The sequence below is a fragment of the Camellia sinensis genome, chromosome 6 (assembly GCF_055761805.1).
Source record: "Camellia sinensis isolate YWXY chromosome 6, ASM5576180v1, whole genome shotgun sequence".
Taxonomy (NCBI): Eukaryota; Viridiplantae; Streptophyta; class Magnoliopsida; order Ericales; family Theaceae; genus Camellia; species Camellia sinensis.
The window spans coordinates 64,430,395-64,502,483 of NC_138966.1; the positions used below are offsets into that span (position 1 = coordinate 64,430,395).

At 36.7% G+C, this 72,089-nt stretch overlaps 1 pseudogene; it reads left to right on the plus strand.

Annotated features, from left to right (window-relative positions):
• Positions 1 to 10,000: 10,000 nt before the first annotated feature.
• LOC114265044 (putative protein phosphatase 2C 23 pseudogene) lies at positions 10,001 to 34,368 on the plus strand (annotated as a pseudogene).
• Positions 34,369 to 72,089: the final 37,721 nt, after the last annotated feature.

The window sequence follows — 72,089 nt, forward strand, 5'->3', positions numbered from 1 at the left end:
TACAGGGCTGAATTTGACAAATTATGAACATGGCATTGTGCTAATTTTTATAATAGCCTTGTTAATATATATATATATATATATAATATTAGTCTTCTATGAGTTGATGAAAAGTTGTAATCATGTTAAGGAATAAGATAAAAATGTTATACTTCACGTAATTATGTATTTGTTGTTAGAATCGTACGATTCACTATTCAATTCATGATTTATGCGTAAATCTATATGAATTTATTGATGAATTTGTTTTGATATTAAAATCGATTGTGAATCACACGATTCACTATTTGATTCATGTTTTACAATTTATTGTGTGAGCCTTGAAATTATTGGGTTTGCCAAATTTTTATCCCTATTTTCCTTTTCTTTTTCTTTTTTTTTTTGGGAGAAAATGTCATAATTTAACTTCTATGAGTGTAGTACAAAAATAATTAACATTTTATGCATGATTTGTTATTATTTTGGTTTGATAGGATTCAATTAGATCAAGTCAAGCAGTGGCTTAAATATTAGCCATTATATATTAGAATCGGAGAATTCCGATATTGTTATTATCAGTGATGTATTGACAAAGACTGATTGATACATATCTCGATATTGTTATTTAAAATCATGAGTTCAAATAAAGAAAAATGTTAAAATACATTATGTTTTTGAACTAACTTGCATCTATGAAACAAACATGGTTTAATATGATTTAGGTCAGGTCAGTTAAATCCAGTGATTCCATTAGATGATGTAATCATGCCTTTATATAACATAATATGTATGAAAATTAATTAATTTTTTAAATATATATGTGATTTTTTAACATAATATTATTATTTATATTATAATTCATGTTGAATTTTATGACTATTTGACTTACAATTTGTAAAATTAAAATTTTGATTCATGATTCAATTATTGATCTGATAAGCTGTGATTTATATGAAACTGTAGTGGTGTCTATATTCTGTCTAGGTGAAGTAATGAAATAACTGATGTGGTATTGGACATGACATATTTATAAGTAATGTTATCTGTTGTGTGTTATCAAAAATGAAATAACTAAAAGAAATTACTTCATGGTACCTCTAGTAGCTGGATACATGTATCCCATTGTGCCACTTTGATGTTGATCTCCTACTCGAATTGCTGACCCAAAGTAGCGAATTGTGGAAAGGTTTCAAATCAAAACTAATGTACCTGGCCCAAGAAAATATTGTCGAGTTTAAGATCTCCATGTATAATGGCAAAAATAACACGCGTATGAATGTGGTCCAAGCTAGATGCAATGCCTCTTATAATCTTCTGCACTTGAGCCCATTCTAAAATTGTACAACAACCAATTATTATTGTAAGGTGAGAATATGTATATATATATATATAATAAGTGTTTTGACATGGGGCCTGTTTGGTAGAGCTTATAAACTGTTTATTTCAGCTTTTAGCTTAATTTAAGCTAAAATATTTTGTTTGGTGCAGCTTAAGTTAACCAGCCTATAGCTTAAATCAAGTTATTTCTCAACTTATCTCAAAAGTTGGTCAGGGGATGCTTAAAATTTCGACTTAAGCGCGCAGCTAGTGTGAGGGGGGGGGGTAAAATTACTTAAATGTCCTTGTCAATACACAAATATTACCAGAAACCCAACTATATAAATCCTATTTGAAAAAACAATGTTCATTGCTCACTTGAGAGAGAGAGACAGGGGCAATTTCCAGTAGAGATTTTTTGGCGAGGGTGATTTCCGGCGGAGGCAAACCACAGTTCTCTCTCTTCGCTATCTCTTATCTCTCTTTTTGCGATCTCTCTTCTCTTTCTCTCTTACAATCTGAAACTCTCACCGCCATCGCGATTTGAAACCCTAACTGGAGCATCGCGATGTGGTCGGAGAACCAGAGCTCTCTCTCTATATCTTCGTAATCTAAAACCCTAACCGGAGCATCGTGATCTAGTCGGATAACCAGAGCTCTCAACGAACCAGAGCTCTTTCTCTCTCTCTCTCTCTCTCTCTCTCTCTTCACGATCTGAAACCCTAACCACCGCCATCCCCCCCTCTCTCTCTCTCTCGCTCTCTCTACCTGCGTTGTTTGTCACCGCCGCTGTCGCTGTCGCGATCGCGGTTTACATTGAAACCCTAGCCACTGGCAGTTCATTCCCGGCGGCGTTGAAACCCTGGAAACAAATCAATATTAATTAAAAAATCAATATTAATTAGTATTAATTATTAATAAATTAGTATTGTATATTTTTATATTAATTAAAAAAGAAAAAATTGTATATTTCTGAAGAAAAAGAAAAAAATCAATATCAATTAAAAAAACAATATTAATTACTATTAATTATTAATAAATTAATACTATATACTTTTGTAATGCATTAATTATTAATTGATACTAATTAATAACAATTGTTGATTATTAATATTAATTGATACTAATAAAAATTAATTACTAATATTAATTTATACTAATTAATAATTTTAGTATTAATTGAGACTAATTAAGCCATTAATTGATTTACTATTAATAATTTTAGTATTAATTGATGCTAATTAAGCCATTAATTGACACTTATTAATTTATAATGAAAAAAATGAAATAATTTTATACTAATTGAAACTATTAATAATTTTAGTATTAATTGATGCGTATTAAGCCATTATTTGGCACTAATCAATTTATAATGAAAAAAATGAAATAATTTTATACTAAGTGAAACTATTAATAATTTTAGTATTAATTGATGCTTATTAAGCCATTAATTGTCACTAATTAATTTATAATGAGAAAAAAGAAATAATTTTATACTAATTGACACTATTAATAATTATAGTGTTAATTGATGCTAATTAAGCCATTAATTGCCACTAATTAATTTATAATGAAAAAAACGAAATAATTTTATACTAATTGATACTATTAATAATTTTAGTATTAATTGATGCTAATTAAGCTATTAATTGCCACTAATTAATTTATAATGAAAAAAATGAAATAATTTTATACTAATTGAAACTATTAATAGTTTTAGTATTAATTGATGCTAATTAAGCCATTAATTGACACTAATTAATTTATAATTAAAAAAAAGAAATAAGTTTACAATAATTGAAACTATTAATAATCTTAGTATTAATTGGTGCTTATCAAGCCATTAATTGCCACTAATTAATTTATAATGGAAAAATGAAATAATTTTATACTAATTGATACTATTAATGAAATGATAATTTTTGTAATACTAATTATACTAACTTTTATTAATGAAATAATTTTTTTTAAATTAAAACTGAAAAAAATGACAAAATAATCATTTTTATATCATATAAGGGCAAAAAGGACAATTACACAGTAAAAAGTTATTTTACAACTTATTGGCCCTGTTTGGTAGAACTGTGAAAAATTAATTATAGAAATGTAAAATAATTTTTTACTGTGTAATTGTCCTTTTTTCTTTTCTATGATATGAAAATGATTATTTTGTCATTTTTTTTTCAGTTTTAATTTAAAAAAAATTATTTCATTAATAGTATCAATTAGTATAAAATTATTTCATTTTTTCTTTATAAATTAATTAGTGGCAATTAATGTCTTAATAAGCATCAATTAATACTAAAATTATTAATAGTTTCAATTAGTGTAAAATTATTTCTTTTTCTCATTATAAATTAATTAGTGTCAATTAATGGCTTAATTAGCATCAATTAATACTAAAATTATTTATAGTATCAATTAGTATAAAATTATTTCATTTTTTTCATTATAAATTAATTAGTGGCAATTAATGGCTTAATTAGCATCAATTAATACTAAAAATTATTAATAGTATCAATTAGTATAAAATTATTTCATTTTTTTCATTATAAATTAATTAGTGACAATTAATTATTTCATTTTTTCTTTATAAATTAATTAGTGGCAATTAATGGCTTAATAAGCATCAATTAATACTAAAATTATTAATAGTTTCAATTAGTGTAAAATTATTATTTTTTTCATTATAAATTAATTAGTGTCAATTAATGGCTTAATTAGCATCAATTAATACTAAAATTATTAATAATATCAATTAGTATAAAATTATTTCATTTTTTTCACTATAAATTAATTAGTTGCAATTAATGGCTTAATTAGCATCAATTAATATTAAAAATTATTAATAATATCAATTAGTATAAAATTATTTCATTTTTTTCATTATAAATTAATTAGTGACAATTAATTATTTCATTTTTTCTTTATAAATTAATTAGTGGCAATTAATGGCTTAATAAGCATCTATTAATACTAAAATTATTAATAGTTTCAATTAGCGTAAAATTATTATTTTTTTCATTATAAATTAATTAGTGTCAATTAATGGCTTAATTAGCATCAATTAATACTAAATTTATTAATAGTATCAATTAGTATAAAATTATTTCATTTTTTTCACTATAAATTAATTAGTTGCAATTAATGGCTTAATTAGCATCAATTAATACTTAAAATTATTAATAATATCAATTAGTATAAAATTATTTCATTTTTTTCATTATAAATTAATTAGTGACAATTAATGGCTTAATTAGCATCCATTAATACTAAAATTATTAATAGTATCAATTAGTAAAAAATTATTTCATTTTTTCATTATAAATTAATTAGTGGCAATTAATGGCCTAATAAGCATCAATTAATACTAAAATTATTAATAGTTTCAATTAGTATAAAATTATTTCATTTTTTTCATTATAAATTAATTAGTGGCAATTAATGGATTAATAAGCATCAGTTAATACTAAGACAACAATGATTCATCCCACTAATCTGGGAGCACTAATTGACCACTAATGATGTGGAAATTCAAAAAAAAAAAAAAACACAAGAGCAAAACATCCCATCATGTAAGACCCACACCACTTTGGAGCTATTAGTGCTCATCTTTTTAGTGGTCTCACTCATTTTTTATACTAAAATTATTAATAGTTTCAATTAGTATAAAATTATTTCATTTTTTTCATTATAAATTAATTGGTGCCAATTAATGGCTTAATTTGCATCAATTAATACTAAAATTATTAATAGTAAATGAATTAATGACTTAATTAGTCTCAATTAATACTGAAATTATTAATTAGTATAAATTAATATTAGTATCAATTAATATTAATAATCAACAATTGTTATTAATTAATATCAATTAATAATTAATTCATTACAAAAGTATACAGTATTAATTTATCAGTAATTAATACCAATTATTATTGATTTTTTAATTGATATTGATTTTTTTTTCTTTTTCTTCAGAAATATACAATTTTTTTCTTTTTTGATTAATATAAAAATATACAATATTAATTTATTAATAATTAATACCAATTAATATTGATTTGTTTCTAGGGTTTCAACGCTGCCGGCGAAGAACTGCTAGTGGCTAGGGTTTCAATGTAAACCACGATTGCGATTAAGACGGCGACGGTAACAAATAACGTAGATCGAGAGAGAGAGAGAGAGAGAGAGAGAGAGAGAGAGAGAGAGAGCTCTGGTTCGTTGAGAGCTTTGGTTCTCCGACCAGATCGCGATGCTCCAGTTAGGGTTTCAGATTGTGAAGATATATATATATATATATATATACATATATATATATAGAGAGAGAGAGCCATGGTTCTCTGACCAGATCGTAATGCTCCGGTTAGGGTTTTAGATCGCGATGGCGGTAAGAGTTTCATATCATGAGTGAGAGAGAAAGAGAAGAGAGATCGCAAAAAGAGAGAGAACTGTGGTTGGTAAAAAAATATAAAAATATATTGGAACAGAAAATGCAACTAAGATCCTATACCCTGCCAACTGTTCATATAAAGAAATAGCATTGGTAAAAAAAAATGAACATGAAAAGAGTGAGCGGTTACCTAAGAGCTGGGACACTTTGACAATATATAAGCAGGACATAAGCAAAATCACCAACAGTTTGAAAAAATGATCTCAATTAATGAGAGCCTCTCATAATAGTCAAGACAATCCCAGAAGAATGATGATTCAATTTAGAAACACTGGCAAGATAGATGCAAAAGCGAGGCTAATCACATTGGGAACGAGAAAGAGAAAGACAAAGAAAAAGAGGAAGATGATCACAAGGAGGAATGACTAGGCTTGAATAATATTAGAATGAAGAAACATCCAAGAGAGAGAGAGAAGAGGCCTGATTGAGGAATGGACAAAAGGAAGAGCATGAGTGAAACATCACCTTTGTTATGCACTTACCAAATGGACCAAGGGATAGAAGTAAAATAATAACAGAATCCTGGTGAATCTTCTTCCTGCTACGGACCAGACAATAAGCCATTCCCTAAAATTAACCTGGTTGGAATATTCCATGAGAAGCAAATTAGACTGGTTTAACTAAGTTGCAAAACAAGGAATAGATATTCAAAGGATTCTGGAGCAAGCCCATAGAAGGGACATTTAGAAATTGGAGAACAAAATCTCTTAACTAGCGAGGGCCCTCAAAGGTAACCAACGCGGAATCAGAAGGCTATTGAGATAGAAAATAGTATGCAGATTCAACTTAAAAAGTCACAAGAGTGACCCTAGCAAGGCTCCAAACTAGGAAATAGGCAGGGAAAGAATTGCTTGATAAATAGATGGGGGAAACATAGAAGAAATAGTAAGATCTTTCACCCACAGAATATGAGACTTCAATTGTTGGAAACTAAAGAGGAGATACATGAGGGGAAAAAAAGGGCATCCAATTATCCACAGTATGGTTTCTAGTAAGCAAACTAAAACCCACCTAGCTCAATGTCTTCAAGCAGTTGACAATCTATCCATCACAATATATTCATTGTCTCAACAAAATCATGGTAAAGTGTATTAATATTCAATATATTACAAACTTATTAAAATCATATTCAAAAAAATTTAGTATGTGCATACCCCCTTTTAACATAACACTTTAAATTGAATATGAACAATTAAACCACAAAAATCACCACTCTTGAATTATTGGTTCCTTTTTCAGTTCACCATCCCCACCTTCTCTTCTCCCATATACATCATTCAATCCATAAAGATGCCCTTAGTGAGAACATACTAGATGTGCCAATATGTGAGAGAGAGAAAAATATTGTAGGTAAAAATTGTGAATAATGATAATGAAATACCATCCAAATTGTCACGAAGGGAGCCAAGGAGGCAAAATGGATATACGAGCAACAATTTGTCATTATCAGCGTCCTCCGCATACCCAATCAATCTGATCACATTGGAGTGATTGCACATGGACATGAATTGCACCTCAGCCTATCAATCAACATAAACAATATTAGAACAACACAACCAAATTGAAATAATGAAGAAAACAATATTAAAAACACATACCATCCACATCTTCCTGGTTTTACTTTGTCTGTCCTTGAATACTTTGACAGCGATCTCTTGTTTGGTTAGCTGATTGATATTTTGTTTAGAAATTTTTCCTTTGTACACTTTTTCAAATCCATCCTGACCTAGCTCATGGCTGAAATCCTCAGTAAAAAAACGCAACTCGTCGAGGTCAAAAACCAGTTGTGTGTCTTGAAGATGAGAACCCAAATTAGATGTAAAACAAAAAAAGAATATGAATCATAATAAATAACAAACATTGAAGAGAACTTTAGATTAAAATAAATAATAATAATAAATGAACCGTAATGGTAAAAAAATTCTTGTGCAAACAATGGACAACATATGTAATATAATCATAAATTTCGTGACAAACACTAGAATATATCGTAACTTTCCTAACCAAAATGATTCTACAAATGGCTTATAACATGATATTTATATCATACGGTTCATAACATAACTAAAATAATTTTTAACTTCCAGTTGCGAAGTACACACCATAAAAATTGTTGATTCAAAACTTGTATCATAAAAACTCATAACTTTCTGATAGAAGAGGTGCATACTAGCATTGTTCATGTATGAATAAATGTAGACATGTACAAATACTTCAAATAGGGTGACATATATGTATCGGATATTGATACTCCTTGGATACTCGCTGATACATATCGGATACTTATTAATTAAATTTTCATTAATTTTGGAGTATCAAAAACTTCATTTTGAAGTATTGGATACTCCAAGTCATGTATCACTTAGTTTACAAAATTAGAATTGTAGCATTTCTTGTATACTATTATAATATAATATAATTGCAAGGATAAATATAAGAATATTTTTTTAATACTTTGTTTAGTTCTTTGATAAAAAGAACATAGTGAGTTAATAATAGAATTTGTCAAATTGATGTATCCTAATTGTTTCATGCATGTCCCCTATAACTACGTAGAAAGTAAGGATTAACAAGAGAATGTAACAATAATAATATTAAATATCAATAATTAAATAAGCAAGTAAACTTTAATACAACATTTTTTACTAGTGCCAAATGGAAAAGCACGAGGACAAGTTGTAGATTGTTCTATTAATGAAAATTTGTAAACATATTAGACTTGATATTGAAATGAAATATTTGCAAAACCAATGAAAAATTTAAAAGGTAAACAAGGTAGTAGGTTAAATTAATACCTAATTCATAAATGTTAGTGTTTTGCATTATAAAATTACATTGTGGTTTATCAACATTCTTTAGCTTATGTGTAACTCACTACTAATAATTTTTTAAAAAAATATATATTTTTACAAACATATTCGAGTCGTATGTGTATTTTTTTTTAGGGTTTGTCATATCGCCGTATCTGTTTCCTGTATCCATATATGTGCTTCCTAACTATGTTATTCAGACTCTTCAAATAAATCAAATACCCATGTCAGACACTCGGACAAGGGTATGGGATATATGTTGGATACTTTTCAACGGATACTTCTTATATAATTGTATATGACACTACTATTATATAGACATATTGTTGTATAATTGTTATAAATGTCTTTTTGATACTGTAAGTTACATATTGCACCATTTTATTTTACATACTTGATTAAAAATATAAGTTTGGCATTATGAGAAGTGTAAAGAGAGAGGAATTCTTGGGTGTGGTGTAAAAAGAAAATGGGTGTAAGGAGTTTATTTGGTGGTATAAGTAGAATCACTCAACATTCTACCTTTGACCAAAAAAAAAGACATTTTTTTTTGAATTATTTATCTAATTTTTTTAAGTAAAAAAAATACTGGATTAAATTGGTTTATTAAATGCTAAAAAAAGAAATTTTTATAATTTATTAAATTCTTTAAATTTATTAGTATACTTTTTTTTACTTCTAATAATTTTTATAGTTTGTAAAATAATTCAAATTAAAAAAGATACACCAAAAAAAGTAGGGTAAAAAGCCTGCCTAAAATTTTTAATAACAAAAAACAATGACCATTTGCCAACTGAATCAACTTAAGTAAAATAAATTTAAAAAAAAATAAAAAACATAACTATTGAAAATTCATTTATCAAATCAATCCTTAAATTATATGTTTGAACCTTTAAAAAGAAGATTAAAAATTAAAAGTTCATATAGAATTTAAGGATTACAAATATTTCAAGATTAGTCAAAGACAAAATTTCAATCACTCTTTATGGTAGTAGTTCTTGTACTTTACCTATTGTCTCACTTTAGTTTTCGTAATTTTAATCGACTCAATTTTCACCATAAATTTTATATTTTGTATCAACTTACTCCAATAAATTACTTTCGTTAGGAATTTTGTTATAAAATGCATGCGAATGCCATTTGACTACTTTCAAGTGTAAAATATACTTTAGTCATTTCCCGTTTTATCTCTATTCTTTATGTGACAAACAATTTGTCTACAACAAACAATCCCGCATCACATACAACTCTACTATCTCCACCATTATCACCTTTGCACCCCTTTGCCACAAATTAACTCCCACATTTCTACCACACTAACAGCCCGTTACCACCAAAAGAATACAACCACAATCATTAAAATAAAAAACAAAACATTTTCAACAAAATCATATTACAAGTTACCAACAAATTAAAATCCTTCCAAAATTAAGATTGTTGGAAAATGAAAAGCAACTACAATGGCATCACTAGTGTAATTGCTGTCAGAGTCTCTACTGGTGAGAGACTTGGTTCCCTTATCCGTAGTCCATTTTTCATCATTCTTACCATATCCCCAAGTTATCCCAAAATTTTGAGTATGATAATTATTTTGTATATATAAGATGAAAAGATTATATGTATTAGGAATTTAATCGATGCAAAACTCCCAACACTAATATGAAAAATTACCTGTAAGCAAGAGCATACCATGCCATACTAGAGCCTAAATCAAGCCATGAGTGGATAGGTTGGGTAGGACCTAGCCCAAGTCACCCATGAGCCATGAACTTTTTAATGAGGCTACTAACACCCACAACCTATATCCTACACCAATGATAATGTCTGTAGTGAAGAAAATGTGACACTACACTAAAACCAGTTTTCTACATTTCCCGCAGACATATATATATATATATATATAAGTACTTTTTATTTTTTTATTATTTTTTTAAAACATTTTTGTTAGCCGTTTATTCTTTCTCTTCCTGGAGAAGGAAAGACAAAGGAAGCCCCACCCTACATAGTCTGGAGTCCTCTCCTCTGACCAAAACGCCCGAATGAACCCTAATAATAAATAAAAGGAAACAAATCAATCTCCCGAATTCAATAAAATGATGCACGGTGGTGGCGATGGTGGTGGTGGTGGCGGCGACAGAGGGAGGGAGAATGAAGGTCTAGGTTGGCTGACTTAGATGATGATGTCCCTTCCTCTCCAACTCAATCTGGCGGCGATCTCTGCCTTAGTCAGAAGAGATGATGACTAATTTTTGAGGAAGGATGAGAGAGTGCCACAGTGGAGCCACCAGGAGACCCGAGACTTCATTGCTATTCGTGCCGAGCTCGAGAGAGACTTTACTGTTGCTAAGCGAAACAAGACTCTTTGGGAGGTTGTCTCCACCAGAATAAGGGAGTTAGGGTATTAGAGAAGCGCTAATCAGTGTAAATGCAAGTGGAAAAACCTCGTCAACAGATACAAGGTATATACATTTATAATGCACCAGGTTTTATTTTTATTTATAGCTCTTAATTTTGTATCTGGAGATGCTATTTTTTATATTTGTTGGATTTTCATGGGAATTGAAGTCTCAGTGCTATTTTATTCAAATTCATGATTCACTAGATATGAATTGCCAGTATTGCACAATTCTTTTCTCATACAAGGTTTATAAATTGGTTCTGTTGGTGGTTCAGTTATGAGGAGTCTGCTACTGCTACATTGATGGTGCCGGGAGAATTTTTTCCTCCCCCCCCTCCTTCCTGTGCATGGAAACCTTTGTAAAAATTGTTTATGCTCATTGATCATTAGTTATGTCTAAATTTAGGTTGGTTATAGAATCGGATCCTAGCATGCGGTGCTTGTAAAAGATTGTTTTCCCTAATCAATGTATCTGTAGAACCAATGGTTGTGAAAAAAACAACCATAACAATCATAGCAATAGTATAAGTAGGCCCCAACCAATCATTTGCTAGAGATGGTTTTCGCAGGTTGTTGTTACACATGTACATCATAATTCAGCTTTTCACTAGCACGTGAATTTATGAAGGTCGCACAAAATTTATGCTAAAAAAAAGAGAAGATAATTTGTGCATTACTTTGGTGAAAGAGTTTTTTGGGTGAGGATCATCTACGATTCTTGGATCTTGCATTGGCAGTTATTGGCTGAGAAATAAGTAGAAAAAATGCAAGTTCATTTTAAACTCTTCTAGAATCAAATGATTAAAGCTACGTATAAGTTAGACTTTGTGTGTGATGGTTTAGCTTTAATATTTCCAAACTTCTAGACTATAATGCTATTAGTAATTCATATTCTTTCTAAGTTATAGTTAAATTGTATTTTTTCCATGCAAATCATTTTACAAGATACTCGTGCAATTATAGTCTAGAATGATGGATTGCACTTGCAAAGAAGACCTATTGTGATCGATGAACCTTATGGACTTTGCTTCTATTTGAAGAACAAAATGAATTTAAGGAAATATGTTTGCATTTACTTTATTGCATCTTAGAGCATTTGATGTACCATGCCCCCTTCTTGTTTGTAATGCCCTCAAAATAAATCCATAATTCATACATTCATGATACAAGAAATTGACAATATATTCAAGAGAATAAAGTGTACATCTATTTATCGGAATATTTATCACAAAAGTATTACATGTTGACAACAAAAGTAAATGCCCTACGGGCTTACAACTTTCCAAGCCAACTTGGTTACAAACAAATAGAGTACTAACTCATACACATTAAGCCCTCAGCTTGAATTCACATGTACTACGTAAAAAGGTAAATAACAAAAAGGGATCTTCAGCCACTAAGCCTCCCAAGCTATGTCCTTGGAGGTGGCATATCACTTGAACCTGAAAATGATGTCCCATATAGGGTGAGTCAATGCCCAGTAGAGATATACTAAATCAAGTATGAGAAATAACTAAAACAATAGCATTTGATATATGGTTGACACTTATAAACCAACTTACAACACGTTTCAATTCGACATCAAGTACATCCATTTTTCATTTCAGTTTCCTTCACTTATACAGTTTCGATTCATAATTATGGCTCAGAACCTAGCCAAACAATGCAATGAGACTATAACACATACTTCACAATTCACATGAGAATATAACTCATATTAAAACACTTCTATACCTCAACACTTCCATATTTCAAGTGATACACAGATTTGCTGTATCAGTGGAGTCCATCCCCTATCTCCTCCCAAATAAGTTTGAGAGTCCATCCCCTATCTCCTCTCAAACCATGGAGTACATCCCCTATCTCCTCCCAAATAATATACATACACAATGTATTTAAACACTTATCATATGCAATGATCAATCAATACACACATTTGCTGTATTATTCCAACCGTCATATTCAATGACATAATCAATGTGATTAGTTTCAGTTTTCCCTAATCATCATACAATGTCTACAACAATCAAGACTATCCTCCACCGATAGCCCAAAGCAGTTATCTCTAAACAGATAATAAATTTATTAACAGATAAAATATCGACATTTTCATATGTGAGTGATTAAATTATCCAACTACACCATTTACTCCCACAATTTTCCAATTTCATGAGTTTCACTTCAATTTCACATTTTCCCAAATTAATTATTCAACATAATTAGGGTATTTTTCCCTTTTTCTCAATATTAGCCCAAAGGCTCAATTTCATCGATTTAACAACAACAATTTCATTTTTCAATGTCTCATACACACATAGATTTTAACATTTGAAAACCCCCCTTTTTATAACCTCAAATCAAACCCTAACTTTCTCAAAATGACTAAGCAACACCATCTAATCAAAATGACCAAAATTTATGTTAAAACTCATAGAATAGAGTAGGTTATCCCTACCTCAAATTTCAGAGCTCAATGGAGAAGATGAAGAAATTCGAAGGTGCTCCAAACCCAAAGATTTTCAGATCAAAATGTAGCCCACACCAAGCTCCACACTTTTTACAAAGGGACTAGGGTAGAAGATCACCAAAACTAGATGATTTTGAAGAGAGAAGGTGTATTCTAGAGAGAGGAGCTCTCAAATGAAGTTTTGAAAAGCTAGAGAGAGAGAGAAGGTCAAAAAGTGATCCAAAAATGGCTTTTCTCAGACTAATATATCACACAGTCCGCTCGAGCGTGGAACGTCCCGCTCGAGCGTCAGACACAGACTCACGCTCGAGCGTGAAAAGCGCCGCTCGAGCGTCGAATGCATACTTCCAGAAGTTTTGCAGACGAAGGTCTCCGCTTGAGCGTGAAAGTGGACGCTCGAGCGTCCGATGACCTGCAGTGAAAAGTACTGAGGATTGAATAATCACGCTCGAGCGTCAAAATGCTCGCTCGAGCAGAGGAACAAAAACAAAGGGCCCACTCGAGCGTCAAAAGCCCCGCTCGAGCGTGAAGGCCAAAATCTGGTCATCAACTCTTGGTTTCCAAACACAACCAACCTGTTTCAAAGCTGCCCAACACAACCCAAGACTCAAATACAAGAGTAAAGGATGGGAATGAGAATAAGACAACAACCAACATCCACGGACCCAAGCCCGGAATACAGTTTAAACAAATAAGGGAAAACCAGGATCGCTATATTGTTCCAAGTACTGAACTCATTGATACAAGAATCCTTTATCGATAGAAACTGACAATCTTAGAAGGAACATGTTTTATTTTCTTCATGAAATTTCTTTGTTGATAGAAATTGACTCTTATTGATATGAGAATCCATCAAGGATAATATGTTCTATAATCATTAAAGACGAGTGAAGCTCTTCTAACTACACACACCAGCACATGCATATATGTACACACATATGCCCTCCAAACAGTTTTGGAAAATGAACTTTTATCGTACTTTTCGATTTCTTTAAATAAATGAGATTTGAATGTCATATTCCTGGTACGTTTGAGTATTTGGTTACTCATCTAATAAATGTTTTTGCTCATTATCCAAGTTCTTTGAGATTTGTTTTATGACACGGTACAAAACAATTTTGATTTGACACATGATACGGTAGGCTACCATTTGCCAACTCTTTGTGTCTATAACTAGAAAGAACTTTGTCCAAGGTCTGAAGTAGTTTAATTTGGGTTATTGTGCATATATTAAGCTTTTGTCTATAGAGAAATACTAATGATTGCCCATTGGACAGTACTTAGGACTGTTTTTGGAACACCCTAAAATAGCCAAAAAGTCACTACAAAAAAGTCGACTCTTCTTTGTACTTTTCTGCATGTCTTTTCGTTTTGTCCATTGTCTATCTATTTATCCACTTCACCTATTTGTTCACATATTTGTTCATGTTATCAGAAATTCAATGCACAATCTCAACATTCAATGTGGATTCCTAAATAATCTCATTTTTCAATTATTCAACCATTTCATTTTACCAAGTTCAATGTTAGCTAGATTTGTAAACATTTATATATTTTGATGCAATGACAAGATGTTATTTGTAACAAGTAGTTTTGTTGGTTGGTTAAATGGTCACATTTTATTCATGAAATGGCTTGGTTTGGTATTAGTCCAGATACAAAAAAATCATTCTATTAGATCAAATGTACTTATTCGATCTAATAAGTACCTTGTGTTAGAATTGAGAAATTCTTTGGATCAGATCTTTAGTATTCTCTTTTTTTTTTTTTTTTACTTGTTTCTACTATTTAGGCATAATACAAGCACCCATTCTTACTAAGAAACTAAAAGAAATATCAAAAACAGAAATACCACTATCTTTGATTTTGGATCTTCCAAATCATTCCCACAAAGAGATCCGGACCCACTCCTCTTTTTTATTTTTTATCCTTCGATAGAAAGATTCATTCTCCTCACAAAAAATAGAAGGAGAGCCAATAAAGATTTCTTTTTCGATTCATCCCTAGAGTTGAATACCTTATTCAAGAATTGTTTTTGATCCAATCCATAGGAATCAATAGAAAAGGCAAATCCTTTATGATACACCAGATCTGGCTCGGTTATTGATAGAGTGAATAGATATTCCATTTCTTGAAATCTCTCTTCTGATTCAAAATCGTGGTGTAACGTGTATCCTTCCTTGTTCCGATCATGGAATAGATGAAATAAATCAAAAGTGGATTTTTGTTCAAGAATGAAATCTTATTGGAACTGTCCATATACGATTCATCGTTCGGAACCATATCACACCCCAAATCTAATGAAATAGGATGAATTGAGATGGTATTTTATAAATAAGTAATTATCTTGAATATATTAACCATTTCTTTATTTTTCGATCGCCTAAAAGCTATCTATCCATGTCATTCTCTATTTGTCCACGTGTTACCAATTTGTCCACATAATCTGTCTATATGTCAATATCATCACCACCACTAGTCGTTGCCGCCAGCGACTCTTTCGGTCATTTTTTCGGAGTTTGTTTTGACACCGGCACTAGTCCAGTGATAATCTATAGGCAATGGGTAAAATTACAAAAAAAAAAACAAAAAAAAAGATCTCCAAAATAATAGTTCTTCTCACTAAATACTTTCATGTCCTTATCTCCACAAATCAAATGTCATATCCCCCTATAGAAATGTATTTATCACCAATTATCTTTATTTTAAAATGTATAAAAATTTTTAGAGATCCTAATTTTTAATAATTATATTCTAAGCCCTAAGTTTCTGATTGTTTCGATTTTAGTTTCTGATTTCACTAAACTTTGCGATTAGGTCCAACGAAACCCTAATTTATTTTCTAGCCCTTATTCAATCACAAATAAGTGTTCGCTACTATTTCATAATTTAGAAATAATTCCTAACACATGAATTTATTTCATTTAAACCATAAGTTTTATTCAATTTTTAAATATTGTATTTTCTTTTTCCTTCTTTAGTTTATTATTTTCCTTGTACTACATATTAGTATATATATATAGTTGTTTTTTTTTTAGCCTTGAAGAAGAAGGTGCTCGGCCACATAGGATATGGCCACTCATCTTGAATTTTTTTAGAGGTTAAAAAAATAAAAAAAAATTAAGAGAGAAAGAAATAAAGCGGAGGTATGAAGAAAGTTGTCAATTCCCTTAATTGGTGGCACCATGTCTTCTACCACAAATTCCAACCCAACAAAACTGAACTAAATCCTTAATTAAGCATGCTTAAATCCCTAATCCACCTCCATTCTATTCATTTCCAATTAAATAGCAAACTAGTTCCATTAAATTCCAACCAAGGGCACCATTACCAGTAAGCTTAAACATGTGGATTGCATCTATCTCACTATCAGAATCACAAAGAGAACCCATCTATGGACTAATAAAACACTTTCTTATGTAGGTAGAGCTCAACTCATTAAGTCCATACTCTTTTCTATTCAGGTTTATTGGTCCTTTTTGTTCATTTTGCCTAAGAAGGTCATTAAAGAGATTGAATATGTTCTTAAAGCTTTTTTCTAATTTGGTCTTGCACTTAAGGAGTCTGGGGCTAAAGTTGCTTGGGTCCATCTTTGTCTTCTTAGGAATTAAGGGGGTTACGGGTTCAAATCTCTTGAAATTTGGAGCAAAGCTGCTGTGGCTAAGCATATGTGGCTAAGCATATGTGGCTTTTACTACCTGAGGGTAATCAGTCTATGTAGTGCCAGTGGATTAAGTCCTATCTTATAAAGGGTAGGTGCTTTTGGAGTCTTAAAATTCCCAATGATCCCTCTTGGATTTGGAGGGAATTACTTGGGCTTAGAAGTGATATCTGATTCAACATATTAGACATAAGGTGGGGGATGGGGGTCACACTTCTCTTTGGTTTGATTACTGGCACTCCCTTGGTCCTCTTTAGTTGAGGTTTGGTTATAGGTTTTGTAATGCCCTGATTTTTAAACAATAATAATATACAATCTTTTTTTAACTAATAACCACTCCATAATAAAAGTTAATATAAAATAAGAGCATAAGTTTGGAAATATCTGTATGGTGACCAAGTACCTCTCTTTCTCCTTGAACTTTTCCAAAATACTACATGTTTACATTAATATAACATTGTTGCAAAATACAATTTATAACACTTATAGTTCAAAGAACTAGAGAGAAAAATACAACTAAACTCCTTAATGGCTTACATCTTTTCAAAACGAGGGTCTTGATTACACAAAAAATAGAATATTATTTAGACAAATCAGCTCAAAAGCTATTTCAAAAAAGGAAAAATCACAAGAGCATCTGTGCTCCGCAAAAGAAATATCCACATCTTCTACTCAACAGGGTAGCGTTCCTTCGTCTTGACCTGAAATATTAATTTTGATAGGAATAAGCAAAGTTGCCTAAAAGAAATACATTTAACAAAGTATAGAAATGTTTGATATAAATATGATCACACCAAAACCCATTTCTTCATACCTTTACGAAAGAATTAAAGCATCGAAGAGCCTTAAATAAAAGCTAATCGATATGTGTCACGACCCAAACTCACCCCCATAGGTGTACGCCGTAACTGGCCAGTAATCCTAGATTATCCAGCCTCAAAGACAGAATTAACAGAATATATAATTAAATATACTGGGCTAAAAGTGGAAGCAAAGTATAAAATTTGTCCATTGAGCAGTGCATACATGCTATGAGCAAAAACACACACAATATAGTACAACTCACACCATAATATTTACAAACATTCATTATATATAGATACATAACCCAAGATCAAAGACTTATAACATAACAGACTGTCCAAAACCAAAGCTTCTTGAGCTCGGCCAAAACAAAAGCTAAATGCCTCAACGTGGAGGTGTAACCAGGGTGGCTTTACAAAAGGGCTGACTCCATGCTTTAATGTTGATCTTCCTGATGCTCACCTACATATATAAATATAAACGGAGTGAGTTGGAAGCCCAATGAGTAATCTCAATGTAATGGGTTAAATGAATAAGTTTCATAACTTATCTAAACAATATAAAGTTTTTGACATAATTGAAGTTTGTTTCGAAAACACACAATAACATATATAGTTTATCAAACCTTTCATAACTTAACACACAGTAAAGTGCTCATGGGCCTTATTCAACTTGTCGAAATACCATACAGAACATTCATATAGAATGACTTCATTCAAAACACCCATATTGGTGACTCATCACTTAGATAACGTATACAGAACATTGCATTGATGGCCCATACAGAACATCACATTTGATGCCTTATACAAAATGCGAAACATCTTAATGGTGCTTTTATATAGAATGCAGGACATCACTTAGATGGCTTATACAGAACATCGCATTGAATACCTTATACAGTATGCGGAACATCTCAATGGTGCTTTTATACAAAATGCAGAACATCACTTAGATGACTTATACTTATTGAGCTCATTGGGAACGTCTTTTAAGTTGTAGATACCATATAGAACGATTACCATCGAGAGCAGACAGAATGTCAATTACATGTAGACTCCATACATAACGATTACTATCGAAATCATGTAGAACAATCATCAAAGATCGATATAATATAGAATGTTTACTACGGTTCAATAACTTATACAGAACCTCACTTACGAGTCATAGACAAAATAGTAGTTTCTGAATAATCAGATCACATTTCATAATCGTTGTTCGGAGGGAAACTCATTCATTCTTTAGCAAATCTCATTTTCAGAAACCTTATCACATTGTACACGATTTGGAGTTTCAAAGCATAACTTGGCATCTCAACTTATTCAAAAATCTTGTCATATCTCATATATTGTACGAAGTATAGGTTTCATAAGTTATCGTATAGAAAAACGAATGTGAAAGTAGTTTATACAAAAATACCGCTACAAAGACATTACTCACCTTGACTAGTTCAATATCCTTCCTCAATGTTCGAACTTACACAGCCATATACATTGTAACACATTGCTCGAATAGAATGATTCTTTCTTCTCTCTTCTAATTCAATTACTTATGTTGGTTTTTCACTTATTAGTTCCCAATGAATCATAATTCATGCCTAGACATGCTCAGAAGAAGATGGGAATGAAGATATGAACATAGAACATCTTTTAACAATTTGCTGAAAAGAGCTTGACCGCTAGAGCGGACCCTTGGTCGCTTAAGCAGACTATGCAATCTACAAATATGCTGACTATGCAGTTTGCAAATATGCTAAATGGTCCTCAAGTGCACTCAAGTGAAGTGATGACCGCTAGAGTGGTCTGTAAAGTCTGTAAAAGTGCTATAGCGATCCCGGTTATCCCTTTACTGTTCTGTTATTTTCCGGATGCGGTTCCGTGGAGTTGGTAGTTGTACCTATCGTGTTGTCAACCTTTAAACTCTGTTGTTTGAGTTTTAGAATGTGTTGGGCTTGGTTGTTACAGGTTGGTAGAGCTTTAGCTCCCATTGTTGTTGTCCAGTTTTTGAATGTTCCGCTCGAGCGGGTCTTCTTGCGCTCGAGAGGGGTTTACACACGTCCAGTATTTCGTGCCTCTGCAAAACTTCTGCAGATGTGTTTTTTTTTTACGCTCGAGCGGTCGCGCTTGAGCGGGTACTCTGGCGCTCGAGCGGGTACTACTTATTAGTGTAAGTTCTGGGAGGGGGAAATCTACGCTCGAGCGGACTGGTTTTCGCGCTCGAGCGGATGTACTTTATTCTTGTGTCTTGGCGCTCGAGCAGGTATTATTGCGCTCGAGCGTGTCTAGCTTTTTGTCCTTGACGCTCGAGCGTTGTGGTCTCCGCTCGAGCGGGAGAGTCGTATATCAGTTGGCAGCTAGGCTATTTTAAATCACTTTTTGCATTCTCTCTCTCTCTCTCTTACTTTTCCAAAAGGCCATTTGAGAGCTCCTCTCTCTAAAACCATAACTTCTCTCTAAGTATTGATCTAGCTAGGGTGTTTTCCTCACCTTTGGTCTTCACAAAAGTTGGGTTAATCATCGAGGGCTTTACCTTGATCCGAAAATTTCGAATTTTGGAGCACGTTGAGTTTCGTCATCTTCTTCGCTTGAGCTCCGAATTTGAGGTAGGGATATCCTACTCCATCTTATGAACTTTGTCTTTGAATTTTGGCATTTTGATATGTTTGGAGTCGTTGCGTAATTTTGAGAAAGTTTGGGTCTTTGTGTGATTTTACAAAGTTGGGGTTTCATTTATTATTACCTATATGCATCTTGGGCATAGAGAGATGAGAAGAATGTTGGATTATTGATAGAAATGAAACCTTAGGGTTGTTTCGTTAATTATGGGAAATGCCCTAATTGCATTGTTAAACCAATTTGTGAAATAAATGTGAGAAATGAGAAATGGAATTGAAAATGTTGGGATTGGGAATGTGTGGGATTAAAGGGTGCAGTTGGGTTATTCATCACTCACCAAATTGAAATGTCAATATTTTACCCATTTGGCGTATTTATTCTCTGTTTAGAAATAACTGCTTGGGGCTATCGGTGGAGGATAGTTTTGATTGTTGTAGACAATGCATGATGATTTGGTAAATTAAAACTAATCGATTAAGTGTACTATTGAATATAGCGATTGGAATAATACATTAACCTTATGTATTGATTGGTTGTATATGATAACTGTTTGTATACATTGTTTGTGTGGGAGGAGAAAGGGGCTGTACTCCACGGTTTATTGGAAGAAAGGGGCTGGACCTCTAAACCGGAAGGTTTATTGGAAGAAAGGGGCTAGACCTCTAAACCAGAAATTGAAGTGCAGATACAACTCATATGCTTATCTATTGAAGTGCAGATACAGCTCATATGCTTATTTTTTGATGTATTGATACAACTTGTATGGTTATCTGTTGATGTATTGATATAGCTAGTATGCTTATCTATTGCGAAATGTAAATGCTTAATATGAGTGTCTGTCTCATATAGGTTGTTTGACCAGGTTCTGAGTCATAGTCATGAATTGAGAATTGGATAAGAAACGGAAAGTGAATATAACATGGGCATGATTGTCGTGAAACTGTAACACGGTATAAATTGGAATATAAGTGTGGACCAACCATTGAATGCTATTATCTTAGTCATTGTTTATAGTTGGTTTAGTGTATTTCTACTGGGCTGTGGCTCACCCTATATGGGACACCATTTTCAGGTACAGGAAGCATGCCACCTCCAAGGACGTAGTTTGAGAGGCTAGAGGCAGACTGATAGCTTTTGTTGTTTTGCTTTCTTTGATGTATTATATGTAAATTCAAGCCAAGGGCTTAAAATGTGTTGAGTTAGTACTCTTCTCTTTTTGTAACCAAGTGTTAACTTGGAAAGCTGTAAGCCCGTAGGGCATTTGTTTGTTAGTAGCATGTAATATTTCTGTAAGAGCTACTCTAATTAATAGAAAGATATTTATTTCTCGTACATCATTGCATGTCTAAAATGATGGGTTTTATGTATTATTTTGAGGGCGTTACAAGTGCTGGAAGCTCGCAATGTGCGCTTGAGCAGAATATCCACCGCTCTAGTGGTCTGTAGAATTCATGGGTTTTCCATAACATAATTTGAGCTCCAAACAAGCATTATAACATGTAGAAGCTTTCATGGCTATTCCAAACTCATGAAAACACATTGATAATTATAAAAACATTTTAGAAAACTCAAATACATGATCATTCATAAATTATTTGCTCAAAACCTCATGAATTTACCAAAATTGAACTCAAACCTTCATGCATGTGAGAATTAATTTCAGAACTCTTTTCATGGCTTTCCAAACATGAAATTAAGCGTTCAAAACTTATGAAACATTATGCATGTGCAAAATAACTTTCAATTTCATCATGGATCATAGAATGCAAATCCAAAATATTAGAAATCTACATATTCATGCATTATGTAAAGTTACAACACGTGCGGGGGCCCATGGCCACACGTGCGGGGTTGGGCCGCATCTGCGGGAGGCCAAGCCACACATGCGGGAAGAGGGAAGACAGTTTGTGTTGCATTCTGCAATATATGCACGTGCGTGAGGGAGGTACGGGAAGTGTCGCACGTGCGGGGAAGGCGCGCCGCACGTGCGGGGATGGACGCTGCACGTGCGGGATCTAGGCAGTCTGAAAACCCTGTTTTTCTACTCCTTTGGTCCGAATTTGTATCACGTTTGGGGCTTTCCTCTTTCACTCAAAACCTCATATTCTCTCCTCTTTCTCTCTAAAAACCCTCATCCAACACATCAAACCCTTGATTTCTTGGGATTTCTTGAGCCTTGGACCATCACCATCCTCTAATCTTGAAGATCAAAAAGCTAGGGCTCCTCTTGGTGTAGTGGAAGTTGGGGAAAATCATCAATAAAAGCTAGGGTTTCACTTTCCTTCTTCATCAAGCTTGAGGTAGGGACATTCTTGAGTTATATATACAAGTTTTGCTATCTTGATGGTAATTTTAAGAGTTTTCTTCTAGTGATTTGTTGATTTCAAACTTTGTGATTTAAAAATGTAGAGAACTTTGAATGTGGGTTCATATCTCTTGTCTTTTGCTATATCTTGAGGGTTTCCCTCTATTAAACTCTTGAAAGTTAGTTGATGGAGTTTTTCTAGAAAAAAAAAATGAGGAAGGTTTGTTTTAAATCAAAACCCTAGAAATTGAAGTTTTGAAACAAAATGGAAAATGCCCTTGAAATTATTTGTTTTGTGTGTGTGTGTGTGTGTGTGTGTGTGTGTGCGTGTTTGGAGATGAATGAGGATAAGTTTCATCAAATGATTAGCAAAATGGCGATATACTTGATATTTGAGAAAAGTGATGTCATTTTAACACTATCATTAACACTTGAATATGTAATATTGTGAATGGAGATTGGATACATCATGGGTTATGAGAATTTTAATTGTTGGAGATTTATAGTTGTGAACATGTGTTTGTTGACATATGGTGGTGTTGTGAAGGAATATTAAAAGGAGTAATTGAGAAAGAAATTGTGAATATTCTTTTTTGAGGCATTTTGAAATAAAGAAATGCTATGAGTTAATGATTATTTGCATTCCCTTTTCAATTGAATTTTTATCGTTATTGCACATCTCAGCATGTGTTGGCAAATATTTACTTTGAGAAAGGCTATATTGTAATGAGAACTATGGTAATGTGCAAGGGGTAAATACGTTGGTAAGTCCAGTTAGGGAGTATAGATGACTTAGATAAGTTGGCTTGAGTGTCCATGGTGAAAGACCAGAAACCCGCGCGGATAGGTGTCGAGCCTTCCGGTTAATACCGGTAAAAATGAAAGTTTTGGTAGTACTCGTAGAGTCTACTTGCAGACACCGGCCTAGGGATTGCCAGTGTCGTATTTACCGCCCCTATTGAATTAATATTGGAAGTTTGAAATTGATGAGATCACATGATAATACTGACAACATGGTGATTTTGAAACAAGGCATTGAAATGAATATTTTCCTCATTGATTAACCTTGGCATGGCATTGCAGTTACATTTATTTTTGTGTTGAGGAAAAAGCATAACTGTATATACTTTGTGAGAATTTCTCTACTGGGCTTTACGTTCACCCCTATGGGATTTGGTGCAAGTAAAGATGTGGTGATGTAGACACCCCATTTTTGATTGTTCTCAAGACTTGGACGTCATCATTTGAACATTCGATGATCATCCATGCTCGTGTTCGTTTTACGTTCTCGGAGGTCTTGGCTACGCGCCTTGCCTCAAGATCGCTTAACTTGTCTGTTTTGTGCTTGGTTGTGGACCAAACACTTGTGTTTTTGCTTCTAAGGGAAAAGGGTGGCTTGTTTGCCATACCCTCAACCCACCAGCCAAGGCTTGAAGCCATTGGCCCTGTTTTCTTTCCATCAGCCAAAAGTATTGGCCGATCGGCACTATATTTGGTCAACCGGCACTTATGTTGGTCGATTGGCCTTTTTTGGTGGCCGAACCCTGTTCATCTGCTTTATGCAGATATTTTGTGCCAGTTGGCACAGCTGGCATCCACAATTACCCCCTCCATACACGTGTATGGAGGGATTTTCCCTTTGCTTAGCTTCTCCAAAAAGCTTTGCAAATTGGATTTCTATAAGAGGGGAGGCCCTTCTCCCTTCTCAGGGATTATGAAATTAGGGTTAGAAAAAGTTGTATCTCTCTCTATCTCTATATCTCCCTATCTCTATCATTTGTGTGTGTATTTGTGACCTAAAGTGATTTTTGTTCACATTATTGCACACAAACACCTAGCATTACACCATCCTTGGTTGCTGAGGTTCTAAGGAGTTATTGTTAGGGTTCTTGGAGTGGTTTTGATCAAAGAAAGGTGCTGGTGTTGTGCTCTTGAAAGTGTTCTTCAAGGGTGAGCATTCTTGCTTTAGATACCCCTTTCTTGCTTAGGCTTTTAGCCCTTCTTGCTTATTGTTTTCAGCTTAACTATTAACTGATAAAAATTCTGTTTTTACTTGCTTTAACATGTATCTAGCATTTAGACTACCATGCTTGCATGTTTTGGCTCAACTCCAAGAAGCTTCTAGCCTTGTTTTAACATGCTTGAGCTCTGTTTTCCATTGTTTTGGTCATGCTTACATTGTAACGCCCTCAAAAATAAACCCATAACATCATACATTCATGATAAAGAAAAGAGATTTCATATTACAATCATCAGAGTATTCTTACAAAAGGTATTACATGTTGACAACAAAAGTAAATGCCCTATAGGCTTACAACTTTCCAAGTCAACACTTGGTTACAAAAGGAGAGTACTAACTCTACACAAAGTAAGTCCTTGGCTTGATATACATGTAATACAAAAAAAACAACAAAAAGAAAGGTCTAACAGCCTCAAGCCTCCCAAGCTACGTCCTTGGAGGTGGCATAACACCTGTACCTGAAAATGATGTCCCATATAGATAGGGTGAGCCAACGCCCAGTGGAGATATGCTAAACATAATATGAGCAATAACTAAAACGTGAACATTTGATAAATGTTTAACTCACATAAATCAATTCACAATTCCTTTCAATTACATGACCGATATGTCCATGTTTCATTTCATTTCCCATTACTTATCCAGTTCTCAATTTATGAATAAGGCTCAGAACCTGGCCAATAATTTAATGAGACTATAGCTCATATCAACAATACTTCCATACTTCACAATAGATACACATATTTGCTGTATTAGTAACACATTCAAACATTTCCATACTTCACAATAGATACGCATATTCGCTGTATCAACACTTCAATAGATACACATATTTGCTGTATCAATGGAGTCCATCCCCTATCTCCTCCCAATTAATATCCGGTTTAGGAGTCCATCCCCTATCTCCTCCTAAACCGTGGAGTACATCCCCTATATTCTCCCACACAACACGATGTATATAAACACATATCATATACATAATCAACCAATACATAAATTTGATGTATTATTCCAACCGTCATATTCAATGACATATTCAATTGATAAGTTTTAATTCACCTAATCATCATGTAATGTCTACAACAATCAAGACTATCCTCCACCGATAGCCCAAAGTAATTATTTCTAAACAAATAATAATTATATAGACAGATAATTTGTCAACAATTTCCAAGGTGAGTGATTAAGAATTCCAACTCCACCATTCTATCTCATGATGAACCAATTACATTATTTCCAATTCAATTTCATATTCCGTTAACAAACGTCATTATTTACACTAATGACCCAAATATACCTAAACATAGCACTTTTCCCCTTTTTCTCAATATTGACCCAAAGGTCCAAATTTTATCAACAACATCAATAACCTCCCTTTTTGACCCAAAACACATATGTTTGAATCAAAAGAACAAAAACCCCTCTTTCCAATATAACACATCTCAAACCCTAACTTCCCAAAACCAAACCATTTATACAAAAACTCAACATTTAGGCTAAAGCCCATAAAGATGAGTAGGAATCCCTACCTCAAGAGATGAGACTCAAAGGAGATGATGAAGAAATCTCGGAATGCTCCAAAACCAAGATTTTCAGATTGATAGGAAGCCCAAACTAGGCTCTACACTCCTTGCAAAGACACTAAGGGAGTAGATCACTCAAGCTAGATCAATCCCTAGAGAGAAGGTATATTCTAGAGAGAAAAGCTCTCAAAAGATGGTCTATAAAAGTAAGAGAGAGAAAGGAAATGTGAAAAGTGATTCAAAATCACGCAGCTGCCAACTGATATACGACTATCCCGCTCGAGTGAAGAATAGGACGCTCGAGCATCAAACACAAGAAACTGAACCTGCTCGAGCGCAAAAAGACACGCTTGAGCGCCAAGACACAAAAATAAAAAACACCTGCTCGAGCGCAAAGAGGAACTCGTTCGAGCGTAGATTACACTCGTCCAGTACTTTTACAGACAATGAACACCCGCTCGAACGCTAAGAGGACCGCTCGAGCGCGACCCGCTCGAGCGTGAAAAACGCACCTGCAGAAGTTTTACAAAGGCACAAAATGCTGAAAGTGTGTAAACTCCGCTCGAGCGCAAAGCGACCCGCTCGAGCGGACCACCAAAAATCTGGGCAACAAGGAATGGGACTAAAGCTCAACCAACCTGTTCGAAACACGCCCAATACATCCTAAAACTCAAATATATGGAATTAAAGGATATCAACACAACATATACAACAACCGACTCCACGGGACCTAAGTCCGGATACAACAATCAGAGAAGGAAGAACCAGGATCGCTATAACTTGTTTTGTATAGCTACCATGCAATCTAGCTTGTTAGCTTTGGGTGTTTGAGTCACTAGCATGCTCTATTCGGATCATTTCAGTGGTTTGGCATCACTTGTAATATTATTTCAGTCCATATAGTATGCTCATGTACTTGCATTTGTCACTCTTTTAATGCTTTAAAGGGTTTGTGTTTTATGCCTCATGAATGTGTCATTGTGTATGCCACCGTGCTTAGGTCTTTGGGATGCCATCTAAGTGAGTTTTTGGGCTTACTTTGACATGCCATAACTCTGTTTTTCATTGCTTAAACTATGCCACGTTTGGTTTTGATAGGTGTAGTGTAACACCCTCTTTGGTAGCCTTGCATGCCTCATGTTTTGGCATTATGTTTTAACTTGTGTTGGCTAGTTTCGAGCTTGCTTTCGGTCTTGTTTGGACCTGCCTTAGGATTGTTTTAGGTCCTCTTGGCCCTTTGGGGTTTCTTTGTATAGCCATGGTTTGACCCCTTAGGCTAGCTTCAAGCTTTAAGCTTTCTTGCATGCTTTGCTTGTGTACTTTGGTCGGTTTGGCACCTCTCCTAACATGATTTCAGAGCTTAACATGTTTGCCTAATATCCATGTTTGTCTCCCTTTAATCGTTCTTAAAAGTTGCTCTACAATGCTTAGGGTAATGGACTATTAGCATGCATGTTTATATGTGTATTTCATGCCTTTGTTTCATCACTTTGGCCACTGATTTGGACCTATTTGAGAGCTGTCCATTTTGGTTTAAGTTATCGCATGTTGTTGCATGCTTGCCGTGCATGTTGTTGCATACTTGGCCTATTGCATGTTGTTGCATGCTTGAGTTATATCGCATTTGGCATGCCCCTTTTGTTAAGTTGCTTTGCATGTTTGCATATATTGTCCCTTGCATGTTGTTGCGTGCTTGCCCCACATGTTGTTACATGCTTGCCTATCCTTGAATGTTGCCACATGCCTTGCATGTTTGCATGCTTGTTTAGGTTGCATTGCATTTGGCATGCTTATTAACATTAGCCTTGTATGGCATTGTCCTTGACATGCTTCATGTTGCATTAGTTTTGCTTGCATGTTTGCATCCCTTGCCTCTTGATCAAGTATGATAGAGGTTGGGGTCCGTTATGTGTTTTTTTTGTGCATTTCATCCCATATTGAATTGCACATTTGGCTTCTTTGGCCATCATGCATCGAAATGCGTGATTAGTGGTCCGAGGGTCGAGGACTACACTCCTTTGAGTCTCAAACATGATAAGGAGGGTGGTCGTGCAAACATTGCCTTGTAAATGTATTGCCATGCTCTGTTTCCCATGGCCGATGGCTCTATCTCTTGGCCGATGGACTCTCAAAAAGTCCCCAAGCTGGTTCAGAAGTGTCACAGAAGTTGGCACAGTTTTCAGAGGTACAGAGCAGTGTAAACAGAGGCAACATGTGACATGGCGATGGATTTCCGAGCGAAGCCGTCCGAGCACGCATGCATCCCTCTTCCCGAGGCTATTTTTACTGTTTTCATAGCTTAATTGATTGGTTAATTAGTTAAGTGTTGTGTAATAATTAATTAGCTTGTTAGTTAGTTAATTATGTAATTTGTATTATTCTTTCGGTCCCTCCGTCGAGAGGGTGCAATTGTGTAATAAGCGTGCGTGTGTGTGATGCATGTCTTCCAACCTCCACTTGTTTCTCCCTTTTACTTAACCGCTTACGATGGTTAGTTCTAGGGCATATTTCAATTAGCATCCTTATGCTATGCATGTTTGCATCATTCATCTGTATTGCATGCACGGGGCTCGGCGCATCATACTAACTGCATTGTATTTCAATTCTAAGTTGAATACATGTATCGAATTGTCGCATCTCACATGCCATTTTAGACTAGCCGAGCCTATTCTAGTTGCATTTTGTATGTGATGCATTAGCCATCTTAGCATGGACTTGGATCATACATTGATTACTAACATGTTCATTGTTTTGGCTCGGAGTACACTGTGAGTGTTTATGCTTTAGCATCTCGCATGTATGTGAGTGTCAACATGATAGCATGCTTGCCATGAGACTAATTGCTTATGTGATATAACTGCCTGAATGCCTGTGGGTGAAGGTTGGATTGCTTGAATTGGGACAATTCATTGAAATTCGCATTTTTAGCCTACTTGCGAGTAGCAAACTTCAAACCATTTCCAAACAAACATGAGATGTTTTGTTCCAACTTAGGCGATCTAGTCTATACTTGTATGATGTGCGCATCACGTAGTAAGCTAGCTAATAACCGGAATAAGAACACATGTGTTTTTAAAAACAAGATATCATGCTTAGTACAGGCCGATCTTCGGATCGGGCGAGCGGGGGTGCTCATAGATGACCTTCCCTAATCGTACCCAAGTTCCTGAGCCGAGGTAACTTTGGTGATGATGGACACGTGGCCTTAGGCAATGAGTCAGGGTTTTCTAAATTTCCCCAAAACAAAATATTTAGGTGGCGACTCTGTATCTCGCAAAATAGTCCATGTTTGGCACTTCTTTCTTAAAAATCAGTTTTTCAAAACGATTTGCCGAATTTGGACTCTTTGGTGATTTATCAGTCTCGCATTGCACTTCGCGGGATTAGATTCAGAACCGTGACATTAGAGTCCGAACTGTAGAAGCATGAGGCCCTCGGGGCACGTCTACAGGTGATCCTGCCGAGTTGATGTCGTGAACGTGATTGTGAAGAGTGCTTGCTCTTATATTTTGTGTAAATTTTTGTAAAGCCAAGGGCTAATGTGTATGGGTCCAAGAGACCATTTTGTATTGCCAGGTTATTGCCTTGGAGCATGTAAGCCCTTGAGGGCCTTATTCTTTTGGTTTGATGATTTTACATGCCATAGATTCATGTACTAGTTTATCAATGAATGTATAACCGCAGGTGAGATTACCTTGTAAAACATTTGACCTTATGTAATGGGATTTGGTTAATATCTTATTTGGAAGTGGGTAGTTCATGTTGAATTATTTCGGGGCGTTACACTTGACATCCTTTTACAAAATACATGCAAACGATCATGTTAATTCCATGAACTCAACTTCAAATCTCATTATCTTCAAGAATTTAGGGTTAAATTCTTACCTAGAGCCTTCAAATACTCTAATTCTTACACCATCTTAACCAACTCTAGCTAATTCTCTAAGTTTCTCTTCAATCTTTTCTTCTCTCTCTAGAATGAGAGTTCTCTCTCTCTCTCTCTCTCTCTCTCTCTCTCTAAGATGAAATCTCATAATTTTGCACTTAGAGTGAAGAAGTTGAGCTCAAATGAGCTTTCACAAAACACTTATATATAGTTATGGTTGGCTTAATACATTAATTAGAACATTAGGCTAATCAAATACAACTTAATTAATCAAACTTACCAAATGGTTCTAAAAATTCCAATTAGTCCATTCATGTAGTCAATTTCGATTTCTGAAATCATTTAAGCCATCAATTTCGAATTCCAAATAGGAATCACAACAGATAGTTTTCAAATCAAATAGATATACACAAATTAATCACATGGCGTATGTCGGAATTAAAACTTAACACATAATTAAATAAATGTAATCATGATATGCATGCTGGGGTCATCACAATATATCTGTAAATTTTTCTAAGAACAATCCAACATTTTTTGTCTTTATATGTAACGCCCTCAAAATAATACTGTAATTCATTCATTTATAACATCCATAAACATTGGAGAATAAAATATATCTATTTATCAGAGTGTTCATTACAAAAAAAAATATTACATGTTGACAACAAAAGTAGATGCCCTACGGGCTTACAACTTCCAAGTCAACACTTGGTTACGTCAAAAGAGGGTCAGAAGCCCTTTACATATAAAGCCCTTGGCTTGGAAATAAAAACATGTTTACATATAACAAAACAACCAAATGGAGACTTCAGTCCCAAAACCTCCCAAGCTAAGTCCTTGGAGGCGGCATGACACTTGTACCTAAAAATGATGTCCCATATATGGTGAGCCCAAACCCAGTAGAGATATGCTAAATATAATATGAGAATTAACTAAAACATTAGCACTCGATAAATGACCCACAATTCCAAACCATCTCATATTCTTTCCATAATCAATTAACATAGAATATGAGATGGTTTACACAAGTGTTAAATAATCAATTAACATTAAATTCAATTAGGGCATTAATCTCCATGTTCTCAAATATTGCCCCCGAGGCCAAATTTCACTCATATTCCACAATCAACCCCAATTTCAAGTCTTTCACATATATTAAACTCAAGAATGGAAAACCCCTCTTTTCAATAATTTCAATTTCAAACCCTAACTTTCTAAAATTTCCATATTCCACCATTTATACAAAATGACTAAAATTTATGTTAAAACTCATAAGAAGGAGTAGAGTATCCCTACCTCAAAGTTAGGAGCTCAAAGGAGAAGATGAAGAAACTTGAAAGTGCTCCAAATCCAAGATTTTTCGGATCAAAACGTAGCCCAAACCAAACTCTAACTTTTATACAAAGGGACTAGGTAGAGAACCACTAGAACAAGGTGTATTTGTAGAGAGAGAGTGTATGTAAAGAGAGAGAGAGAGTACCGGATCTAGGGTTTGAATGAAAAAGATGATGAAAAAGTGATGTATAACACGCTGCTGCCAACTGATATATTCGAGGCTCGCTCGAGCGAAGGAGTGGTCCCTTGAGCGATCAGACACAAAAGGACCTCGCTCAAGCGCAAGAAGCGTCGCTCGAGCGAACAATGCGAAGCTTCAGGTCTGCAACCCAGAAGCACGCTAGAGGGCAAGAGTGCTCGCTCGAGCGAAGAAACACAAAACATAGAGCTCTCTCACTCGAGCGACAAAAGCCTCGCTCGAGCGAAGAATACTAACCTTCAGGTTCTTCACAGACGCAGACGCACGCTCGAGCATGAGAGTGCTCACTCGAGCGAAGAGACACACCACACAAATCTCGCTTGAGCAAAGGAACCCTAGATCGAGTGAAGGAACTAAAACCCAATGCTCGCTCGAGCGACAAAAGCCTCGCTTGAGCGAAGAAACCAAAATCTGAACAACAACCATTTGTTCTACTCCCAACCAACCTGCTCAAACTTAACCAATACATCCTAAAACTCAAATACAAAGAATTAAAGGATGGAAACAAGATAAAGACAACAACAACACTTACGGAACCGAGTCCGGAACATGATAAATAATGAAGGAAAATCGGGATCGCTATATTATATGGATGGGCAAGTGGGTACCTCAAACCTTTCACATTTGTTATCCTTACATGATCAAGCACGTAGACACCTCAAAACATTTTCTACATTTATTGTCCTTACACGATTGTCCATGTGGGCACCTCAAAACATTTTCCACATTTTATCATTCTCACTTGATCTTCACTCCTAATGCAAGGTTTTGGATGGATCCTTGGTAAAAATAGAAGAATAAAGTGTTTGGGACTAGGATTTTCAAAAGTAGGGAAAAGCAAAGAGAAGAAATGAAAAAGTGGAGTAGAAATTGATTTTTAATTGGTTGACTCTAAATAGACAGCTTGAGCGGTCAATCCACCACTCAAGTGGTGTGAGAGCAAGAATTGCTAGCACGGTGACTTGGTTGCTCAAGTGAAAAATCTCCCTTCCTCGAATTTCAGACATGCAAACGGAGATACTGGTTATCTATTTCACCATTTGAGGGGTAATTACACCACTCGAGTGATCTCCATTTTCTCAGAACATTATAAGAAGCCTTCAGCGATCTGAGATCTTCGGCGATGCATGTGAAGATAGAGAGAGGGTGACAGAATAGAGAGACAAAGATGTAAGATGTGAGGAGATATATATATATATATATATATATGATATAAAATCAATGCGTGAGAGAGGTGGAGTAAATGGAGGGGTAATTTAGTGATTTTATAAGAGCTTGTCCTTATGGACAAAGTGTTTCAGTGCCTGAACCTTCAGACAAAAAAAATCTAAAATTGGATTTATCAATCAAGTGCCCTAGATAGTATTCAAATATTAAATTTATATTTTTTAACTTTTGAGCAGTATTTTTTTAATATTATAATTATAATTATTTTTTTACTTTGTAATACCACTTAATCTAGAGACACTTAAAAAATATAAATTGGGAAAATTACAGAAAAAACCCCAGGGTTTAGTGTCTTTTTCAAATTAAACCCCAGGTTTTCAATTGTGACAATTTGTACCCCACCATTCCACCCGTGTTTCAATTCGATCCCCTCGTCCATCTCCGTCTCTACCAGTTAACGAAAGATTGATTTGGGCACCAAAATTTCCCTAATCTTCACGATTTAGGGCAAAAGACACCCCTCCATTTTCCAGCCCATCTCTCTTTCTCCAAAGTCCACTTCGAAGACACCACCACCAATTTCCGATTGATCTCCGGCGCCTCCATCAGTGCCAACACTTCCCACCCCTCTCTCCACAGCCTTGGTCAATCTCCACAGCTACAACTCCATCAATCGAGCCTCTATTTTCGAGAGCTCCACCTCTTTCGCTTCCATTCTTCTCTAACCCATTCCCCAGAATTCAATGAGCTTAGGTCTTTTGTCGCCCAATTCCTAGGAAATTTCAGGTTTTGAGCCCAATGGAGAGGGGGTTCATGTTAGGTTTTGTCGGGACCTCTCGATCGTGAAATTTTCTCGAGCCTCTCGAAAAGGGTAGTGATGATCATTTCCAGAGGAGCTACACTCATGGGGGTTTTACTTTTCGACCCAGATCGAGAAAAGGGTCGTTGATTCGGGTCCTGCAGAGAGCGATATCGAAGACGATTTCACAAGGGTAGAATTTTGATTGTTGCGCCGATTAAAGGGGTTGTTTCTGTAAAAGAACAAGATTGGATTGTTGGGTGTGAAAAGTAAAATGAGTTGACAATCAGCAGCGTGAATCTAAGCACTGATGGTAGTTTAGATGATGATGATTGAATGGGTAGTCAGAATCTTCAATGGGCACAAGGAAAGGCCGGTGAGGATCCAGTTCATGTCGTTGTTTCGGAGGAACATGGATGGGTTTTCATTGGAATTTACAGTGGGTTTAACTGTCCTGATGGACCTAATTATCTTCTCTCTAATCTCTACTCTGTTGTTCATTAGGAGCTCAAGGGTTTGTTGTGGGATGACAAATTTGAGTCCTCTAATCCCAATTCCTCTGTTCCATCTGAAAACTCAAATTCGGAAAATGGAGGGGTGTCTTTTGCCCTAAATCGTGAAGATTAGGGCAATTTTGGCGCCCAAAGCAGTCTTCTGTTAACTGATAGAGACGAAGATAGACAAGGGGATCGGATTGAAACATGAGTGGAATGGTGGGGTACAAATTGTCACAATTGGAAACCTAGGGTTTAATTTGAAAAAGGCGCTAAACCCTGGGGGGTTTTTTTCTGTAATTTCCCCGTATAAATTTTACGTAAAAATCAATTAAAAATTCATTAAATATTAAAAAAAAAACAATCATATTTTCTTAATATTTATTAAAAATTTTAAATATTTCTATCACAAATAAATTATTTGAAAAAAATAATATTAAAAATATATTAATTCATTTTATTTAATAATTTAATCTATTAATCATATCACTAAATGTCTAATCCCACATATTTTCCTTCCTTGCTAGTCCAATCAAGGAGGGAGATTCCTAACAACAATATTACAAACCTAGTCTTATCAACCCAGAATTTACCCCAAAAAAGAAATCAATAGCTCAGATTCATTTCATATGTGAACTCCACCCTTCATCAATTCAATCTTCACCAAACAAATACATTCGATATAAATTTGAGATTCGTAAGGGTGGGTTCCTAACATTTTTCGGATTGCTAATCTTCTTGGAATGTTAAACCCATCACGATCTTTTACACCCAAGCACTCTCTATATGGCCCTCCCTTACTATTAGTCCAATTCCCTCACTCAGAGAGCCAAACAAATATGATCAACATGTGTTGTACATACCGTTCAAAAAAACATGTGTTGTATGTGTTGTCTAGTCTCACGTGCTAACAATTAGTAAGAGTACTATTGTCAATAAATAAATAAAATAAAAAATCCATGATGTTATAATTGACTTCTACTAGAAAAGTTTATTTTGTGTTCTTTAACTAGTAAAGACTTGTTTTATGAGTGATTTAGAGAAGAAAAAAAAAATTCTTTTTCATTTTTCAAATGTTAATGTCTTGAAAAATTATAATTATAACAAAAGAGATGCAATTTTTATGTTCATGCATATCTAAAAATTTCAAATGAATTAAACAAATTTAAAAATTCTAAATTACGAAAGTTACATTTTCTTTTGGACCAAATAAATTGAAAAAGTCAAATAATTTATAATTTAAAATCAGGTAGGAGTTCCTCTTCAATTCAATCCCATCCACTATGGATCCATACGGACCAAGGGATGTTGCTGTGTTTAAGTCACAACAGCGACCTATGGGGCCCTGGTGGGGATTTTTTTGAGTTTTGTTTTTTTTAATAATTCGAACCATTCATATTTTATAATTTGTTGAATAGATCATCCATGCAAAAAATCAAATTGATTGGAAATCTATAACTCTATAACAACTAAACATGTTTTTTTTTAAAATGGCTGATGTTGATAATTTTTTTAAAACAATTTGAATATGATTACGGGGTTGTTGATTTCTGATTAACTTTATTTTTTGTATGAATGATATACCCGACAAACCTTACAATAGTATGAATAGTTTAGATTTTACAAAAAAAAATTCAAGAAAAACCCCCACCAAGGCACTACAGATCCCTACTATGACTTTAGTCACAGTAGGATCCCAAATCCAAATGCATATTAGGTTCATCTCGACAATCTATACAGTTCATTTTATAAGAGTCGTTGAGTATATTATTCATACCAAAAATCAAATTGGTCTGACATCAATAACTCCTTGATCAGATAACATTTTTTCTATAAAAATGTAAATGAGTTGTATGATTTTAAAGATAGTCTATTAATTATTTTTTTTTAAACAATTATGCTTCGATCAAGTGGTTATCGATGTTTGATCAACTTAATTTTTTATATCAATAATATATTTGAAATACTCCACAAGATGAACAGTTTAGGCCTGCAATGATTTGAATTGGACCTCTACCATTGAACTCTAAAATTACAAGCAAATACTTTAGTTGTTTTTTTTTATATGGAAAATTACTACATGGTCCTATGTTGGAGATCTATTTCCCTTATAGTCCCACTGCATTTTTGATAAATCAACAATTTGTAGGTTTTGTACCCGGAGGTCTTGTTTTTATATTCTTATTTTTGTAAATGACTGTATTACCCTTTTGATTTGAAATATATATATCTATATACGTGGAAAATCAAATTTTAGATGGGAAATTGTGGTCTGGCCTCTGCGAGGTCAATTTTGTCTCCGATCTCGATCTCTTTCTGTGAGCTTGATCTCTTTCTGCGATCTCGATCTTTGTGTGCAATCTTGATCTCTGTGTGTGTTTTACGATCTCTCTATGTTTGCGGATCTCTGTGTTTGCGCGATTTCTATGTATGCTTTCTCTCTCTCTCTCTCTCTCTCTCTCTCTCTCTCGATACATATATGTATATATATAGATAAGCATTATCTCTAGTTCGTGTTCATAATTTCCTTGTAGTTCTCTGTTTTGTGATAAATGTTATTAGTTTGATACTTATTTTGTGATTTTTGTATGTAATATAGTGTAATGATTTGGATTTTTTTGATTTTCTTTGTTGTATAGTGTAATGTGTTTTGAATTTGTAGTTTGAAATTGTAAATTCTGAAGTTTTGATTTTGATATGTTGTAACTGTATAATTTTGTAGTTTGGACTCTGTGATCAATTTATGGAATCAAAATTCATAGCTTTAGACAAAGCTGGGAAAGAAGTAGAATGGCTTCGCCACTTCCTTGAAGATATTCCAATGTGGTCAAAACCGGTGCCTGCTATATGCATACATTGTGATAGTCAATCAACAATAGGTAGAGCACAGAGTCATATGTATAACGGTAAGTCACGACACATTCGTCGTCGACATAATATCACGAGGCAACTACTCTCTAATGGAATTATTTCCATTGAATATGTGAAGTCTAAAGACAACATAGCGGATCCACTAACCAAAGGGTTAGCAAGAGAGTTAGTTAAGAATTCATCGAGGGGAATGAGACTTAAGCCTATTAAATAAGAGTTACCACAACGGCAACCCAACCTAGTTGACTGGAGATCCCAAGATCTAGGTTCAAAGGGACAACCGAGTTGTGTATGACTCAAAAGGATTACTGGGGAGTCAAACTCCTATCCATTTCTAGGATGAAATAAGTGATGTCTGTAACGTTTTAGGTTAAGTAAAATTTTAATGATTCTTATATCTAGGTAAATCTAGTGGAGTATAGCAGGACACTCTTCATAAGAATCACCTATGTGAGTGTGAACTGGGCCAGTTCTATGAGGTTTGTGAAAGGCTACAAGTCTTTAGAGTACTCATGAAAGACCAGGTTGTTCAGGGCCAAAATGAACACAATAGTGAGAACTAAACTGTGTCTGGGGATATATTGTGTGAGTTCTATTGTCTTGGTTTACACAAACGGCTGAACAGTTCAAGACATCATGTTCACTGGTCAGCTAGTAAATCTGATAGTGTTTCACAAAGGAAGGCTCAAAGCCAAAAGCTACCTATCATTTGCAGAATATTTTCAATTTTTGTACTCTCTGTAATTAGATCATGTTGTTGCATTTTCTCTCCATCAAATTCCATTCATGTGGGGGATTGTTGGAAAATTAGTTTTGTATATGCTTATTTTGGGTCATCTTTGAGCCCAAAATTGAGTAGGCCCCAAACGTCTTTTGGAATGGGTCCGAAGAGGTGACGTGTTCCTTGCCACATGGCAAGTCACATGGTAAAGACGGTTCCTCAAAACCATTTATGAGTGAATGAGAAGTTGACGTCATTTTCGGTTCGTGAAATGAATAATTAAAAAAGTAAATGTGGGTTTCTTTGAAATAGGTTGTCCTACATTGAAACTTTAAGAGAGCTTGTGTATGTATATAAGCTCTAGACTACAACACTTGGGTTGGGCCCCAAGGGCACCCCAAGTTTGTATAAGGGAGGAGTTATGGACAAAGTGAACCTTAACCCAAACCACCACACACGCGCGCGTGCGCCGCCGCCGCTGCTGTCCGTCCAACTGGTTGGCTGAGCTAGGCGCGGGTGTGGGTCGGGTTGGTTCTTATATTAATTTTTTTTTGACAAAATTTATTTGAATTTTTATTGAAATAAAATTCAAATTTTGTACCAAAAATTGAATTTATTTTCTATCCATTTCCAGTTCGAAATTCAAACAGATTAAACAGTTCAAAACTGTTTGAACCCCGGACAGATTCAATTCCAGCCAAACAGATTTAAATCTGTCCAGCAGTTACCAACAGATAGAAACTGCTGGGCAGTTATCTGTTGCACCTGTCCAATTTGAAATTGCATCTGTTCACTTGAAATTTTGTACCTGTTCGGGTCTATATAATTCCAGATCTGTTCCAACATTTGGGAGTTCGAAAATATTCATTTCTTTTGCCTTCTGTTTGCTCTCTTGCATTAATTATTCTTCATATTATTTTAGAAAAAAATTTAAAAAGTTTAGAACACAAGGTTCTAGTTCACCGGAAAAATTTGTTTAGAGTGCTATTACAAATTTGTGAAGATCATTGTATCATGGGAGATAGACATCATTTAAGCACCGTAGCGAGGCGAATATGTCTTAAGGACAGAGTGTCACACACTCAACTTGGTCTTTAAATTTTTTAATTCGGTTCGATAAATAAATTCGGTACGTTATTTATTTATTTGTTTGGTTTTGTTTCAATTTATTTTATTTACACAGAAGATTGTTCCAACACAATCAATATATATACATATATATATATATATATGAAGATATTTTGTGTACAAAATCACTTATTTAAGAAAGTATAAGTATATATATATATATAATAGCACCAGTTTGGGATCAAAATGTAATTCAATTAAAGTGTGAGGGGTTAAGGTTTTAATTTATGAATTGGAACATCTATTTAAATGTAATTTAAAAAAAATAATTAGGGTTAGGGGATTCAATTCAGTTCGAGTTTCTTGTTTCAAATTAAAAGACGACTAATGTAGGCTGAAAGGTACCACATTGAGGCCACTTAAGTTACATTTTTTGTCTTTTAATTTTATTTATTTGGTGGAGATGATGTGTTTCGTACACTTGTACAGATTTGACAAGAAATATGAAAATTCAATCAAAAGGGGGCGTGAAAACAGATTCTCCGAGCGAGACGTGAAAAATTCGAGTCCACCAGGCCACCACACGTGCAGCCAAGTTTCACTGCACGTGCAGCCCACCACCGCATGAGCGGTCCACACCACCGCACGAGCGGCCCACCTAGGGACGCATGCACAGACTTTTTGGTCTATTTTGCTCTGAATAAAAGACAAAAAATCAGTCACATTTAGGGTTCGAAAATTGAATACAGAAAAGAGGGAGGCTAGGGTTCCAAAGGGGGAGACACTACCAAAGCTTGGAAAACACTTCCATGGGGGCTTATTCTTCATCTTCTTCCTCTTTCCACTCCTCCATGAGTGGCTAGTCGTCTTTTCTATGGTTTTGATGAAACCCTAGCCATGTAATGGAATTTTTCACGAGCTTTCATTGTAACTTGGTTTGAATGAATGTATGGATGTTTTAGAAGTTTATAAATAATTGTTTCGTTCTTCTCTTCAAGCATTTTACTCTCTGTGATTGTTTAATGTTTTCCATACATTAGTATTCTTTGTGTTTATATTCAAAGTACGAGACGATTCATGCTATGAGAGACGGGTCATTTTGCTAACATAGTTTAGAGCAAACGACTCGTACTACTCGGGATGATTCGTGCCTATACATTGAATGCAACAACCCTCTTGATCAATATTTCAAACTTGTAGTTGTAAAATATTGGATAATTCAAACCAAATTGCGATTGATGGTTGATGTTAAGTCTCATTCATGTAGTTAGTGGGGAATTCTCTACCCTAGGATTTTTTCCCGAAAATTAATATCTCAAACCCTAGATTTTAATTGTCAATATAATTCTTCAATTTTATTTAATTGCTGTTTAGGTATAGAATCAATCTTATCGTTTTAATCAAAATTAATTTAGGAATTTTGCGATTGAATTAATTTAATTCCACAATAGTCCCTGTGGATCGATACCTGGACTTGCCATTATTCTGATTGAATTTGGTATAGTTTAGTATTTAATTTTGGTGTGTTCAACGACCCATCAAAATTTTGGTGCCGTTGCCGGGGACTTCTGGCGAAATTAGTTAATTTAAAGTTACATTCTTACTTTAATTTTTAGTTTAGGAGTTTATGCTTTTGGTGTTTCTAAGTGTGCAGAGCGTTTGAAATTGGAGCTATCATTGAAGTGCAAGCGGAGCGCAGGCGAGCTTAAATAAAAGCCGCAGCACTAAAGTGAGTAAACAGAAGCAAACACTCGCAAGCAAAGCACCAAAGTGCTAAAACGAAAGTCAAAGCTCAAACAGAGGTTGGAAACAACATCTACACGTCAAGCATCCGCAAGACGAGTAAAGCGTTTTCGTTAAACCGCTGTGAGTATTTCTTCCTTTGGTATTTTACTTTCATTCTTAGTGCACAGAGTTGAAAATTGTGTGTGTGTTTGGGTAGTGTATGCACGGGCGTCGTTCTTGTCGCCCTGAATTGTGGAGTTTGGACCTTGAACTAGAAAGGACCCTTAGGAGACTTAGGACCTCTGCCCGTATTTCTAGGCTTGAATATTCATACATTGAGCCATTAGAGATGGCAGATCCTAATGTCCCGAATGTGCCCAACTGGACACTTAAGGATTATTTTACACCCACTACATATACATCACCATCATGTATCCAATTACCCAATACCACTGCTGCTCATTATGAGATTAAGTCCAGCACCATACAAATGCTCCCATCATTCCATGAACTAAGTCATGATGATCCTTATAAGCATTTGAATGAATTTTTGGAAATTTGCTCGACAGTGAGGATCAAGAATTTCACAAATGAAGCCTTAATGTTGTGATTGTTTCCATTCTCGTTAAAGGATAAAGCCAAACACTGGCTAAATTCTTTACCTGTTAATTCAATCACAACTTGGGGCCAATTACAGCAACGGTTTTTGGAGAAGTACTTTCCCATAGGTAAAACCAACCAACTTAGGCCAGCCATCACAAACTTTGCTCAAATGGATGGTGAGCAATTCCATGAGACGTGGGAAAGACTTAGAGACCTTCTCCAACAGTGTCTCCACCACCAAGTGCCTGATTGGCAACTTGTTCAAACATTTTATTATGGCTTAACTGAGCCACACCGCCAAATGGTAGATTCGTCCTGTGGTAGGACATTTATATCTAAAAATGATGCCGAGGCATGGTAATTGTTTGAGAACTTAAGTGATAATTCCCTTCACCATGCCTCCGCAGCCCGGCAAGTCCGGCAACCCGTAGTTGGAGCCCCGAAAAGAGGGGGCATTTATGAGGTCGGGCAAAACCTAAAGTTAGCCCAACAAGTAGAGGCACTGTCCCGCAAGATGGACCAATTATTAGCTACGAGACATACCCCTACCCAACAAGTTCAGCCTCAATTTCACGAGGCATGTGTTATTTGTGCAAGCCCTGCTCATGACTTGAGTGAGTGCTCTTCGGCATCAAAATTTCAGGAGTTAGTCCAAGAGCATGTAAATGCAGCTCAAGGATTCTCCAACCTGGGTAATTATCCATACTCCAACACAAACAATCCGAGATGGAATAATCACCCTAATTTCTCATGGAGACCCCCTTCACAAGGCACTTCTTACAATCCTCCACCACCAAGGCAGAATTTCAATAATTTTGCCAACCAATCATCTTACCGACCATCGCAACCTTATAGACCCCCACAACCATACCGGCAACCACAACCACAACCCCCGCCTGTTCCTCAGGGCAACTCTGCCTTTGAGACTCAAGTGTTAGAAGTTCTCTCAGAACTTAAGGGGTTAGCACCAATAGTTCACTCCCACACTCACTCTATTGCCAAGATAGAGACCCAATTGGGTCAAATGGCTAACAACATGAATCGGAGAGAGGAGGGAAAATTACCAAGTCAAACTGTGGCCAACCCTAAGGGACAATACGGGGCAGAGAGTTCGGGTGGGAATGGTAAGCAACATGAGCAAGTGCAGGCGGTGGTTGTTTTGAGAAGTGGTAGGGAGCTAGAGCCTCAGTCAGTTGTGTCTGATGCAACTAGAGTTAGGAAGGGTGACCACGGTGGTTCACCTAGTGAGAGTAAGGGTGAGGAGGAAACACTTAAGAGAGATGACTTAGTCCCTAGCACTTCATTTGAGCCCAAGGCACCATATGTGCCTAAGGCACCCTTTCCCCAGTGCCTTTATACACCGTCCCCTTTTAATAAGAAGGCGTCATCTATGGAGGCAATGATGGAGGTCTTTAAACAGGTAAAAATCAACCTCCCCCTGTTAGAGGCGATTAAGTAACTACCATCATATGCCAAATTTCTGAAGGACCTTTGTACGCAAAAGTGTAAATCTATGACACATGTGTCCCAAAAGGTCCTACTCACGGAGCAAGTAAGCTTCATCTTGTTGAATGACACACCTCCTAAGCTTAAGGACCTAGGTGCCCCAACCATTGCATGCATTATTGGGGACCATTTCATTGATAGGGCCTTATTAGATTTAGGAGCTAGTGTAAATTTGTTGTCGTACTCTGTGTACGAGGAATTTGGGCTTGGCGAGTTGAAGCCCACTACTGTTACTCTTCAGTTGGCTGACCGGTCCCTCAAAGTGCCACGAGGCATGATTGAGGATGTGCTAGTTAAGGTTGATAGGTTCTACTTCCCTGTTAACTTTTTGGTTTTAGATATGGAACCGGTAGCCAGTTTGAGGAAACAAATCCCGGTGATTTTGGGTCGACCTTTCTTGGCTACGGCCAATGCATGCATTAATTGTCGGACCGGGGTTATGGAAGTTTCATTTGGTAACATGCAAGTGAAACTTAATGTTTTCCAAGCATCACAACAACATCACGAGAGAGAGGAGTGCTTATTACTGAATGTTGTGGATGAGATTGTCGAGGAGGCTTTGCCCTCCATTCTTGTAGAGGACCCTTTAGAGGCTTGTCTAGCTCATTTTGGGTTTGAAAATTTTGGTATAGATGGGTCAGTTGAGGAGGTGAATGTCTTCCTTAATTTTTCTTCTACACCGGATTTTCCTCCATGGAAAGCCCGGTTTGAGTCACTTCCTCCTCTGTCGAGAGAGCCTGCCACACCAACTTTGGTCACACCACCTACACTTGAGTTGAAGCCACTTCCGGCCACACTCAAGTATGCATTTTTAGGGCCCCAGGAGACTTTACCAGTTATCATTGCATCTGACTTGACTGCGGAGCAGGAGAGTCAGTTAATGAGTGTTCTCGTGGCACATCGGAGTGCTATAGGATGGTCAGTGGCTAATTTGAAAAGGATAGATCCCTCCGTGTGCATGCATTATATACACCTAGAGGAGGACACCAAACCTTCTCGCGGAATGCAACGGAGACTGAATCCTAACATGAAAGAGGTGGTGAAGAAGGAGGTTTTGAAATTGTTGGATGCGGGTATCATATACCCCATCTCAGATAGCAAGTGGGTGAGTCCCACACAAGTGGTGCCCAAGAAATCGGGCATCACTGTTGTTGAGAATGAGGGAGGAGAGTTAGTCCCCACACGAACCACTACTAGGTGGCGAGTGTGCATTGATTATAGGAGACTAAATTCCTTGACTAGGAAGGACCATTTTCCCTTACCTTTCATTGACCAAATCCTAGAGCGGTTAGCGGGGCAGGGGTTCTATTGTTTTCTTGATGGCTACTAAGGGTATAATCAAGTCCCGGTGTACCCCGCTGACCAGGAAAAGACCACATTCACATACCCTTTTGGTACTTTTTCTTACAGGCGCATGCCCTTTGGGCTATGTAATGCACCGGCGACCTTTCAACGATATATGATGGCCATTTTCTCTGACATGGTGGAGAAATTCTTAGAGGTTTTTATGGATGACTTTTCGGTGTTTGGACTGTCTTTTGAGGAATGCCTTAGGAACTTGACTAGAGTGTTAGAATGATGTACTGAGGCAAACCTAATCTTGAGTTGGGAAAAGAGCCATTTTACGGTTCGTGAGGGTATAGTGTTGGGACACATTGTGTCCCCTCGAGGTATAGAGGTTGACAAGGCTAAGGTTGACCTCATTGCAGGCCTTTCTCCACCTAATTTCGTGCGTCAAATTAGGTCTTTCTCAGGGCATGCAGGTTTTTACCGTAGGTTCATCAAAGACTTTAGTAAGATATCACGTCCTTTGTGTAGTCTACTGGTTAAGGACGCGCCTTTTATCTTTGATGAGGCATGCTTGAAGGCATTTGAAACACTAAGAATGGCCTTGACCACCGCCCCAATCATGAAATCACTAGATTGGTCGTTTCCCTTTGAAATCATGTGTGATGCCTCTGATTATGTTGTCGGGGTTGTGTTGGGCCAAAGGTTCAATAAGGCACCATTTGCTATATACTATGCTAGTCGCACTCTCTCGGATGCACAATTGAATTACACTACCACCGAGAAAGAGTTGCTAGCTGTGGTCTTCGCCTTAGAAAAGTTCCAGTCATATCTCCTAGGTTCCAAGGTCATAGTCTTCACTGATCACGCCGCTTTGCGGTATTTATTATCAAAGAAAGAAACCAAACCTAGATTGATTAGATGGATTTTGTTGCTTCAAGAATTTGACTTAGAGATCCGTGATAAGAAAGGATCCGAGAATGTGGTGACGGATCATCTCTCCCGAATCCTTGTTGAGTATAATAGTGACCCTCTTATTTTGCATGATTCGTTTCCGGACGAACAACTCTTTGAGTTGTCACAAGCGAGCCCCCCGTGATTTGCACATATTGTGAATTACTTGGCCATTGGGCAAATTCCACAAAATTGGTCTAAGCAAGACAAAGACCAATTCTTTTCGCAGGTCAGGTATTACTTTTGGGAGGATTTGAAGTTGTTTAAATATTGCTCTGACCAAGTAATCCGACGGTGTGTGCCGGAGAGTGAGGTGTATAGCATTCTTACATTTTGTCATTCTTCTGCATGTGGCGGTCATTTTAGTGGGCATAAAACGGCCGCCAAGATTTTACAGAGTGGGTTTTATTGGCCCACAATTTTTAAAGATGCCCATCAATTTTGTAGAACTTGTTTGCGTTGTCAGCAAATGGGTTCGATGTCTCGGCGTGACATGATGCCAATGTCCCCTATTCTTGTGGTAGAAATATTTGATGTTTGGGGGATTGATTTTATAGGCCCTTTCCCGTCGTCATTCGGGTTTGAGTATATTCTCTTGCAGTAGATTATGTGTCTAAGTGGGTGGAGGCAATAGCTACCCGAACAAACGATCATAGAGTGGTAATCAAATTTTTGCATGAAAACATCTTTAGTCGTTTTGGGTTTCCTAGAGCCATAATAAGTGATCAGGGTACACATTTTTGTAATCGGTTCTTTGAGTCGGTAGTTAAGAAATACTCTATCACTCATAAAGTTGGCACTCCATACCACCCTCAAACTAGTGGCCAAGTGGAAGTCTCAAATAGGGAGGTAAAACACATAATTGAGAAAATTGTGAGACCAGATAGGAAAGATTGGTCACAACGGTTAATTGATGCATTATGGGCTTACCGTACTGCTTATAAGACACCCATTGAGATGTCACCATATAGAGCGGTGTTCGGCAAAGCTTGCCATCTCCTGGTTGAACTTGAGCACCGAGCATTGTGGGCCATAAAGAAGTTTAACTTCGATATGGCCGCGGCTGGGCTCAACCGAAAATTGCAACTCAATGAGCTGGAGGAAATCCGGAATGATGCATATGAGAGTTCTAGAGTTGTTAAAGCTCGGACTAAAGAATTCCACGACAAGCACATTAATAGAAAATCCTTTGAACCCGACCAAAAAGTGTGGCTTTTTAATTCAAAATTGAGACTCTTTCTGGGTAAGCTAAGATCAAGATGGGATGGCCCCTTTGAGGTTGTTGAGGGATTTAGTCATGCCGTCGTTGAGGTGCGAGGTCCAAAAACTGGCCACACTTTCAAAGTGAATGGCCAAAGATTAAAACCATATATAGAGGGGATTGGGAATGGGGATATGATTGAGTCCATTGCTTTGATGGACCCGTTTTACTATGATTGATAGATTGATTTCTTGTTCTTTTTTCTTTCCCTTCTATGCTATTATGTTTTTCTTTGTTCTCGTTATGCTTTACTTGCGTCTAGGAGACTTTAAATCCTCTAAAGGTGTAATTCCTTTGGTGTTAGCCGTGCCCGAACGGCATCTGACGGTCTGGTATAGCCACCTAGCCGTGTTTGTAGTGAGTTCCTAGGAGACCAACTGAGACGGTGGAAACTAGAGTTCGAATGACAAAGCCTAGAAGACAAAGGTTTGGGATTTCCGAGACCAGAGTCTGCTTTAAATACCCAGGGGTGTGGAGATTGCTTCAAAACTACCTCAGCTTGAACTCTGTATGGCAGCCCCATAGGTTGAGGTAGCTTTATGCGCCTCGATTCTGGATACCGAATCAACCTAGTCTGTCACCCTGTTGGAGAATAGGGAAAGTTACAAACATAGTTAGGGAGAAAAGTAGTACCCATGGTTTTCGCGTGAAGATTATACCTTTAGTGGGCATTCCGTTATTTTCTTATGTGCTATATTTATTTCGGATGTCAATTGAAGGTAGAGATGGTTAAGTAAACTTTGGGTTGTACTAGCCCGAAGGCTATAAACTACGCTGGGTTTTATTACCTGGGGGATTCTGAAGTGGCAACTTTATGCCATAACTTTGGTGCCTTTTGTTAGGTGTTGAGAGTTAGTTTTCCATTTTCTTGAAGCATATACGGTTGCGAGTGCTTCGTGTTTTTGTTAAACTATGTTGTTGCAATGTAGCAGAAAAAGGTCATTGCATGCGTGTGGATGGAAGGAACCCTCCGTAGCCTGCGTAAGGCATTGATGTGTGTTTTTATTTTTAGTTTGTGGCACATCTCCTATTAACTAATTTCTGAGATGCTTAGCTCATTGTGGTCTCAGTCATATTTAAGAGCAATTTTAGATGATTAGAACTTTGTGGTTTTTGTCAAAAAGCATGCTTCTTAGTTTAATTTCTTTGTGTTTAAATAAAACAAAAAAATAAATAAAAAATAAAAAAGGGGGGTGTTATACTTGTTCATTTAAAAAAAAAAAAAAACCGGAGCCCAGACCGCTCGAGCAGTTGGGCTTGCCGCCAAAATTTTGATGGGTCGTTGAACACACCAAAATTAAATACTAAACTATACCAAATTCCAGAATAATGGCAAGTCCAAGTATCGATCCACAGGGACTATTGTGAAATTAAATTAATTCAATCGCAAAATTCCTAAATTAATTTTGATTAAAACGATAAGATTGATTCTATACCTAAACAGCAATTAAATAAAATTGAAGAATTATATTGACAATTAAAATCTAGGGTTTGAGATATTAATTTTCGGGAAAAAATCCTAGGGTAGAGAATTCACCACTAACCACATGAATGAGACTTAACATCAACCATCAATCGCAATTCGGTTTGAATTATCCAATATTTCACAACTACAAGTTTGAAATATTGATCAAGAGGGTTATTGCATTCAATGTACAGGCACGAATCATCCCGAGTAGTACGAGTCGTTTGCTCTAAACTATGTTAGCAAAACGACCCGTCTCTCATAGCATGACTCGTCTCGTACTTTGAATACACACACAAAGAATACTAATGTATGGAAAACATTAAACAATCACAGAGAGTAAAATGCTTGAAGAGAAGAACGAAACAATTATTTATAAACTTCTAAAACATCCATACATTCATTCAAACCAAGTTACAATGAAAGCTCGTGAAAAATTCCATTACATGGCTAGGGTTTCATCAAAGCCCTAGAAAAGACGACTAGCCACTCATGGAGGATTGGAAAGAGGAAGAAGATGAAGAAGAAGCCCCCATGGAAGTGTTTTCTAAGCTTTGGTAGTGTCTCCCCCTTTGGAACCCTAGCCTCCCTCTTTTCTATATTCAATTTTCGAACCCTAACTGTGACTGATTTTTTGTCTTTTATTTGGAGCAAAATAGATCAAAAAGTCCATGCACGTGTCCCTAGGTGGGCCGCTCGTGCGGTGGTGTGGGCCGCTCGTGCGGTGAAACTTGGCCACACGTGCGGTGGCTTGGTGGACTTGAATTTTCCACGTCTCGCTAGGAGAATCTGATTTCGCGCCCCCTTTTGATTGAATTTTCATATTTCCTGTCAAATCTGTACAAGTGCATGAAACACATCATCTCCACCAAATAGATAAAATTAAAAGACAAAAAATGTAACTTAAGTGGCCTCAATGTGGTACCTTTCGGCCTACATCACACCCCCCAACTTACATTTTGCTAGTCCTCAAGTAAAACAAAAGAAATAAGAAAATTAAAATACTCTTAGTCACTTTCTTAGGGAACACAATTGCATTTAGCATATGCAACAAGCCTTTAAACCACAAGGTTACCCCAAGTGGACGAGTATAGTCTCGTGAGGGTTTTCAGAAATGATACCCACAAACATCAACATATTCAAATCTGCTCAACAACAATTAACCACACTACTCCACACTACAACCAACTTATGTGCTACTACAGTGTGATATTAAAAACATGATGATTCATTAAAGGCATAGTGGACAAGTATGAAGGAATCTATTGAGCTTAAACCACAATTCCGTTAATACAAAAGTAGAGTCCCCTGTACTTGTGAATGCTAGTAGACACATCATTAGTACCCTCAGTGTAAAGTGCAATCACCATATTAGTTAACTGTTCACTATAATAGCCCAGTGTAACTCATAATAACACTCAACATATACAGAAAACTAAACTGTTGCAACCAAGCTTCTCAAATTTATTTTTTTTTAATTTTTTTTTATTTATGAAAGACTGTGCAATGTCCTGATCCATTAAGCTTTCTATTCAGCCCATGTAACAAGCATTGGGCCAATGACTCCCAAACCAGACGGTTTTAGGGCACTAGGTGTAGAGACACTCCTACGGGCTTAATAACTCGAGCTGAAAAGGCTACGAATCCGAACTAGTCATTCTCTTTATTTTTCCTTAACTGTGCAATGTCTAGGTCTCTTAAGCTTTCTAATTAACCCATGTAGCAAGTATTGGGCCAATGACTCCCAAACCAGACAGTTTTAGGGCACTAGGTGTAGAGACACCCCTACGGGCTTAATAACTCGAGTTAAAGAGGCTACGAACCCAAACAAGTCAAGTTTTTTTTTTTTTTTTTAGAGAGAATCTTGGCTACTCATTTATTCTTTTCTGCAACCTCAACCATTATCAATGATGTACACCAGGGATTATAATAAAGAGGTCACAGCTATGATAGTGTGTTCATGTGAATTAAGGTATACTCATGACAAGTGTACTAATACCACAGACACAAACAACTATCCTAGTGCAACCATCACATGTGAGTATTTACCCAATAAACCCTTTTCATACAAGCCCACTATGTTCCCCAATTAACATATGTTCATATCATTACCATACTGGCACAAAGTAAACATTAAGTGAAGTGGTGCAAATCAAGTGCAGCAAGTACAGACGTGAATATTTATTACAAATACCCTCACCCCCCAACTGGAATATAACATTGTCCTCAATGTAAGCAAGTAGACATAAGATAGTAAAATAAGAGAGAGGATCTTACCAGACGTCATGGGTGCACATCCAGCGAGGCAAGGACACCCAAACACAGTTTTCGATATATATATATTTTTTTTAAGTACATATAAAAGTGAAAGGAAAAGAAAATAAACAAAATGAAATGAAAGAAAATAAAGGAAATATACAGAAATCACTGATGTGGATCTGGTGGTGGTGGTGGGAAATACTGCTCAAATAGGGCATGCATCAGTGTCCGAGTCTCGAACGCCTCATCATGAACCCTAGTACCATGCTGATCAAATTGCCGATCAAACTGATTAAACCGCTGATCAAACTGATCAAACCGCTGCCCACTCGAATCCCGGTATGCATAGAAGTCAGTGTGCAAAGAGGCAACTGACTACTGATACCCATCAAATGTCGCCCGTGAATAATCCCGGTCAGCCTGGTAGTCGTTCCGGAGATCAACCATAGATTGCTGAAGGGCGGCTTGATTATCCAATTCAGTTCGAGTTTCTTGTTTCAAATTAAAAGATGACCAATCAAACGAACATAATGAGAACCGGAAATCTAGAATTTTGAGTGATCAATCTATAATTAAGGGGTTAATTGATTAGTATTAGGGTATTAGAAATGATTCCTTACTAAGATTGATTAAGGTTCGCATGATTTCAATTGGGACGCGTTCTTGATTTAGGATTAAAATTAGAAGTAAACATGGAATCGAGGGTTGTCATTGAATAATCCAAAGATAAGGGTCTTAGGGAAATCCAAAGGTTAGAGGTCTCAAAATATTATCTATGCAAAAAAATAAATTGATTAGACATCTATGGCTGCATAACAAGAGCACATTTAAAATTAAAAAAAAAAAAAAACGATTTACATGATTTTGGTAATTTTTTTTTTAAACAATTAGAAGCCAAACATGGAGTTACACATTTTTGATTAACTTGATTTTTTTATATGAATAACATACTTGATAAACCTTACATCTAAAAAAGTTATCTAATAAAAATATAAATGCTGAAATAAAATAAATTGTTTGATATATATAATATTAACTTTAAAATTTATTATTTTAAAATTATATTTATTTAATTTTATATTGTAATAATGGGTAAATGGTGGTGGTGGAAGCAACAACGGTCTTACAGTACCAATGGCAATGCTGGTGTAAATAGAGAGATAGTTGTTGTGGTGATGATGGAAAGGTAATGTAGTGGTGATGAAAATTGGGTGGCAACAGTGATGTAATGAAAGTAGTGGAATGAATAAGGCAGTTATTGTGGAGGTAAAATGATGGCGATGGTTATGACAACAGTGGTGGTTGTGGATGTGAAGGGTTGTAATAATTGTTGCAGCGGTGGTGGTGATGGCAATGAAAACTATAGTAGTTGTCACGACCCAAACCCTCCCCCATGGGTTAAGGACATGACTGGCCAGTAATCCTGTGATTACCTACGGCCTCAGACCGATACAGACGTAACACATCAGAGTAAGGGGCTAAAAGGGAAGCAAAATTTAAAACTTTGTCCATAGAGCTGTGCTTACATGGCACATCAAAACAAACCATACATATGTACGTTAATAACTCACAACAGAAACATAGTGACATAGGTTCTGTACAGACAGGATCATCCAAAACTAAGTCAACCCATAAAAACTATAAGCAGACATATACAAAACTTCGCCAACCTGACAAAATGTAAATACATAACAAAAGGCGAAGACGGGTCTCGTGCGTGAGACACAAGGGCTGACTCTCTCAAAACCTTAGTTGTTCCATACAGACTTCACTGAGGCTGGGTCTGGACTTCTCTTGGCTCACCTACAAACACATGAATGAGCGTGAGCGAAAGCCTAGTGAATAATATCAAATCAAATACAGAAGTTACATAACAATGTAGAACAACACGTTCCAAACGGCATTAGGCCCAATTCCTATTTCTATTTAACAGATATATAACTATACGAAATTCAAATCAAGTGACTGTAGTTGCAAACACTCTGGCCTTTGGCCCATTCAGATTTCCATTTACGTCAAAACGGCCTTCGGCCCATTCGTTTCTATCAAAATGGCCTTCGGCCCATTCGTTTACGTCAAAACGGCCTTCGGCCCATACATTCATGACAAAACGGCCTTCGGCCCACTCATTCATGTCAAAACGACCTTAGGTCCATTTATATATGTCAAAACGACCTTCGGTCCACTCATTTCTATCAAAACGACCCTCGGTCCATTCATTTCTGTCAAAACGGCCTTCGGCCCATTCATTTCTGTCAAAACGGCCTTCGGCCCATTCATTTCTATCAAAATGGCCTTCGGCCCATTCGTTTACGTCAAAATGGCCTTCGGCCCATTCATTTCTATCAAAATGGCCTTTGGCCCATACATTCATGTAAAAACGACCTTCAGTCCATTCATATTGGTCATTCATTTATATCAAAACGACCTTCGGTCCATTCGTTTGTTCCTGTCAGACTTTTGTCCACAATCCCAATTAACAACTCATAAAGTTTATAAGGGAATAAACAATTGGACATTGACAAGCTTTCAAATATTGATATTACTCACAGTGATCGGCTTGTGGATTCGCCCTAGAGCTTGACCCTACACGTTTCATGAATACAAAAGGGTCATTAACAGTTCAATCCGTTCTTTAATTCACATATTCCTCTTTAGGCTTTATTATTATCTCATTAACTCATTTACGATGCTTAACATATGCCTAAGAGTGATTACAAGTGAAAGAGAACGGAAAACGAAACACAGGATGCATGCACAAGATTTCAGAAAACAGGGTCCCCGCTCGAGCGTGTACTTACCCGCTCGAGCGGACCCTTAAGGCCTGCAAAAGTACTGGTTGCATGAAAAATGCGCTCGAGCGTGGAATAGAGCGCTCGAGCTGAAGGCCTGTCTACAAAACTCCACGCTCGAGCGTGAGGCTTCTCGCTCGAGCGGACATCCAACTCTGCAAAAGTGCTGGGAGCACGATTTTCCCGCTCGAGCGGCCATTACCCCGCTCGAGCGGACATCAAAATTCTGGGTTTCCCAGATCGTGTTCTTGAGCTCCAAATCGGTTTTCCAGCTACATTACTTGCATGCAATGGCTCAAATTACACATTTACACATGCTAACATGCTACTAATACAGAATTACAACATCAGGAAGCTCAATTTCATGATTTATCTACATGCATGTCCCATAATATCTCAAACCCATCATCAACATGCTCAAATTCAAACATTCAAGACTTATACTCCCATGATTTGTACATGCATGTGGGAGATGCTCATCATTCTCAACTTAGATAACACAAATAGTGATCAAAACATGAGTTTCCTTTAACATTTCACATGGACTATACACATTTGTGCTCAAACATGCAATTTCAAAGTAATTTCTTACATGCATGCACATATTAAGCTTCAATTCAACAATTCCAACACAATTTCATTTCAATCTTATTCTTGATCACCAAATTAGCTTGAACACACAAAATTACGAACTATAATCCAAGAATTACTCACCTAGAAGCTTTGATCTTCTAAGCTCTAGTCAATTCTTGAGCTAAATCCCCAAAATTTCCAAGCTTTAAGCCAAATTGCACAATTTCTCTCCCTTTCTCTCACTAAGGCCGGCCCTCACTCTCTCGCAATTGAATCCCTCAGATTCTTGAGTTCATAAGAGTTAAAGGGGAGTGTAATGCTATCATACAATAAGCCCCACTAATATAATAATTTAATATAAAATATTTGGGCACTTAATTCATCAATTTAATCAGTTCAATCTGACCAGGATCAATTTCTAATTAAATTTCACCGTAGGCTCTAAAAATTATGCCAATCACAATGGCGTAATCAATTTCGGGTTCTGTGGCCGATAAGGCCCTCAATTTAATTTCCAGAGCAGATTATTCAAACAGATATTCCTACGGTGAACAGGTAAAATTCCAAAGTCGCATATATTCACATAATGGCACACAAAAATCATATCAAAACATATAGTCACATACGTATTAGGGACCAATTAGCATATTACGGAACAGGGGTGTTACAGTCTTCCCCCCTTTAGGAAGTTTGGTCCTCCAAACTTATTTTACCTTTAGTCGAAACAATTCGGAACACTTTTCATTCAACGGTTCCAATCATTCTTAATAGTCATTCACGTAGTCTCAAAATCAAGCAACGCTCTATTCTCAATCAGTCATAGATTTACCTTTTTCCGCCATACAAGGCTTGTACGGTGCCATGCCAAAACTAGAGTGAGAGCTGTTGTTGGAAGCAAAGTTTGCCAACGATGGATAAATCTTTCCAACTCCCCTGAAAAATCTAATGCATATCTTTGGAGCATTCCTCCCAAAACTCTAACAGTTCTTCCTGATCGTACATCAATTTGCGGATGGAAAACAGCGCCGAATCATAATTCAGTTTAGTATCAAATTCATAATTTGTCCAGATCATATACAGAAATCATAAGTCATGATTAAGTTTACGTGATACATCCATTAGCATTAACAGAACAGAACGGAACAGAATAGAACAGAACATATACACGTGAGGTTACGAATAACCAGTTTCATAAGGGAACCTTCGGGTCCGGATAACATAACAGAACAGAAGCTGAGCCCCCATTGCCTCTTGAAGGCTTTTCAGAATTCAAACACATTTTAGAATTTCTGCCTAAACAATAGATACTGGGACCCCATGCAACCGAGCGATCTTATCGATGTAAACAGTGGCTAGTCTACAAGCATCATACAAAATTTTATAGGGAGAAATGGGCAACTTCAATAATTTTACCTACAATAGCCCAAATGGAACTTACACCTTGGGTACTCAAGGTAGCCCCACAACGAAACTCGTAGCCACATATTCCCATTTCCATTCCAAAATGGGGAGAGGTTGAAGTAGTCCCGCCACTATCTGAAATTCAACTTCGACCTGTTGGCACCAAAAAATATTTAGACATATTCACCAACTGACCTCTTCAAGGTAGGTCACCAACATATTTATTTCAATGTCAGCTAACTTTATCACAGAAGTTCGGTCTATTCCGTGTCACAAAAGTTCAATTCATTCTTCAATAATTCCCCAATTCACGATCTGATTCGGTATTTAGTCCAGTGGCTCATCACAATTATCCAAGGTCAATTAAAAGTCTTCAGGAATATAAGGTGGATCCAGATACTGATTCCCGAAACAATAAAGGTAACATCGAAGTAATTACCCACACAATACACATAGTCCAGACATCCCCGTAATACTAATTGTAAAGTACAATAACATCGAAGCAGGCAATTTCTGACATAATACACGTGTTCTCAATTCATTCAACAGTTTGCAGTTCACAATTCAGTTCAATATTCAATTCCCTGTTCTATCGAGTCTTTCCACATTATCTGATAGTCATCAAAAGTATAAGGCAATTCATATATAAACCTCCATAATGGCAAAGGTAGTATCAAAGGAGTCAATCACATGTTAAGCACAATTTACACATCCTTAGGGCCCCAATTACAGAATATAATGGCGCTGGGCAGGCGTTCACAAGGTGTACTGAATTCGCACACTTATGGATAATCAGGATTTTTCAAAGCTTCTTAGATGTCTGTAACATCTGTATAATACCAAAGGATGACATTCTGGACAAAACAAAGGAATAATCGTCTCGGAATCAAGCACACCCGTTCACGACCGTCGGTGGCCGACTCGAGATCGATTAGTCAAACCCACCCGTACGAAACCGTCGGTGGCAAAAGGTATCTCGATCAAAGGTGCTACATAGGCTTAACGTCCCCTAGCACGAAAGGACGCCCCAAGAAGGTCATCAAAACAAACATAATACCACTCACCGTAACCTGATCTTCCAAAATCCGATAACACTAAAGCAACCACTCTCCCATACACAACATATTTCGATCAGTCAAGGACAACTGTTCAGCACTACTTATAGTCAAATCAATTCGCCATCATCAGTCCCCATAGCATCAAACCAACCAGGATGGGACAATACACAAGCATCGTTCCTTAAGACACCCAATCACGGGATTTGTACAATTCAGTTCATCTATAACACATATGTCCTCAATAGTTAAAGGTTGGTTCTCAATGGTGTTCATAGGTAGATCAATCTATTGATAGCCCACAAAAGGTCTTTCAAATAAATCAAGTATCCCAAATGGATTCAAGTTTTGGATCTATCAGTTTTTCTACCAAGAATAATCTGGCTATTTATTCACAAGCCATTCTTAATCCCCTTTTTACAAAATCAAATTAGATAGAGGGTCTTATCGGTCGATCCAAGCAACGGTTTTGTCAGATTAGATCGAACAAAGGTGCCATCAAATTATATCAAATGAGGGTTCCATCGGAACAATATCAGGCAAAGGTTCTATTGGATCAAGTCAGATAGAAGTTTTCTCAAATAGGGTACATTTGATTCTGTAAGGCTCACTTCGTTTGTTTAGGCACATGGCTGATAGTTTCACAACTGCCCTAAATTTATCAGTTCTCAAGGTCGTATCAGGATCATTCATCACAACTGTTCATATCAAAGTGTTTCAAATCACGTACAATACGAGTATTGTCCACATAAGTTCAGGTATAGTTACATAAGCATGCGAGTGTTCATATCAAGAGGTACGTATCATAATCAGTATAGCAGTTCCCAAATAAGCCTTATATGCAAGAACATAGTGCACAGTAATACATTATACAAAGTTCCTCAGGTACACATAGTATGGGATTGTTACGCAAAAGTTCCAAATTAGTCACATCACCCAGTCAACTTTCTACCAATCAAAATATATGGTCTCACAATTATAGAGTTCATCATTTAGGGCGCTCAACTTGGTCACACGATTACAGAATCATAATTCCAGTGGTTTAGTCATTGAAGACGGTAACATAATAAATCACCCTGAGCGTAGGTGTAGTTATATATGTGCATGTGCAGAGTCAATCAATATCCCAAAACATATCACAAATCTCCCAAACGGGGCATAGACCTCCAATGAATACCGTCTCGATCACGTGGGTTTAACCAATCTAGATACACATGCAGCAGATATGAAATATATGCCGATCCGAATCAAACAATATCCCAAGCGAAGATGTACAAACGTACTAATTCAGAATCAATCAACACATAAGCATTCATTTGTAAACAGTATAGATACCTGGGATAATGGTTACAACATTCTGAGTGCTTTCTGGGATGAGTGTGATTAGTCCATCCTGAGTAGCAATTTCTACCACTGGTACGGATTTAGCCAAGGCAGAGGATTCATTCACATTTCGTTCAATCCAGGGACAATTCCTTTCCATATGGTCCATTTTACCATATCTATAACGAGCCCCAGAAGTCTGATAACAAACTCCTCGGTGTTTCTCACACTGGTGGTGGCAAAGGTTCTTGCCGTAGCGGCAACTGGCGCTGTTGTCTCAAGATCTCTGCCAATTCTTGTACTACTCTTTCCGAACTATCAAGTCGGGCTGTGGAAGAACTTTCCAATCCATATGCCCTTAATTTGCCCATACTCTACACAAATTCTTATCAAACTTTACCAAATACTGGGATGCCCAATACGAAATTAAACACAAAATCACATGAGTACATTCGCACATAGGCACATTGTTATATTCTCCTTTCACATATCGTACGCAATTAATCACTTACGTAACAGGTAATTGCATATTTATCAAATATCGCATGCTGAACATTTACTAAGTAATTATATACTCAAATCATGTTCATATTTCAAATAGACACCCGTAGGCAGAATTGAATGCACATAAACAACTTTTCATGTATGTGCATTATAACAAAACAACTTATTGTACACATTAGTGTAACAATTTATATCTCATATTCGAATCGTGTGTGGTACTTCTTTTAGCATGACATATCATGTTGTGCCACGGTATTATTTCCCCCGGGCTAGGGCTTCATGACCATAAGCCACAGTATTATGTCCCCTGGGCGAGGGCCTCCGCTAAGGATACCACAATTATGTTCCAGGGTACTTGTCATTTCATATCATTAACAAATATTTAAAGTTAAACATAACTTTACGGAGTTCTTATTCACCGTCTGATTAAACTTGCATTATACAATATACAAAGGATTCTACAAATATGCATATACTAGAGAGCATATGTAACCAAACAGTTTGTAATGCAAGTACAGCACAACTTATAGCACATAATTGCCCAAATCAAAACACTTAAGCATATTCTCGATGCTTTCGAATTCAAACTTATCACATGAATGCATCCTAGATCTTTTCTAGACGCTTATTGCTCTTTTGGACAAGTGCGTGAGTTATTAACTCGTGCTCTGATAGCACTCTGTCACGACCCAAACCCGCCCCCATGGGTTAAGGACATGACCGGCTAGTAATCCTGTGATTACCTACGGCCTCAGACCGATACAGACGTAACACATCAGAGTAAGGGGCTAAAAGGGAAGCAAAATTTAAAACTTTGTCCATAGAGCTGTGCTTACATGGCACATCAAAACAAACCATACATATGTACGTTAATAACTCACAACAGAAACATAGTGACATAGGTTCTGTACAGACAGGATCATCCAAAACTAAGTCAACCCATAAAAACTATAAGCAGACATATACAAAACTTCGCCAACCTGACAAAATGTAAATACATAACAAAAGGCGAAGACGGGTCTCGTGCGTGAGACACAAGGGCTGACTCTCTCAAAACCTTAGTTGTTCCATACAGACTTCACTGAGGCTGGGTCTGGACTTCTCTTGGCTCACCTACAAACACATGAATGAGCGTGAGCGAAAGCCTAGTGAATAATATCAAATCAAATACAGAAGTTACATAACAATGTAGAACAACACGTTCCAAACGGCCTTAGGCCCAATTCCTATTTCTATTTAACAGATATATAACTATACGAAATTCAAATCAAGTGACTGTAGTTCCAAACATTCTGGCCTTTGGCCCATTCAGATTTCCATTCATGTCAAAACGGCCTTCGGCCCGTTCATTTACGTCAAAACGGCCTTCGGCCCATTCGTTTCTATCAAAATGGCCTTCGGCCCATTCGTTTACGTCAAAACGGCCTTCGGCCCATACATTCATGACAAAACGGCCTTCGGCCCACTCATTCATGTCAAAACAACCTTAGGTCCATTTATATATGTCAAAACGACCTTTGGTCCACTCATTTCTATCAAAACGACCCTCGGTCCATTCATTTCTGTCAAAACGGCCTTCGGCCCATTCATTTCTATCAAAATGGCCTTTGGCCCATTCGTTTACGTCAAAATGGCCTTCGGCCCATTCATTTCTATCAAAATGGCCTTCGGCCCATACATTCATGTCAAAACGACCTTCAGTCCATTCATATTGGTCATTCATTTATATCAAAACGACCTTCGGTCCATTCGTTTGTTCCTGTCAGACTTTTGTCCACAATCCCAATTAACAACTCATAAAGCTTATAAGGGAATAAACAATTGGACATTGACAAGCTTTCAAATATTGATATTACTCACAGTGATCGGCTTGTGGATTCGCCCTGGAGCTTGACCTTACACGTTTCATGAATACAAAAGGGTCATTAACAGTTCAATCCGTTCTTTAATTCACATATTCCTCTTTAGGCTTTATTATTATCTCATTAACTTATTTACGATGCTTAACATATGCCTAAGAGTGATTACAAGTGAAAGAGAACGGAAAACGAAACACAGGATGCATGGACAAGATTTCAGAAAACAGGGTCCTCGCTCGAGCGTGTACTTACCCGCTCGAGCGGACCCTTAAGGCCTGCAAAAGTACTGGTTGCATGAAAAATGCGCTCGAGCGTGGAATAGAGCGCTCGAGCTAAAGGCCTGTCTACAAAACTCCACGCTCGAGCGTGAGGTTTCCCGCTCGAGCGGACATCCAACTCTGCAAAAGTGCTGGGAGCACGATTTTCCCGCTCGAGCGGACATCAAAATTCTGGGTTTCCCAGATCGTGTTCTGGAGCTCCAAATCGGTTTTCCAGCTACATTACTTGCATGCAATGGCTCAAATTACACATTTACACATGCTAACATGCTACTAATACAGAATTACAACATCAGGAAGCTCAATTTCATGATTTATCTACATGCATGTCCCATAATATCTCAAACCCATCATCAACATGCTCAAATTCAAACATTCAAGACTTATACTCCCATGATTTGTACATGCATGTGGGAGATGCTCATCATTCTCAACTTAGATAACACAAATGGTGATCAAAACATGAGTTTCCTTTAACATTTCACATGGACTACACACATTTGTGCTCAAACATGCAATTTCAAAGTAATTTCTTACATGCATGCACATATTAAGCTTCAATTCAACAATTCCAACACAATTTCATTTCAATATTATTCTTGATCACCAAATTAGCTTGAACACACAAAATTACGAACTATAATCCAAGAATTACTCACCTAGAAGCTTTGATCTTCAAAGCTCTAGTCAATTCTTGAGCTAAATCCCCAAAATTTCCAAGCTTTAAGCCAAATTGCACAATTTCTCTTCCTTTCTCTCACTAAGGCCGGCCCTCACTCTCTCACAATTGAATCCCTCAGATTCTTGAGTTCATAACAGTTAAAGGGGAGTGTAATGCTATCATACAATAAGCCCCACTAATATATGTAGACGCGCCCGTGGGCCTCATGCTACAATTCGGACTCGATTTGTGTCACGGTTCTTAATCTGAACCAAAGAGTCCAAATCTGGCAAATCGTTTTGAGAAACAGATTTTTGAAAAAGTAGTGCCAAACATGGACTGCTTTGCCAGATACAGAGTCGCCACCTAAATATTTTTTATGGGAGAATTTAGGAAACCCTGACTCGGTGCCGAAGGCCACATGTCCGTCATCACCGGAGTTGTCTCGGCTCGGGAGCTTGGGTACGATCGGGGAAGGTTAGCTATGAGCACCCCCTTTCGCCCGGTCTGAAGACCGGCCTCTACTAACCGTGTTATCCGTTTTTGAAAACTTTATGTGTTCTTAAACCAATTGTTAGCCTAGAATTACTATGTTATGCGCGCAGCAAACAAGTATAGACCAAATCGCCCAAATTGGAACAAAACAATTCATGTTTGTTTTGAAAATGGTTTGCTACTCACAAGTAGGCTAAAATACAGATTTTACCACCCTCAAGTGGGCTTTTAGAGAAGATGATTTTGCCACTATCTAGTGGGCTTAAAACTCACAGTTTTAATGCATTATTCCAATTTAGGTAATTCAACCTCCATCCACAGGCATTCAAGCAGTTATATCACATAAGCAGCTAGCCTCATGGTAATCATACTGTCATGGCAACACTCACACGCATGCGATATGCTAAAGCATAAAAGCTTACCTAGTACTCCGAGCCAAAACAGAAACTAGTTAATAATCATATGCATGATCCTAGTTCATGTTAAGATGGCTAATGCAACACATGCAAGATGCAACTAAGATAGGCTCGGCTAATCTACAATGACATGTGAAATGCTTCAACTAACACGTATTCAATTTGGAATTGAAATACAAATGCAGTTAGAATGATGCGCGGAGCCCGGTGCATGCAAGGCAAATGTATGAATGCACGCATGCATAGCATAAGGTATGCTAATTTAAATATGCCCTACTCTACCATCATAAGCAGGTAAATAAAAGGGAAGAAAGAAATGGGGATTGGAAGACATACACACACTCACCCACACTTATTACATATTTGCCCTCATTCAGAGGGTCCAAATGAATATTACAGTCCGAATAAATAACTAACCACATTAATTATTACAGAATTTCTAATTACTGAACAAAATGAATGCAAAAAGAAGAAAGGTGGCCACAGCCCCCGCCTCGGGATGCGCGAACGATGCAAGCTTGAACCCGTCTTGCCCGGAAAGTCCGTACCATACCACTGCCGCCTCGGTTTACACTGCCCTGCTTCTCTGAACAGTGCCAAAGTACTGGGACAGGCTTGCTGCATACTGCAGAGTGCCACCGGCTGGGGGAAATGCCCACCGGCAGTGTATAATTTCCATCGGCAGATGATGTAATTATCTGCCAACCACCAATTGCCGGTCGGCACCAAATTCTGCTGGTCGGCAGAAACTTCCTGCAGAAGACAAATTGACAGCAAACAGAAAACAGACAGTGCATGACATGGGGTTTTCAGGTACATGTGAGCACGGTTATGCTTCCTATCATGTTTTGAACTCAAGGAAGCATGCCCTTCGATCTTTGAACCATCAATGGTGCATGGTGGCTCAAAGAATCAAATTTGCCATTTGATATAAAAATGCATGCAACAAACAAAATGAGAACCGAAACCTTATCAAGTTGGAGTCAAAGGCCCCGGTGACCGAGAATCAAGGTACATTACATCACTCGAAGTATGAATGTCCCTTGACCCTCATATTTGGCTTGACACCCCAAGCCAAATGATGCAATGCATGTTATGCTCACAAGACTCAAGATGCAACATGATGCTAAATATGCAAGACATGCCAAATGTTATGCAACAAATATGACAAGTATGCAATGCTAGCATGCAAGATGCAAGTGTGATGCAAACATGGACCAATTTGGGAATGGGATTAGCATGCTACGAGGCTTAATGGAACAACCATACAACAAACATGAAGCAAGCATGCAATGGGGACCTTGAACCATAAAGGGACAGACCTTAGTCCACCCCAAAACAGCACCAAAAAGTGCTCAAAATGATGGGCAACATCTCATGTTAACAAGCAAAGTTATGGTCCCAAGATTAAGGCACAAAAAGGAGACAACTTACCCCCACCAACATGACCTCTCATGGCATGATTGAAACAAGTAAAAACAGAATTTTGCAGACCAAGATAGGACTCCAAACCCTCCTAAAATGGCAGCTAAGGTGACTCCCAAGAGGCATATGCATCAAGGCTCATTCCTAGGCATAAGAGGGTACACCCTCAAGGCATAAAAGAGGTCATGCATGCACACATACAAACATGATCCTTGGACTAAAATGTGGTCCTAGATGATGTTAAATCATGAGGGTAATCACAACCATGCATGCTAGAGGTCAAAATGCTCAAAGCTTTCAAGCCGAAATACATAGCACCTATGACAAACATGCCAAGCATGACCAAATGGATAACCAACAGACTTTAAGCATGGAAAAACAATACTAAAAGCTTCATGGGACTAAGCCAACACACACAAGAATCATGGCCTAATCATGAGATACACTTCTAAGCAAAATGGAGCAATACAAAGCAAGTATTACAAGCATACAAGGAGGCACAAATCCAGCCAAAAACAGAGGTTACACATGACCTAAAACACCTAAAAAAAAAACTTCTGAAATGAGGCTAAGAATGATCAAGCACACATGCTATCCTTTTAAGCCAAAAAGCAAGGAAACAAAACAAAGAAGGGAGAGGGGTGTCCCTCCCCTAAGAAAGACTTCAAACCAATTTTTTTAACACTAAAAATCAACTGTTTTTTTAGTGGTCAAAGGACCAAAACACTGAAGTGAACAAAGCCTTACTAAAGAGGCACCAAAAAGGACCAAACAAGGCCTAGAAGGGTGAGTTTGTACTCAAACCACAAAATGACCTTAATGAAAGTTCTAAAGCATGAAAATATAAGCCTCTTTCATGTTATACACAAGAGCTAAAACAGCAAGCAAGATAGGTAGAAAACTATTGCAAGTTTGGGGAATAAAAGGCAAGATGCTCACCTTTGAAGAACCCTTGAAGAACAAATGGTCTAACCCTCTTCTTTTGATCAAAACCAGTCCAAAAACTCAAGAAACAACCCCCCAAGTTCCTCAATCTCGGAATAAGGTGTAATAGTGTGTGTAATGGTGCAAAAGTAAGGTAAAAACCACCTTTAGGCCAAGGAAACACACACAAAGGAGGGGAGAGAGGGAGATATAGAGATAGAGTGTATCTATATCTCAAAGCTCTGGTTTTTGGTTGCAAAAGTCTAACCTAGATCCAAGAGGAAAGCCCCTCTCTTATAGGACTCTCTCTTGCAAAGCTTATACAACAAGCTTGGCTAGAGGGAGATCCCTCCATACACGTGTATGGAGGTGGGAAGAGTTGGTGCCAGCTATCACAGCTGGCACAAAATATCTCCATAAAGTGGATGAACAGTGGTCGGCTGCCCAAAAATGTCACTTCGACAAAAAACAGTGCCGACCGGCAAAAAACTATGCCGACCGGCAATAAAATGTGCTGACCGGCAAACAAAAGTGCCGATGGCAGCAAAAACCAGCCGGTGGCCTCTAGCCACTGCCGGTGGTGTGTGGGGATGTCTCACAAGGCATTCCCTGCCCCTCCAAGGCAAACCACGAGTGTTCGGTGCAAAACCAGACACTAAATGGTCAAGTTCGGAGATCCTGAGGCAGGGCACGCGAGCCGAGACCTCCGGGAACTCCAAACGAACACAAACATGGATGATCACCGAGTGTTCAAACGGTGACGTCCAAGTCTTGAGGACGGTCAAAAATGGGGTGTCTACAATATAATAATTTAATATAAAATATTTGGGCACTTAATTCATCAATTTAATCAATTTAATCTGACCAGGATCAATTTCTAATTAAATTTCACCGTAGGCTCTAAAAATTATGCCAATCACAATGGCGTAATCAATTTCGGGTTCTGTGGCCGATAAGGCCCTCAATTTAATTTCCAGAGCAGATTATTCAAACAGATATTCCTACGGTGAACAGGTAGAAATCCAAAGTCGCATATATTCACATAATGGCACACAAAAATCATATCAAAACATATAGTCACATACGTATTAGGGACCAATTAGCATATTACGGAACAGGGGTGTTACAGTAGTGGTAGTGAAAAAATAGTTTTTATGGTAACAATGATGATAGTGAAGGTGGTTGTCGTGAAAGGGTGGTGGCTGGTGGTGATGGTGGTCAGTAATGGTGATGGTGGTGATGGCGCAGGTCGTGAAGTCATAACAATATATGTTGATACTAATGTATAAGTATTTATAAATTCAATTAGAATTAAATAAGTTATCTATTACTTAAAATTTTCTTATTTTTTAGCCTACATTTTTAGAACCACTTAAATTTTTAAGTGATATTATTTGTGACTATGAAAAAGGTTTAATTGATTATAACTTAATATATTCAAATTTAAATACTAAATCACATTATCAAATACCACCTTAAATAATCTAATTTATTTATTTTTTCAATGAAGTTATCTCATTAGAACCTTTAACTAGTGCTTTGCATGGATTTTTTCTTTACTTTTTTTTATTTTATTTTTTATAGGTGGATAAGTCATAAATTAAAGACAAAGAATGTACACATTTACAAGGGATATATCCCTAGTAATACAATAAATCTAACACTATCCCTCAAAGAGAAGGGAGAGAAAACAAAATATAACAAACCCCAAAATTACTGGGAAATTAAAAGAAAATCACAAGTAAAGCCAAAAATTTGCCCATGTATCCTTTTTATCCCCAAATCATTCCTACCATCAAAGATAATAGATAAAAATTTGAGGAAGATATATGGGCAAGTATACAACATGAAACAACAAAACATACATAATAATCTAATAGACATACAAACTAAACGAAATGAACAAGCTAAATGCCCACCAAAACTAATCAAGATATGATAACGGCCCTCACAAACTCTCAGTCTCTACCACAGATAAAACATAGAGCCTAATAAGTATCTCTCTCCTCATGGTCATGACATCCATAGCCACTCAACAAAAACCATAATGGAGGAAAAGGTCTATCCCATGAAAGATCTGGATGGAGTCACATGAAACTGTCACGGTCAATTATCATAATTAACAGTCTAATGGAAGTATAGCGCAATCTAAGAACCACTGCAGCAACCATCAAAGTCACTTTTTCTATACTAGTATACTAGCATATCACCTGTGCTATGCACGAGATTGGATTTAAAAAAAAAAAAAAACTATTTATGGTTATGTCAAACATATTTTTAAATTGATAGCATAAAATATACGTAATTTTGAAAGAAAATGTTGACATTTCATAATTAAAGTAATAAAAATAAAACTTTATTACATTTGTTCGAAATTCACTGAATAAATAAAATATATTATAACGAAAATCTAAATTGTTGTGGGTCTTCTATCAATATTCTTACATTGTCAACATGATAATTAGTATTATAATTGATGAACAACACATATATTATGTATTTAACATAAAAATGTTATACTTACATATTATATATATATATATATATATATATATTTTACCTTCGAAAAAGTATAGATATTTTTCAGACTAATCTATATTTAAAACAAAGGTCCCGCACGGTACACAATCTAGTTGACGTTTCATTGTTGGTACAGGTATGATAAATGCATAGGCACAGTCTTGGCATGACGTAATATAATCTTTAATCATTCTAACTCTATTATCCTATAATATTTTGGAATTATAACATTGTGCTTGAAATGGTAGGAATAAGTTATTTATAATAAATTGTATAGTTTCCTACCTTTAATCACATATTCTTCAAATATGATGAGTGACATCGCAAGATAAACTCTACCCGTTTATCTTGAACAGTGAGATTTATTAAACCAGTATTGTCTTTGACCATAATGTTAACATTGTGTGACGACCTAGTGTGTCATCCGTCTTTTTTCCCTTGTTTAACCTCGGATTTGTCACGTTAGTGTGTCGGGTCTCACTTGAAGCCTTGTTAATTGTCTGGGGTGTTGCGCTCAGAAGTTTTTTCTCAAAATTCTTGTTCTTGCTTCTTTAGTGTTGATTCCCACTTGTTCCAGAGGGTGCGAGGTCCGGTCCAAAGTGCCTAGATTGGAGCAGGGAAAATTCTGGGCTGGAAACTAGGGGCCGCATGTGCGGGAGAGGGGCCGCACGTGCAGGAAGTGAGGCCGCACGTGCAGAATTCAGGGGAGGTTTGGGGCTGCACACTGCTTTATATGCAGGTGTTGGGAGGAGATGCGGCAAGCGAAGGCCGCACGTGCTGGGTTAAAGGCCACACGTACGGGACGATGGGCAGTCCGAAAACCCTGTTTTTTTTTATCTTTTAGGACTGAATGTGTCTCATTGTTTTGAACATCTCTCTCTCTCTAAAAACATTTTTACTCTTCCGTTTCTCTAAAAAACTCTTATCTAGCACCCAAAATCTTTGATTTCTTGTGATCCTTTGAGCCTAGAGTCATCATATCTCACTAATCTTGAAGATCAAAGCTAGGGCTCCTCTTGGTGTAATGGAAGTTGAAGAATCTTCCATCTTGAATCTAGGGTTTCATCTTCATTTCGTCATCAAACCTTGAGGTAGGGATTTCTTGAGTTATATATACATGTTTTGCCACATTGATGTTGATTTTAAAGTTTTCTTGAAGCTCTTACGTTGATTTTTATTTTGAGATAAAAAAAATAAAAAAAAAAAACGTGTAGAGAGTTTTAAAAGAGGGTTTAAATCTCAACCCTGGTTAATCCATGAGGATTTTCCTTTTTATTAAACCTAGGAAAGATGATTTTGGTAGGGTTTCACCAAAGAAAATGGGAAAATGTTTGGTTTTGATGAAAAGCCCTAGAAATTGGGGATTTTGGAAAGTATGGAAATGCCTATGGAGCTCTTTCTTTACTTGTGGTAAAAGAATGAAGTGTAGGTTTTCATGATGTGGTTTAGCAAAAATGGCAACCTTATTGATATATGAGAATAGGGAATTTGTTTTAAAACTATTGTTAAATGCATGAACATGTATGGTTGTGAGATGGCAAGTTGTTGTGTACCATGGATCATGAGAAATGGAAGTCTTGGAAATTGATGTTCGGAAACATTATATATATAGTCTTGAAGGGACTAAATTGTTATAAATTTTGCATAATGAGAACACATTGCTATGTGTTGATAGCTTGGTTGTGTACATGGTTGTTTGTGAAACACGATTAGATGGAGGGAAATGGAGAAATGTTATAATGCATTAGTTATTACATCATATGCTCATTCGATTTATTATTATCACTATTATTGTGCATCTTGAATTGAGATGGGAAAATGTTACATTGAGAATCAAATATTTTGAATGAGAACTATTTTAATGTTATGGGGTAAATACGTAGGTATGTCCGGTTAGGAGGTGTAAATGAATTTGATAAGTTGGCCTGAGTGTCCAGGGTAAAAGACCGAAAACACACGCGAAGGAGGTACCACTTCCCTTCCGGTTAGCAACTGGTAAAGTGGGGTTATTGGTAGTGCTTGTTGAGCTTACTTGCAGGCATTGACCTAGGGATTACCTGTGTCGTATTTACCACCCCTTTTGATTAAAATTGGAAGTTTCGAAAATTGTTGAGATTGCAAACTGTTAATGAAATATGGTGCTTTTCGAGAAGGACATGAAATGAAATTTTCTTTAAATTGGCATAGCATGACATTTGCATTTGCATTTAACATAAAAGTATATACTTTGTAAGAATTCTCTACTGGGCTTTATGCTCACCCCTATGGGATTTTGGTGTAGGAAAAGATGTGGTGATCCCGCCAAGTTGAGGGCGAGGATAATTTGTGAAGAGTAAATAGCTCTATTTTGTTGTGATTTAACTACTAGCCAAGGTCTATTCTTGTATGGGTCTGAGAGGCCACTTTTGTGTAATCGGGCTTAAGCCTTGGAAGTTGTAGCCCATGAGGGCACTTTATTTATTTTGAAACTTGACGCTCTACATGCTATAGATTCATGTATGCAACATCCTTGAATGTATAATTCACATGTGGAACTTTTGTATAAAATCGGTGATTGATGATGTAAAGGTTGAAGGTTTTCATTATATTTATATAGTGAATGTTAGTTAAAGTATTTTCATCATGACGGATTATTTTTGGGGCGTTAAAACTTGGTATCAGAGCTACCAGGTTTGAATACTTGGGGCTCGAGGGAAGTGGTTGTATTACCACAATGGGTTCATTTCGCATGATTAAGAAATGTTTTGCCTTACGTAATTATGTGATAGCATGCTTATGTGACTATATGGGTATGAGATTGGACTTTTGGGATCTTATTTGCACCTATTAGATTCCTTGAGGTCTGATTAGAAGGATACTTGATCAATACTCATTCTACTAAGAATTCTTGATTTTTCATGGGACGAATCTCATCACGAAAGGATAATTCGTATGTGTTTATGTGACTAAGTGCTTATGTGGAGTGAATTGAATTATTGTGTGATAGAATATGTATGATTGTTATAGCTTAACGTGTGAGGCAAGTTGCGAATACATTTGGAGTTATGTGCTAAGTTGTTTATCTTGTTCCTTAATTAGGATGTCAGGAAGGGTTCAAACTCGTGGTGGTTGAGGTGGAAGGCATGGTCGGGGCCGGGGTGTGCAAGGGGTGTCGGTCCATGAGGTTCCGGTGCAAGAAGAGGGTTTAGGCCAAGCTAATATGGCCGAACAAGTGGGGTAAATGGGCCAAGCCGCAATGGGGGCCCTAGCCCGAGAAATGGCGAGGGCATTAAGGGAGTCCATGAACATACTTAGGGCAGAGACCCAAGCTAGGGATAATGCCGTGGAGACAAGGGCGAGCTTCCTCACGAGGGAGTTTTTACGGGCCAAGCTAGATGAATTCCATGGTGGCCCCGAGCCAAAGAAGGCAGACGAATGGCTCGAACAAACTGTGAAGACTTTTGAGATGCTTCACATTGAGGATAGTGAGCTTAAGGTGACTCTTGCGAGTTACTACCTCAAGGGGGACGCGGGCAAATGGTGGAAGTATGCTAAAGGAAATATTGTATTTAATAAAAAATTAAAAGACTTGTTAAATTTGAATTATTATTGTACATAGCAATTATTTACCTAAAGAAAATTACCTCGTTATAATATCAATATCATCATGTATACAATGACGACTAACAATGTGACCTTATGATATTCAACTTTTTTATAGTAATTTTTACACAAATCAATCCAAAGGTTGTAAAGAAAAATTATAAGGTAGAAACTCATTTTGTTTAAGTCTAGGGCGCAAAAATGAAGCCTTAAGCTCTCAAACCCTAGGTTTTCCCAAAAATCCCCAAATCAATACCCTTTTTCAAGAGCAAATAACTAAGCTAAAATCATATAAAAGAGTCAAAGAAATCCCTATCGCAAAGTATAAGACACGAAGAAACAATGGGTAGAACTTGATGAAATCAAAAACACTAACTTCTCCGATTAAAACGAAACCCTTGACGTGCTCAATATTTTACTCCAAAGTATTAGTGTAAGGAAACCCACAGATTGAGAGCATTTGGAGCTAGAGTTCAAGAACTAGAGAGAAAGTAAAGATGTAAGGCTTTGAAGTGTTTAGAGAGAGAGAGAGAAAAAAAAGTGACTGAAAGTGGCTTCCTCTCGGACTGATATACACACAAACCGCTTGAGCGTAAGAATGATCACTCGAGCGAACAAACACACTAAGTGACACCGCTCAAGTGACCAAAACTATTGCTCGAACGCACAATGACCCCCTCCCAGTAGTTTTGCAGATTGCAAAAGATCGCTAGAGCACAACAAGTGTCACTCGAGTGTAGATATCATCACACTCTCAGTAGTTTTACAGACTGTAAAAGACTACTCGAGCGCATGAATGGTCGCTCGAGCAAACAAGCAAAATTATGGGCAACAATTCTTTGAAAAACTAACCTCCCATCATGTTTCAAACACAACCAAAACTCCTAATAGCCAAACTCAACAAGTAACGAGATGGAAGTGCAATAAGCAATAGTTAAGTACATAGGTTCTCAGATCTGAAAGCCACAAATGGGTCGAGTCTAAACCAAAATTGTTATAATCTCCCCCTTGGTGGAATTTCGTCCCCAAAATTTAAAATCAACTAACATTTAAAGAAAACAAAACAATTCCCGTATCATCCAGATTTGTAACAGGGATACATCGAGTTTCTCAACACCAACTATCATAGTTCAATTTTCCTAAAACATATATTATGTTCATATATTACAACATTTAGAAAATTTTTAACGTAAGTTTCAAATATCAACAAATAGGTCCGGATACTTCTCACGGACTTCTATCTCATGCTCCCAAGTCGCCTTCTCAACCATGTGGTGTCGCCACAACACCTTAACCAATGGAATAGTCTTGCCTCGCAAGACTTGGTCCTGAGAGTCTAAAACCTATACCGGTCTCTCTTCATACGAGGCATCCTCATCCACCTCTAACTCGGTCCAATTCAATATGTGTGAAGGATTAGGTTCATACTTCCATAGCATATAGATATGAAACACATCATGAACCCTAGAAAGTTGGGGTGGCAAGGTCAAGCAATAAGCTACCTCCTCGATCCGCTCTTGAATCTCAAAAGGCCCAATAAATCAAGGAGACAACTTCCCTCTCTTCCCAAACCTCATTAAACCACATCTCAATGATATTTTAGGAACACGTGATCTCCTATCTCAAAAGATAAAGGTCTCCTCCTACGGTCGGCATAGCTCTTTTGGCGACTCTGAGTCGAAGCTAACCTCTTATGGATAAGTGTGACCTTCTCAGTTGTTTCTCGGACTAATTCAAGACCTAACATAGGCTCATCACCGACCTCGGCCCAACACACTGGAGATCTACACGGTTGGCCATACAAGGCCTCAAATGACACCATATCAATACTAGCCTAAAAGCTATTATTATAGGCAAACTTCACTAAAGGTAAATGCCTCTCCTTTAACCTCTTAAAATCAAGAACACAACCATGAAGCATATCCTCTAAGATCTTAATGGTGTGCTTGGACTGTCCATCAGTCTAAGGATGATAGGCGATGCTAAATGTCAATCTAGTACCCAAGGCATTTTGTAGGCTTTGCCGCAACCGAGCTGTAAAACGTGGATCTCTATCCGAAATAATAGTCACATGGACCCCATGAAGTCAAACTATGTCATTAACAAAAAGGTTAACAAGATAATCTATCGAGTCACTCATGTGCATAGGTACAAATTAACCGGTCAACTATCTCCCACACGACGTCATTACCCTGTTGAGTCCTTGGAAGACACACAAGAAAGTCCATCTTGACATGCTCCCACTTCCACTCGGCTATAGGTAAAGGTTGCAACAAACTCGTTGGTCATTGATGTTCAGCCTTCACTTGTTGACAAGTAAGGCACC